The sequence below is a fragment of the Peromyscus maniculatus genome, chromosome 8, assembly GCF_049852395.1.
Source record: "Peromyscus maniculatus bairdii isolate BWxNUB_F1_BW_parent chromosome 8, HU_Pman_BW_mat_3.1, whole genome shotgun sequence".
Lineage (NCBI taxonomy): Eukaryota > Metazoa > Chordata > Mammalia > Rodentia > Cricetidae > Peromyscus > Peromyscus maniculatus.
In genome coordinates, this window is record NC_134859.1 from 87,355,001 (window position 1) to 87,411,048 (window position 56,048).

The 56,048-nt window shown below is 53.1% G+C and overlaps 3 protein-coding genes and 1 long non-coding RNA gene across 10 annotated transcripts in view; 2 read left to right on the forward strand and 2 right to left on the reverse strand.

The window, feature by feature from the left end:
* Nucleotides 1-9,533: 9,533 nt before the first annotated feature.
* Jup (junction plakoglobin) lies at nucleotides 9,534-37,061 on the reverse strand. Of its 6 annotated transcripts, none has more exons than XM_006992875.4 (15): nucleotides 36,748-37,061; nucleotides 25,130-25,345; nucleotides 22,202-22,461; nucleotides 21,749-21,987; nucleotides 20,308-20,509; nucleotides 19,150-19,294; nucleotides 18,672-18,775; nucleotides 17,160-17,498; nucleotides 15,667-15,822; nucleotides 15,330-15,449; nucleotides 13,251-13,401; nucleotides 13,018-13,139; nucleotides 11,437-11,476; nucleotides 11,076-11,241; nucleotides 9,534-10,364 (listed from the first exon to the last, which is right to left on the reverse strand). In XM_006992875.4, the coding sequence occupies exons 2-14, from the start codon at nucleotides 25,335-25,337 to the stop codon at nucleotides 11,090-11,092; spliced, it is 2,238 nt and encodes a 745-aa protein (XP_006992937.1). In that variant the 5' UTR covers nucleotides 25,338-25,345; nucleotides 36,748-37,061; the 3' UTR covers nucleotides 9,534-10,364; nucleotides 11,076-11,089. The 6 variants fall into 6 exon arrangements, with proteins under 6 accessions (XP_006992937.1, XP_042138723.1, XP_006992938.1 ...); XM_042282789.2 differs by having other exon boundaries at nucleotides 25,130-25,342; nucleotides 36,748-37,006; XM_006992876.4 differs by having other exon boundaries at nucleotides 36,733-37,006.
* A 49-nt stretch (nucleotides 37,062-37,110) lies between these two features.
* LOC121831459 (uncharacterized) lies at nucleotides 37,111-40,262 on the forward strand. The gene is made up of 2 exons (XR_006074911.2): nucleotides 37,111-37,249; nucleotides 40,024-40,262. It is a non-coding gene; the product is annotated as an uncharacterized LOC121831459 (long non-coding RNA).
* An 8,221-nt stretch (nucleotides 40,263-48,483) lies between these two features.
* Nucleotides 48,484-55,691, reverse strand: P3h4 (prolyl 3-hydroxylase family member 4 (inactive)). The gene is made up of 8 exons (XM_006992878.4): nucleotides 55,206-55,691; nucleotides 54,952-55,104; nucleotides 54,656-54,827; nucleotides 52,767-52,895; nucleotides 51,790-51,935; nucleotides 51,196-51,279; nucleotides 49,705-49,861; nucleotides 48,484-49,506 (listed from the first exon to the last, which is right to left on the reverse strand). Exons 1-8 carry the CDS (start codon nucleotides 55,689-55,691, stop codon nucleotides 49,484-49,486), a joined length of 1,350 nt encoding a protein of 449 aa, XP_006992940.1. The 3' UTR covers nucleotides 48,484-49,483.
* Fkbp10 (FKBP prolyl isomerase 10) overlaps nucleotides 55,523-56,048 on the forward strand; it is a 10,746-nt gene continuing 10,220 nt past the window's right edge. Inside the window, exon 1 of one of the 2 annotated variants that reach the window (XM_076543381.1) lies at nucleotides 55,523-55,840. The gene's annotated coding sequence lies outside the window, so the exon portion shown is untranslated. Of the gene's footprint in view, nucleotides 55,841-56,044 lie in introns of those variants that run through there. The other variant, XM_006992879.4, reaches the window with a different exon arrangement.

Genomic DNA, 56,048 nt, shown 5'->3' on the forward strand with positions numbered 1-56,048 from the left:
AGGGCTCACTCAGACTCCTTCTCCTCCCTCAAGCAGCCTCCCTCCCTGGTGACCAGTGCTTCTTCCTCCCGACTGGTGACTGGACCCTGCTCCCACTTCACCTCCTGGCCCCACGTCCTTCCCATCACCCCCATAGGGACTCATCTGCCCGTTTATCAAAGGGACCATGCTCTCTAATCAGGTTAGTTTTGAGATACTGCTTCACACTCAACGCCTGCAACAGCAGGGAGACCTAATAAAGAAGTGGCGCCCTGCTGAACTTGGACCCCTCCCAACCCTACCTGCTGTTTCTTCCCCTCCTCTCCCACTTACCTATCTGTTCATCGTCAATCATTTTAAAGACTTATTTTTGCTTCATGTGTATGAGTGTTGTACTTGCATGTACGTGCACCACATGCATGCCTGGTGCCCAAAGGAGGCCAGATCCTCTGGAACTGGAGTTACAGATGGTTGTGATCCATGTAGGTGCTGGGAACTGAACCCAGGTCCTCTGCAAGAACAAGTGCTCTTAACCAATAATAAGCCACCTCTCTAGCCCCCTATCTACCTGTCTACCTTTTCTGAGATGGGCTCTCTCTCTCTCTCTCTTTTTAAAAGTATTTATTATGTATACTGTGTTCTACCTGCGTGTATGACTTTATGCCAGAAGAGGGCACCAGATCTCATTATAAATGGTTGTGAGCCACCATGTGGTGTGGTTGCTGGGAGACAGGATCTTGTTATATAGCTCAAGCTGGGATGGAACTCTCTATATGTGCAGGCTAGCCTCAAACTTGAAATTCTCCAGGCAGATCTCTGTGTGTTCGAGACCAGCCTGGGCTACAGAGTGAGTTCCAGGAAAGGCGCAAAGCTACACACAGAGAAACCCTGTCTCAAACTTGCAATTCTCCTGCCTCATCTTTCTAGTGCTGGGGTTACAGGTCTTGGTCTCTGTTCTGTTGTTGTGAAGAGACACCGTGACCAAGGCAACTCTTACAAAAGAAAGTATTTAATTGGGAGCTTGCAGAGGTTCAGTCCATCATCATCACGGCAGGAAGCAGATAGATATGGCATGGGAGCTGTAGCTGAGGGCTTTGAGAGCTTGACACTCTAATACACAGAGAGAGGTGAGGGGCTGGGGTCCTGGTATGGGCTTTTGTGTCCCAGTGACACACCTCCTTCAACAAGGCCACACCCCCAGTCTTTCCCAAATAGTTCACCAACTGTTTGTGACCAAGCACTCGAACATTTGAGCCCACTGCGGGGCATTCTCATTGACAGCACCACAAGGCATGTGCCACTTCCCGGGGCTGACCCCAAGACAGTTCTACAAAGCCATTGAGAGTGGATCGGCCAGGGTCACTACAGAGAAGATGGAAATTGTAAGGTTGTCCTTTTATTATGGTTAGAGCCCCCAGCCAGCTTGGATTGTGTGGATTTCGTGTCGTTTTAAATCTCCTGCCTCTAAATTATCTTTCAATCATTATTCATCCCTCAACAAACATTTATTGAGTATTATGACAGACATTTGGGACCCAGCAGTGAATGAAGAGGCTAGATCTCTGCTGTCTTAGGGATCGTGTGTCAGGAGATGCTACAAACAATAAACCATGAACTGAAGCCCAGGGGCTCAGCTCAGTGGCAGACACCTGTAAGCAATCCTAGCACGCCAGAGGCAGAGACAGGAAAATCAAAAGTTTAATAACAGCCTGGCCTGCGATTGACACCTGTCTCCAAGAAAACTAAGAGATAGGGAGGGGGGAAAACGCCAGAGTGGACCAGAGTGGACCAGAGTGCTGCGGAGGACCCAGTGGGGGAGGCCCGGGGAGTTGTGTGACTCTTCCTGCGGAGGTGGGAACAAACGCCTCTTCACCCCAGATATGGCTCCAAAGACAAGTGATTCCCCTCAAGTTCAACTTACCGAACCAGTGAGTTTACTAGGGACCATAAGAAGTTATTGGCAGGGCTGGAGAGATGGCTCAGGGGTTAGGAGCACTGGCTGTTCTTCCAGAGGACCTGGGTTCAGTTCCCAGCACCCACATGGCAGCTCACAACTGTCTGTAACTCCAGTTCCAGGGGATCTGACACCTTCACACCAATGCACATAAAATAAAGTTAAATAAGTTATTTAAAAAAAAGAAGTTATTGGCAAAACCAGTAATGTAGTTAGTGGCACATACCTTAGTCCCAGCACTCAAGAGGCAGAGGCAGGACCTCTGGAAGAGCAAAACAGTACTTTTAAACTGCTGATCCATCTCACCAATGCCCCTCAAACTTTTGATCCTCCTGCCTCAACTTTGCAAGGAGTTGGGGTCACAGACATGGACCACCATTCCCCACTGTATACATGTTTTCATTGTCAGCCAAAAGCTTGAAGGTGACGCAGTCCCGGTGTTTGAGGAAGAAGAGGAGATGGCTCTTTTTGTTTAAAAAAAAAAAAAAGGCTAGCCCTCTTGGGGCCACAGCTCCAGGATTGTCAAGTGCCTCCTTCCCAGGCACGTCTCTCTATGCCTGGACACTTGCAGCTTACACCGAACACAGAACAGGGCACACAGTAGGAGTTCATTAAATTCCTGTGAACTAGACATCCCCTTGCTAGTGTAGAAGCGGCCTTGAGGCCCCTGGGAAGTCCGAGTAGGGAGGGACATGGAACAGAAAGGTGAAATTGGAGAACACTCTAGGTCAGAGCATTGGAATCAGGCAATTCTGACTGTGGCCTCCAGAGGGCAGTGTCAGCCCACACTCAGAGGAGACTGATCCTGCTCACTGTCTGCTACAGAGACGTCTTGAGGAGCTGAGACCTTGTTCCATTTTTCCCAATGTGTCCTCTCCGACCCCTGATGGGCCGAAGAGGGAGTGGAGAGGTATAAACCCTCCCTCACACCATGAACTTGGGGACACAGCTCCCCTAATTCCCAGTTTTAGGTAGCCCACCCCTAGCTCAGTCCCCTCTCCCTGCCTTCTTCCTAGCCTGTCCCTGAAGAAAGTCCCCAGTAGAGTTGCCAAGGGTCGATGCCATAGCCGCCCGGATCAAGGCCCCAGGATTCCTTTCTAAATGTCCAAGGACTGGGCTTGGAGGAGACCTCCTCCTGGCTATCACCTGCTCGCTTTCCTGCATTCTGTCACCCAGGCAGAGCCAGGCAACAACAACCACTGTAGTCCCTATTCCAACCCAGCACCAGCACAAAACCTCCTCTTACGCTCCGTGCTGGATGGGATTCCCAAGGACCAGGCCTTTCCCATCCTCTCAGCGCCTCTCCCCTTTCCTTTACCCCTCCTCTCAGAATCCAGCCAAACTCTTGGGGCTCAGAGGCCCTCGGTTCCCCAGCAGGAGCTCAGGCAGTGATTGCCGGAGCACCAACTCGAGCAGCTGTCTGTATCTCGCGCCCCCTGCCGGCTACATTCCGGAAGGCGGAGATACCCGGTCCAGGAGAGCAAGCTCTAGGGAGCCGAGGGGTGTGGGGTGCTGGGCTGCAGGACCAGGGTCTTAGGCCGAACGATTCCGGCTCCCGGACACCTCCCTGGCTTGTGCACTGGGACCTCCGCCGCCGAGCCGGATGGGGGAAGAGGGTGTGTGTGTGTGTGTGGGGGTGCTCTCCCTACTCCCGCTCTGAGCTGATTCTAGGCAGCTCTCGATCCCCACCTCCACTCCTTGTTCATGTCCTGATGCTTACTGTCCGTGGGGCAAGATAATCCAGTTTCCTCATTTCACCAGCAAGGATGGCAGCGTCTGTTTTGTTCATTTTTATATGCTTTGGACTATAATGAGGTGTCCAATAAATATTTATTGAATGAATACAAGGCTAGACACTGGGTGTGCGTGCGTATTGTGCATGTAGTGCCAGAGGGCCTCAGAACTCTCAGTTACAGAAAGTTGTGAGCTGCTCTGTAGGTGCTGGGAATCGAACCTAGGTCTTCTGGAAAGCCACCCATTGCTTTTTGGGGTGGGGTTGTCAAGCCACTTTATTCTGAAGCTTGAGGAAGGGCTGAAGAGGTCCAAGGCATCTGATGTTCTCCACAGGGCAGATCTTCATAGCCCTCCCCATTCCCTAAAAGCAGCCAGTGCTCTGAGCTTCTGAGCCAGCTCCCCAGACCCTCCCTTTCTATTTTGAGGTAACTAAGCTGTTCAGGCAGGTCTTGAACTCACTATACTCCTGCCTCCGTTCCCTAAGTAGCTGAGATTACAGGAATGTTGGTAAGTAGTTCTGCCTTTGGGGAGGGGGTCCCAGGATAGGCATGTACCTCTCAGCTCTGGGGATGTGTGACAGGCTGCCTTGGGCTTCTCCTTCCTGGTTTGAGGTGGCAGTGTAGACTACCCAGCCCACATTTGGACTCATTGGACCAGAGCATCAGTGGAGGCCTGGACCCAGTCTCATTTGGGGAGGACCGAGGAAGCTGCTTGGGAGAGAGTCTGGCTCTGGGATTCAAAGGCCAGCTCTGGGGCGCTCACTAGCTGTCAATCTCAAGAGCATTTCCTAACCTCTCTGAGTACCGTTGCCCTGCCTCCCACATGCTGGGCAGAACTGTGGCCATTGGCTAATGTGTGGTAGAGCCCTTAGCATTCATCGGGACTCCACAAATAACTATTGTCAGCACTGTGAGCAAATCAAGTTCCAGGCAGGCTCCCTGGACTTCGGTAGCCTCAAAAGGAGAAAGAATTTCCAGTCTTGCTCATGGGACAGCATGGTGCAAACCTTAAGACCCAGTTCAAGAAAGGAGAGGTGAGGTGATGCCTTTTATCCCAGCACAAAGGGAGACAGAAACAGGTGGATCTCTGTGAGTTCAAGGACAGCCTGCTGAGTTCCAGGACAGCCAAGGCTATGTAGGGAGAGACCCAGTAGACGACATACAGGAGAGGGGTGGTGGAAAAAAGGAGAAAGGAAAAGAAAAGGGATGGAGATGGAGGGAGAGTAAGAAGAGGGAAGGTGTGTATGGCGGCATGTTTATGATCACAGCATTTAAGAGATAGTAGGAAGTTTGAGGCTAGCCTCGGCTACATAGTAACTTCTGAGCTAACCTAGACTATATTAGACCCTACCTCAAAACACAAGAGAGAGGGCAAGCAGGAGGAAAAGAGAAGACTCGAGGCTGCTCCAGATGATCACAGAGCACAGGCTGAAAAGAGCCTGAGGTGGGGTGAGGACTTCTTACTGGTTCTCCAAGCGTGGTTCCAGGACAGAGTCACCCTCAGGGGGTCGCTGTGCCTTCCAGTAACCACACAAGCAGTAGCTCCCACTACCAAGGTCTCTGGGATCACAATGCACTACCAGCTTTGGCTATTACACCATTGACATCTGGTGGCTGCTGCTGTCCCAGCTGGACACCGTACACCACTGTCCCTTCCGACTCTCCCCCCACTCTTCCGGCTCTGAGTCTTTGCCACTTGGGTCACAGTATGTCAATGTTCTCCCTAGAGCCCTGATCGGATATGGACGGCATCATTCCTCTCCTGGCTTGGAATGACCCCAGGTCCCAAAGCATAACACTGCTAACAACAAAAAGGACAGTGGGTATCAAGATTCTCAGAGCCTTGAAGAAAAGAGCAGGCCTCCAGGGGACCCTTGAAAGGATGAGAGACTGAGGGGCGAGCGTTCCAGTCTAGGGACTCTGTTAAGGATCTTGCTGTACTCTTTGTAGGTGGCCATCTTCCAGTTGGACCCAAATAGAACCAAAGGGAGAGGAAGGAACTTGTCCTTTCCTAGCCTCATTGTTAGAGCAGGGACATTTGAGCTCATCTCCTCCTGACCCCAGATGGCACTTCCAAGCCAGGCTCTCCCAGTTAGTTTCCAGGCCTTCTAGAACCTGGACAGAAAGACACCACTTGGGGTCGCAGTCTCTGGCACATCCTGGGGCTTCTCAGCCTCCATCATCAATTTCTCTTAATACATGGGCCAACGGTCCGTGGTAAATCTTGTATATTAATATATATGTATGCTTGTACGTGTGTCTGTGTGTATCTCTCTTCCCATCCTCTGCCCCTCTTCCTGAGAGACCAGAGTCTCTCGCGTAACCCAGGCTGGCCTTGAACTTGTCGTATAGCCAAGAATGACCTCAAACTCCTGGTCCTCCAGCCTCCAACTTTTGTTCCAGTGCCGGGATTACAGGTGGATAAACCAGTCTGTACGTATATCTTACCAGATGTTTCTCTGCAACTCCTGACCCTCCTGCCTCAGCTTCCTAAGTGTTGTGATTACAGAGGTCTGACACCACACCTGGATATATGAGTTTTTGTGAACATGAGATTCAACTACGTTTCTCAAATGGTCCCCGTGTCTTGTGTATGGCATAACTTTGTATTCCATATGTATAGATGTTTCTAGGGTAACTAACTCCTAACTAAAGGATTTAGGGTTCCAGATAATTATTTCCTAGATTTTTGATTGTCCTTTAAGTGAAGCTATATACCTTAAAAAAAAAAAACCAATAAAACCTTCATGTGTGCACACATGCGTGTGTACATGCCATGGCACACGTATGGCGGTCAGAGGACAGTTTGCAGGAGTCAGTTCTTTTTTTTTGTTTGTTTGTTTTTTGTTTTTTTTTACCAAGTGGGTCCAGGGCTCAAACTCAGATTGTTGGCTCGGCAGCAAGAGCTTCTACCCATTGAATCACTTCGCCAGCCTGAGTCACACACTTTCTGGGATGAGGTCTTGTAGGTGTGATTTAGATTTTTTTTTTCAGTGTAAGACTCCCTTAACTTTAAAAAAAAAAAAAAAAAAAAAAAAAAAAAAAAGATGTAGCTTATTTTTATCACGTGTGTCTGTCTATGATCTGAGCACACGTGTGGTTGCTTGCAAACTCCAGAAGAGTGTGTCGGATCTCGGGGCGATGGGGTGGGTCCCGTGAGAGCCCAGCTCCAGTTTGCGACAAGTGGCAGGTGGTCTTCGCCACTTCACCAGCGCCATGGCATTTGCTTTTAATAATTTCACTTGGGAAAGTGCTCGCTATAGTGGCCCAAGTTCAAGTTGTAAAAAGCAGGGCACAGTGGTACACGCCTACTGTTCCCGTGCCAGGAAGCCGAGACAGGAGAACCCCTGGGACTTACAGGCCAGCCAGTCTAGCCAAATTGATAGCTCCAGGTTCAGCGAGACACTAATCTCAAAACGTAAGAACAGAATGAGTGTGCCGGGGAGACGGCTCAGCAGGGAAAGGCACCTGCCACCAAGCCCGGCCACCGGAGTCCCATCTCATCACACACATAAAATATGATAAATGTAAAATTTAAGAGAAAAGAAGAAGAGGAGGGAGGAGGAGGAGGAGGAGGAGAAAGAAGAAGAAGAAGAAGAAGAAGAAGAAGAAGAAGAAGAAGAAGAAGAAGAAGAAGAAGAAGAAGAAGAAGAAAGCTAGGTGTGGGTGGTGCACGCCTTTAATCCCAGCACTCGGCAGAGGCAGATGGGTCTCTGTGAGTTCGAGGCCAGCCTGGTCTACAGAGTGAGTTCCAGGACAGCCAGCGCTTCATAGTGAGACCCTGTCTTGAAAAACGAAAAACACAACCCCTGTCTTGAAAAACAAAAAACAAACAAAAAAGGAGAGACCACCTCATTGTAGAAATCTGTCTGGTTGGATTCTGCCCATCCCGTCACCGTTTCTGAGAGCACCAGGCTTGTCATTTAGCTGACTCTCGTCCCCCCTCTTGGAGCGGCACCTGCCGATTTGAGCTGTCTCTCTGCTCTTGCTGCTTACTTGGTATAAAAACGTTGGCCGTGGTGGGTGACAGGCTGACCTTTCCTCCACACTCACAGCACAAGGGTTTCTGTTCCTTGGCCACAGCTGTTCCAACATATCTGCCATATGACTCAAGCCTAAGTGTCGCCTTCTGGCTTGGGGACACCCACTCAGCCTGTTCTACTGCCGCTTCCCCGGCCAAGCCACCAGCAAAGGAAGCGGCCCTTTTTGTGGTGAACCATGGTGGTGATCTACCCAATGTTTTCCACATCCCTTGTCACTGCCATAGCCTTGGTGTTCACTGGGGGGCTGCCAGGTAGAGCTGGGATAGTCCCCTCTTCCCAACTTCCTTGCCAGAAAGGCTGGTCACATGGTGTAGTCCCAATAAACAGCAGTTATGCCCCTGGAGTAAATGTGTCTTCTGAATCAAGGAAGTAAAACCTGTGGGAATCAAGCCTGGCCTCCCCCACCCCGTCTGTCTGTTCTTAAGTGTACGACTGTCTTGTCTGCACACATACTCATACACCATGTGCATGCCTGCTGCTCACGGAGGCCAGTTCCCTTGAACCGCAGTTACAGTTGTGAGCTGCCATGGAGTGCTGAGCACTGAATTTCTCAGGTCTGATGAAGAGCAGCCAGTGCTCGGAGCCATCTCTCCAGCCCCCTTGACCCTCCTTCTTGCTGGAATCCTTGTGTCTTCTTTCATCCTGGACCCTTGGCAGATGGGCCAGGCATGGTTCCTCCTGAGCGTGGGGACTCCCGAGCCTGGCATAAGCTCACATTCTACACCGAGCTACAACACAGTTCTATTTTATAGATAAGGAAATCAAAGGTTCCAAGAATTGGCTTCCTTGGGCTTGTGAGAAAGCTTACATGGACATTTCTCCTTCATGACAATGGGCCATGGATGCTACAAAGATTATTGTGCCCTTTTTGACCAGGCTGCTGGGAAGCTCAGAGCTCCAACTCAATCACGGCTAGAATTAACCTCCAATCTTTCTTCGAAGGTGTTGCTGTCTCCTCCTCTCCCTTGTCCTCGCTACCTGTTATGGGGCTGGAGACTGATTCTTCCTTGATAGACACCTCACATCCTCTTTGGGGGTGGGTAGTCCTCTTGGTGTCTTTCTGAGCATCTCTAGATCATTCCGCTCTGTGCTGGGCAGCTAGAGAAAACATGAGCATCCTCTCTGGTTTCTACCTGAGCTCAGCCAACAGGGAGCATCAGTCACTGGGTGTGAGATTCCAGCTCACCTGTCTGGGAGCATCAGCCACAGATACAGGATCCTACTGCATCCACCAGACCTAGCTAACATCATCTCGCCCCACCTCAGGCTCAGGTCCTGTCCTCTCCCTTGCTGTTTCCCACACCAGAGGGACAATCTGAGAAAAGCACAGGAGACACAAAAGTATGAAGAGGGTGCTGGCCACCACTCCAGTTACCAAGGATTGAGAATAGTAAGGAATCATGGGGAGAGGTAGGTGGGAGCTGGGGCGGGCCCAGGACTGGCCAACAAGAGTCTGGATTAGCAAGCCTTAGGCTGCAGAGAGCTGGGTATAGGAGACATCTGTCCCAACCACATTATACAGGGCCGCAGAGGCCGAGGCCAGCAAGGAGCTTGCCTGTGGAGCAAAACAGCCTGGTGTCAATTAAGCAGAAGCTCCTCCGTCCCCTATCCTGTGTCCTAGACTCCTGAAGTGCTAAGTGAATACGGAATTAAATCATTAAATCGACCCCGGCTCTTCCAACACCCCCTTCTCCCATTTGCCTCGCCCAGCCCTGAGGGCATACAAGGCTCGGCCAAGGACTATGCCAGGCTGCTAGGAGAGGCCCCTCACGCCTGCCGTACACCCCTTCCTTCCCCTACACCAAAATGCTTGAACAGCCTCCATTGGATCTGTGTGTTATTTTATTTTCTTTGCTTTGGTCTATACAAAAACAAAAAGAAAAGAAAAACCAATAACCAAAAACATAAAGCAATCATAATAAAACTCTCTGATGGAACTCCCCTTTCTGTCCCCCCGCCAAAACCCATGTGCAGGAGGTGGTGGTGGGAGTCAACCAGGAAGGGGAGGAGAAAGCCCCTCACCACACACCAGAGGGGTGAACTAGAGCACTTCTGCAGGTCAGCGGGGGGCCAGTGTGGGGCAAGGTGAGAAGGGGGTTCACCAAGAGCTCCCCTGGAGAGGGGCAAAGCAGACAGCATCCTGGAGAGAAGGGCAGGTCCTGGAGGGGGCACTTAGGGTCCCCACTCTCTCTCCCTGGAAGGTCCCTGACCTTTTCAAAAGAAGCTTTGGGTGTCAGGGTTTGGGGCTTTGAACCTGTGTCTTGGATATCCCAGGAAGTCAGGGCAGTTGGATGCTGGAGTTCAGTGAGAAAATTGGCCCCGGGGCGGGGAGTTGTGGGGGGTGGGGGGTGGGTGGGAAGGAAGCCCTTGGGGGGCCCAGGCAACTGGAGCAGAGCAGAGAGGGTTGCTGTGTAGGGACACAGGCTGAGTCTAAAGCTTTCGTGGCCATAGCCATAGTGGGGATGGGGAGAAAGTGCTGGGCCTGGATCCACAGCCCAGGACAGAAAAGCAGGAGCAGACACCATCCCAAGAAACCCTACGGAGGAACTCTCTGGAGCATGGGTTCAGCAGGAAGTCCAGGCTGGCTCCCGGGGCTCGGGTACTTCTCTCTCATCCCACAGTCCGCTCGAGAGCTTCCCAGGTGAGAAACAGCTCCTGTGGGGTACGGAGACACAGGGATCAGGTGCCTGGCAGGCCCGTGTCCCCTAGAAGCTGAGGGTGCTCTTACGACACCTGCCTACCACCCCCGGAAAACCGGCCTTTTTCCTTATTTCCTTAGAAGCAGCTGGAGGAGCTGGGTGCCAAGCGAGGGACAAGGACAAAGGAGTGAGGCACCAGAGCTACAGCTCCTTAGGGGGCTGAGGCAGGAAGATCCTAAGTTCAAGGCATGCCTGGGCTCCGGGCCGAGTTAAAGGCTAGCCTGGACCGTTTAACGAGACTATTCTAATACAATGGAAGGCAAAACCAGGGCTAGGAATGCAGTCCAGTGGTAAAGCATCTGCCTAGCACACACAAAACTCTAGGTTCAATCCCCAATTAGAAAAAAAAAAAAAAAAAAAAAGGCATGGTGATGTCACTTAGGCTGGGAAAAGCCACATATCTGAGGCCAGCCTGGGCTACATAGTGAATTTTGGGCTAGCCTGAAACAGAATAAAATGTTGCCAATCATCATCATCATCATCATCATCATCATCATCATTATCAAGGCAGGCAGGCCAGAGCACAACAGATCAAAAAGCACAGGACTCCCAAACTCTTCTCCGCCCCACACGAGCCAGGATTTACAGCCCGGAATGGAAAGGGCCCCACCAGACCACTCAGAGCTACAGGCAGAGGGCAAGGCTGCAAGACAGGAAGGGGCCATACTGAGACGGAGCCAGCTAGGCCAGCATGTGGTCCGCAGTGGGGTAGGGAGGCCTCAGGCCGTCGCTATAGGTGTCCATGGGGTAGTCCCCATCCATGTCCATATGCATATCCAGGGGGTCCAGTGGCACATCGCTGGAGTACATGGGACGGTAGGTGGCGTCCATGTCTGGGGACGAAAAGGAAAGGCTTGTCCAGGGACCGGCAGGCCACACGTGGTAGTAGAGTAGGCCTACCGCTGGGGGCCTAACTCCCTCCCCACCCCCTCCCCACCCCCGATGCAGGGATCTAGACTGGAACATACTGGCTACCGTGATCTTCCACTCTCACCCACAGGCTCTGGGGCGGGGCTCCACACACTTACCATCCGCGTAGGGTTCGTTGATTGGGATCATACTCTGGGCCTGCGGAAGGACAGAAAGACATGGGAGCCGTGGCAAAGTATCCTCTGGGCTGCCTTCCCACCAAAGGACAGAGAGGTGCTCCCAGCAGACCCCTCAGAGGAGGAAGAGAAAGCACCGGTGTCCCCGGGCACCACCCTGGGTAAAGCTCTCATCACTAACGCCTTGGGCTCCCACAGGCCAGAGCAGCTGTGAGAAGGGGAGGGAAGAGATGTGGGGACAGGGTGCAGCTGGCTACACAGCAGCAAATTAAAGCCAGGCAAGCCTGGACGTGGGTGTACATCCACGGCAGAGTACTTGTCTATCTAATAGGGCATATCCAAGGCCCTGGGTTCCATTCCACACACACACACACACACACACACACAGCCCATTTTCAAATCCTTTATGTGGGTCAAAGAGATAGCTGGAGATAGTGGGTGGCTCACACCTGCAATCCCAGCACTTGGGAGGCTGAGGCAGGAGGATTGCTGCAAATTCCAAGCTAGCCTGGAGTACAGAGCGAGACTGTCCCATGCCTGTAATGCCAGGATTCATTGGTCAAGGCAAGAGGATCATCATACATCCAAGGTCTGCCTGGCCTCCAGCAAGACTATCTCAAAACCCCACCCAGGACTAGAGTTACAGCCTAGTGGTAGAGTCCCTCCGGGCGGGGCATGCACAAGGCCCTGGTATGCCCCCAGTACTGAAAAAAAGCCAAGCAAACAAACAAAACCATACACACAAACTAAACACAAAAATACAAAACCCAGACATGGTTCAATCTACTATTTCTGCGTCATAAAGGACCTCATTGCAAAATAAAACAAAAATCTAGCCAGGCAGGCCACCCATGTCCTTAAGTCACAGCACTTGAGAGGTGCAGACAGGTAAAATCAGGGGGCTAGAGAGATGGCTCAGAGGTTAAGAACACTGGCTGCTCTTCCAGAGGTCCTGAGTTCAATTCTCAGCAACCACAGAGTGGCTCACAACCATTTATAATGAAATCTGATGCCCTCTTCTGTCATGTAGGCATACATGCAAATAGATACAAATAAATAAATCTTTAAAAAAAATGCATAATCAAGCCACATGGTGGCATACACCTTTAGTCCCAGCACTAGGGAGGCAGAGGCAGGTGGATCTCTCTGAGTTTGCGGCCAGCCTGGTCTACAGAGCTAGTTCTAGATAGCCAGGGATACACAAAGAAACCCTGTCTGGAAACACAAACAAATAAACTGAATTCAAAATCAGCCTTGACAGATCTTTGTAAGGCCAGCCTGGTCTACAGAGCGAGTTCCAGGACAGGCGCCAATGCTACACAGAGAAACCCTGTCTTGAAAAACCAAAACCAAAACCAAATAAAAAATAATCAGCCTTGAGATGAATATTGAGTTGGAGTCTATCCTGGGCTACATACGACTCTATAGAAATAAAAAAACACCTGAAAACTAAACTAAACTAAAATCTCTGAGGTCAGCTAAGCCTCCTCAGAGAGCCATGAGCTGCCCCCACGCAGGATATAGCTTGCACAATCAGCTGTTCGAGCCCAGTCAGCTACTCACAGCCTCCCAGGCAGCTGGGTCATGCTTGAAGAGGGAGTTGGTGAGCTCCACAGACACCCGTTTACGGTAATCGGGGTTCTTGTCCTCCGAGATGCGGAACAGGACAGCGGCAGCATAGGTCGCTGTGAGCGGAGAGAGAAGGTAGGTCCAGGTCAGGCCCTGCACCCACGGTGGCTGGAGGAACAGGGCCCCGCCTCCTCCCTTTGGTGCCCGGCGCAGTCGCAGCCCCTCACCGGTGCCCTCGTTGCGGCAGTGGAGGAGCTCCATGAGAGGGGCAGAGGCGCCCTCGGCATCGATGGCATCGGCAGCCTCCTTGTCCTGGGCCAGCTCACACAGCACTCCGGCAGCCACACGCTGGATGTTCTCCACGGAGGAATACAGGAGCTAGGAGAGGAGAGCAGAGGTGGAGGTGAGAACGGAGATAAGCCATCCTGCGAACCCACAGCTCCGCCCACCCGCTCCTGGTCCAGCCATCCTAGAAGATGGAAAACCTGGGAGAGCATAAAGGGGGAAAAAACAGACCAGCGCTGTTCCCCGGCCAGACAGCCTCTGCCGACAGACACATCAGCACATTACCAGTGTATTTTCATCACAGTCTATTATTACACCCTACAGAAGGTTTTGTGTGTGTATCTGTATCGTGGTGATTGTGTTTTGGGGACACATGTGCATGTGGGTGTATGTACTTGTATGAATGTCAGAGGTTGAAGTCACATGTCCCCTACAGTTGATTCTCCAACTTTCAGACAGGGGATCGGAACTCAGGTCCTCACGATTGCACAGCAAACCCCTCACTGACTGAGCCATTTCCCCAGCCCCACTAATAATTTTGATTCCCCTACCCCCCCCTTTTTTTTTTTTTTAATTTTTTTTTTAATATTTATTTATTATGCATACGTGTTCTGCCTGTATGTATGCCTGCAGGCCAGAAGAGGGCACCAGCTCTCATTACAGATGGTTGTGAGCCACCATGTAGGTGCTGGGAATTGAACTGAGAACCTTTGGAAGAACAGCCAGTGCTCTTAACCACTGAGCCATCTCTCCAGCCCCCCGCCCCCTTTTTTTTGCCTTCTCCTGTGTATTATTTCAAAACCTGCCCTACAAACCTATGAGTTCATATGGATGAGAGAGAGAAAAAAACGCTATCAACTGAAACAATCCGTTACCACTGAAGGTAGGGTGGGATGAGTCCTTTGCTCTAAAAACTAGTAAGAAATATTTTTAAAGACAAAAAATCCAACTCTTCCTGGGCTGGGGATGCAACTCAGGGGACAGTGCTTGTCTCCAAGCTTGCATGTAGGCCTGGGTCCAACCCCTAGTACCACACAACGCAACAAACACATCCCTAAACAAACACACCCCACAGCATAAGGTTGTACGGACTATTCTGTTTATTTAGCTTTGCATCTAAAAGATAAGGTCTTGCTATTAGCCCAGGCTGCCCTAGAACTGTCAGTACCCCCATCTCAGCCTCCCCAGAGCAACACCACACCCTAACATTCTTCTTCTTTTTTTGGTTTAGATGAAGATTCATGTAACCCAGGTTAGCCTCAGGCTCACTCTGTGTCCCAGGCTGGCCTTGCACTGCGGATCCCCCTGCCTCTGCTCCTGAGTGCTGGCATGACAGGCATGTGCCACCACACCCAGTGGTTTCCTTTGAGGCCACTTCCTCGCCATGAGACAAAGAGTTTGTTCTTAACAGCTGGGTCTGCAATTGTTACTTATCTCTCTGTATAAACCTCTGTCCACTTAAGTCATGTTAAATGATTTCCTCAAGACCGAGTCAGATTTGAATTCCAGGTCACAGGATATGAATATTTCCGAGACTCTCTTCCCCCTGCAACAGCGGTTCCCAGGGTGCCCATCCCCCCCCCCCAAGCAGGGCACAAGATGCTCAGTTCATCCAGCCCTCAAGGATCTTTCTCGTTGGCCAGTGTGACAGTGGAAAATGGACTCTCACTGGGGGCTAAATTCCATTTCTGCAAATTCCTGGGCTGAATCCTGTTTGCTTAGGAGTCCCCTGGGAGCTACTTGTTGACTCTGCCCACACACCACCACCACTGGGACCGCGCTAATGAGCTCCTGTTCTGCCGAGACACTTGCTCCTGTCTCCCAAGCCTGTGCTTTTCAGGTTGTTTTGAACGTGCAGGTGCTGTTAATGCCTGCATGGCTACCTCTCACCTCCCTTGCTTCTGAGCTTGGAAAGTCACTCATCCCCTCTTCGGCACAGTCCTAGACAAGCCTGGTCCAGACATCCCCAACCCCTCAGCAGTGTCGGGGACACATCTCCCGCCCATCTGTCCCAGACTCACCTGGACAAACAGGGGAATGGTGTTGAGCCGGAAGATCTCCATGCGGTTCATGGGATCCCGGGCGAGGATGTGCAGGGCTCCGGTGCAGCCCTCCACAATCTCCTCCATCCTCACACCATCCTGCACGAGAAGAGCCATGAAGCATGAGGATGGGGACAAGGGGACCCTGGACAAAGCCACACCCTCCCCCACCATGACCCTGACACAGTTCACCCGTCCCTGGAGTTGGCCTGGATGTCAACTCACCTCTTCTTTCATATACATAAACTCTGAGGACACTCCCCTGACCCCCAACTCCCTCAAGGAGGCTATCTCAGCTGCTACTAAGTTCATTTACCGTGTAGGGCTGCTGGGTGCCTGCGGCCACATGTCGCTGGGCATCCTGGTGGGCCTTGACCAACAGCTGAACAAGGCGGGGAATGACGGCAGCCTCCTGCAGCGGGGCATGGTTGGCCGGGCACAGGGCCAGATTCCGGATCAGGCCGATGGTTGCCTGTCGAGAAAGGAGGCCGTGAGCAAGGGTCTTCCAAGAACTTCTGGAGGATCCCAACTCCCCAGCTGCAGGTATTTTGTCCCTCCTGTCAACCCTTAGGAATCCCAGTCCCAGCACAGGACAACCCCGGTCTAAGGAGAGTCCTGGCTACTCGTGTAGCTGGAATTTTGAGAAGCCCCGCTGGGGGGCGGAGAGGGAAGTGTAGGCACAAGACAGAAAGAATCTAGCTCTAAGGTTGAGGCTTTAGCTCAGGTGGTAGAGTATTTGCCCAGGATGCACAAAGCCCTGGGTTTGAGTCCCAGCACTACACAGACCAGGTGTGGTGGCACATGGCTCTAATCCCAGCCCTGAGAGAGGCTGAGGCAGGAGGATCGAGGTGATCTTCAGCTACAATTTAAGTCTTGAGACTTGACTTTTTTTTTTTTTTTTAATTTATTTTCAGAGCTGAGGCAGAACCCAGGGCCTTGCCCTTGCTAGGCAAGCTCTCTACCACTGAGCTAAATCAAATCCCCAAACCCATGAGACTTGACTTTTTAAAATAATTGGATCTAGCTTGCTGAGGTGGGACATGCCTAGAGTATTCCCAGCAGTCAGGAGCCTGAGGCAGGAGAATTGCAAGTCTAAGGCTAGCCTGGGCTACATCTAAGAGACCTTGTCTCAAAAGCCATCCAGACCCAAGCATGGTGGCAAACACCTTTAATCCCAGCACATGGGAGGTAGAGGCAGAAGGAGCTACGTGAGTCTGAGTCCAGCCTGGGCTACACAGTGAGTTCCAGGACAGCGAAGGCTACATAGAGAAACCCTGTCTCAAAAAACCAAAATAAATAAATAAAATTAATAACCCTAATAATTTTTTTTTTTTACATTTTTTAATACATATGTGTGACCACAGGTCAACCTTGAGTGTTGTTCCCTTGTTTTTTTACAGATGGTTGTGAGCTACCCTGTGGTTGGTGGGAATTGAACTCAGAACCTCTGGAAGAGCAGCTAGTGCTCTTAACCACTGAGCCATCTCTAAGTCCTCAAAAAATTTTAAAAACAAAGAATAAAATAATAAAATAAAAGAACAGAAAAGAATAAAATAAACAGAACAACAAAAAATAAATATTAATTAATAAAAAAAAAACCCAGAAAAGCAAAAAGACATTATCATCTCTGGAGCAGAGAGAACGTTGAAGTAGAGACGGCTGGGAGTGCATTTCCCGGTGTCTGAGCCAGGGGATCCAGGTCCCCTGTGCTGCTCCTCCTGCGCCCACCCTTCCTATCTCCCAGCAGCCCTGCACAGGGGGAACCTCCTCTCCAACCCCCCCAGCAGCGGCTGTGGCGTTAGTGGGTACCTTGACCAGTGGCCACTGGTTGGGCTGGTTAAGCAGCTTCACAATGGCCGGGATGCCATAGTTGAGGCGCACAGAGTTCTGGGCCATCTCAGCCTCGGGGTGGCGGCTGGTAAGGTGCCGCAGGGCGCAGACCGCAGGCTCTGTGATGTCATCCTTGTCGCCGGCTCTCAGGATGGCGTGGATGAGTGCCTCCACGCCGCTGTTCTGTGTCACCAGCGTCTTGTTTTTGCTGTTGTTGCAGGTCAGGTTGGAGAGGGTGCCGGTGGCGCAGGTGAGGACGTTGACGTCATCCACACTCAGCTGGTTGACCAGGATCTTCAGCACGCTCTCCAGGCCCTCCTGAGACAGGAAGAGCATGAAGGGTGAGGGACACACCTGCTCTACACAGCCTCCTCAGGAGGTCTGAGGCCGGGAGCCGAGAGGCTGGAGGAGGGCTTGGTCTTGCTTTTACGAGGCCGGGGACCTTTACCCTTCCATGCCCTGGGGAAAGCTGTTAGCAGCTCCTGCAGCTCTAGAGGCCAGGAGGCTGAGGAAGGCTGGAGGGCTTCCCACAGATCCACAGCCCGCAGACCTGCCTCTAAGCCCATGGTCTTTCCTGTATCCCATAGGTTTCATCCCTGCTGGCTACGGGCCTTTGGTCAACAGGAAGTCAACAAGGAGGTCATAGGCTTCAGTGGTCAGCTGATCCCCTGTCACACACTTCCTACCTTGCTGGGCCTTTCTCTGTCACACCAGAGGTCTCCAAGCTAGATCCACTACCAAGAAAAATCCCTAACTCAGAAACCTCTCTTCTCCCAAGGGGCGCTGTGTGGATCACAAGACTACAGGCCTTGGAGATACACAATCGTGGGTCAGAACCCAGCTCTGCCATCTACTAGCTCTGAACATAGGTCTACTCTTCCCTGAGCCTCAGTTTCTCCCACAACCAATAGGGTTGCAGGATCCTCCTCTAGGCGGCTGAGAGGGTTAAAATCAGCTCATGTCTACGGACGCCCTGAGGAATGGAGGGTGCTTTCCGGGCAGTGGTGATGGGTAAACACAGGGACAAATGTCCCCTTGGAAGGCGGTGCCAGGGACTTGTCCCAAAGCAACAGTGTTCCGTGGTTTGTATGTCACTTAGTGTATGGGTGTTTGGCCCGCCTGCATATCTGTGCACCACGCGTGCGCCTGGCACCTTCAGAGGCTAGAAGAGGACGTCAGATGTCTTGGAACTAGAGGTACCGGCCAACGCTCCTAACCACCAAGCCATCTCTCCAGCCCCTGTCCCTGGGATTTACAGAACAGTACCGCTCCTGTCCCTAATTGTCCCATCACCATCACCTGAACCCCAACTTAAAGATGCCAGCCCCCTTCTTCTTCCCTTCCCAAACCCTAACTAGGATGGAATCCCCCCACTAAAGGTGTGATGGTCTTTTGGGCCTTTCTAGCCTCAGCCATGAGGGAGGAGGACTCAAAGGTCCCCAAGGTTATATGGCCAGGTGGGAGGCTGACAACATGGATTAAGAGACTTACCTGCTTGGTGGCCACATCCGAGAGGTTTCGCAGAGTCCACAGGCAGTTCTGCACCAGGCGGGGGCTGTTGCTCGTCAGGTGCTTACCCAGAGCCTGCATCCCACCTGGGGAAGGGGCAGAGGTCCTGTCAGTCTTAGGGGAGCCAGAACTGATGGGCAAGGCCCAGACCCTGATTCTCCTGACCCCACATGTCACTCTTTTATAAATTTATTTTTAAAGATTAATTGTTGTTATTTGTGTGCGAGTATGTGTATGTGTGTGCTCCTGCGTCTGCGTGTATGTGTATGTGATGTGCAGTGCCCATGGAGGCCAGAAGAGGGCATCAGATCCCCTGAATTTGAGCTACAGGCAGTTGTGAGTCACCGAACGTGGACACTGGGAACCAAACTTAGGTCCTCTGGAAAAGTAGCAAGAGCTCTTAAGGTCTGCGTCACTTCTCCAGTTCCCCCACGGGCCACCTTGTGGGTCTCACACTCACCGGCCTCCACAATGGCAGGCTTGTTGCTGGGACACACGGAGAGCACCTTGAGCACACGGCTGGTGGTCCAGAGGAGCTTCTCATAGCTGTAGTTCCTCATGATCTGCACCAGCCCCTGGGGTCCCCCATTGGCCAGGATGATCAGCTGTGAGGGAGGGAAAGGCTGGGCATGAGACAACAGTGTGTGTGTGTGTGTGTGTGTGTGTGTGTGTGTGTGTGTGTGTTGTGGGGGTGATGAAGCTGTCATTATTAAGCTCTGACTGAAGTCTAAATGGCCTTTTTGTTTTGTTTTGTTTTTCGAAACAGGGTTTCTCTGTGTAGTTTTGGTGCCTGTCCTAGATCTCACTCTTCAGACCAGGCTGGCCTCGAACTCACAGAGATCTGCCTGCCTTTGCCTCCCAAGTGCTGGGATTAAAGGCGTGTGCCACCACCACCCGGCAACCACCCAGCTTCTAAATGGCTTTTGTGACTATCAAATAAGCCATTATCTTGAAAAAAAAAATGTTACTACCGAATGCTGGCAAGGGTGTGGCAAAGGGAGCCTAGTCACAGCCATTACCACTGACGGTAGTGTAACACGCTGTGATCCTTTTGGAAAGAGAGGAAACCTACTGAGTAAAAGTCTAGACGTGTTTAAAAACAAATAAATAAAAAGAAAAGGGCTTTTAGCCCTGCGGGGTCTGGTGCTCCACACCTCTAATCCAGCAGTTAGGAGACTGGGGAAAGATCTAGGGTTCCAGTCAGCCTGGGTTAGTTAGTGAGACCTTGTCTAAAACACACAGGGAGGGCTGGGGAGATGGCTCAGCAGTTAGGGGCACTGGTTGCTTCTCCAGAGAACCTAGGTTCCATTCCCAGAACCCACAAGGCGACTTCCAACCATCTGTGATTCCAGTTCTAGGGATCCAGCACCCTCTTCTGGCCTCCACCGGTACTGCAAGCCATCTCTCCACCCTGCCTCCTTTTCACTTCTAGGGACTGAACCCAAGATCATTCAGCATGCTAGGCAGCATTCTATCACTGGGTTATAGCCCTGGCCAAAATTTTTTCTCAAACCTTAAAATACTAGTTCTGAAGAACTCAGAAATAGGATAAGAGACACATTCATCTGTACGCACATTAATGTGCCTTCCGGGAAGTGGCTTTAGTGGAAGGACCCACCTTGCTCTCCTGGTTGCCATAGGCCAGGAGCTGCAGGCAGTCGGTGGTGATGGCCAGGAACTTAGGGTTGTTCTTGTTGAGCAGGGGCACCATCTTCTGCAGCCCATCCGCCAGGCGCACCGCCATCTTGGCGCCCTCCTGGTACAGCAGCAGGTTGTGCAGCGTGGTAATGGCGTAGAACAGGACAGACTCTACAGGAGAACTGAGGGGCAGGCAAGAACCCATGTGAGTCAGCGCCCGGAGCCCGGCCTGAACGCGGGTCTGGAAGGAGTCCCCACCACACCCAGAAAGCTCGCCCCCAATCAACACCCCCATGCAAACATCCCTTTACCAAATGCCATCCTTCCTTGAGCATAGCCCCTCATAGCCCCTCTTTTTTTTTAATTTAGTGTGTGTGTGTGTGTGTGTGTGTGTGTGTGTGTGTGTGTGTGTGTGTGTGTGTTGGTGTGCATGAACGTGTGTGGAGGCCAGAAGACAACCTCAGGTGTCGATCTCAGGAACACAATCCCCCTCCTTAGATACAGGGTCTCTTACTGGCCCAGAGTTCACCAGTTAGGCTAAATTGGCCGGCCAGCAAGCTCCATGAGTTCCTCCCGTCTCCGCTCCCCCAATGCGGGGGCTGCAAATGCGCTCTACCACATCTAACATGTTTGCATGGGGGCTGGAGATTGAACTTGGGTCCTCATGCTTGAGAGGTCACACTTTATTGACTCAGCTATTCTCCCCCACCCCCACCCCGCCAGACCCAGTCCCACTCCCCCTGCCCTTTTTTTTTAAGACAGATTTTCACTATGTATACCTGGCTAGCCTAGAACTCTCTGTATAGATCAGGTTGGCCTGGAATGCATAGAGATCTGCACGTCTCTACCTCTTGAGGACGGATTAAAGGAGAGCACCACCATGCCCAGCCAAGCTCACTTTTAGAGACATCGGCACACTGTGTATCTTCACTCCCGCCTCTGAGGTCCTGCATGGTACTAATTACATGCTAGGTCCCTGAACAGCTGAGTCACTACTGTGTGTAAGGTCACATAGGAGAAGCCCTGCGACAGCTTCAGAGGGGAGGGAAACCAGCCTCTCTACCCTCTAAGGACTCCCACTCAACATCAGTACGAGGCCAGGAAAGAGGGGGAAAAAAGCTCATGGTCGGGTGGGGCTCAGACATGCTGTTCTCTGGCTAGCATAGCCTCCCCCTTATCAACTCTGACCAAATCCACCCATCTGTCAAAGCCTCACCCTCAGCGCCATTTTGCCTCTGGGCAATCTCAACCATTCTGTTGCTACAACTTACACTATATCCTAACAGTCGGCCTGTTGTTTATATGACTGTCTCTGGGTTGGGCTATGAGCATCGGAGAGCCAGGATGGGTGTGGTGCTTAACATGTGTGTATATGGAAGCCCAGGAAAGGGGTGCTGGGAGGCCCCTGGTTCCTGTGTTACCTGAGCATTCGGACTAGGGCAGGGATGCCTCCAGACTTGAAGATAGCGAGCAAGCCCTCCCGGTGATGGGAGAGGTTGTGTAGGATGCTGGTGGTGCATCGGGCTGTATCCAGGTCACTGGTGTTCTGCATGGTACGCACCACAGCTGCCACCAGCTGGGGCGAGCCCATTAGGGCACGGCGGGATGCCTCCTTCTTGGACAGCTGGTTCACAATCATAGCCGCCTTGGTCACCACTACCTGGAGGAAGTGTGTGAGACCTTGAGCATATGGCCCAGGCTCCTTCTCCACAAAGGGAAGGAAGGCACAGGACATGATATCCTCCACAGAGCCTAGAGGACCCGAGTCAGACTCCAGATGCTTTGTGGGGAGCCAGACTCATGGCTTCCTTCCCTCTGGGGAGAGCTAGCTTTATCCACCCCACCCCACCCCCACCTCCAGGCCCTTCACAGACCGGGTCCTCATCGTTGAGCAGCTTGGTGAGCTCAGGCAGAGCCCGGGTGGCCAACTCTGCATCATCCTGGTAGTTGATGAGATGTACGATGGCCGACTTGAGCAGCTGGGATGGCTCTGCCAGTCGCTGCAGATTGGTGGTCTGCCCCTCCACCTGGGTGGCCAGCAGTAGAGAACTGTCCTCCCCCGACACACCGGGACACATGGCTTCCCGCACCCGCTTGGCTCTGGCTGTCGTGGACATCTGGTACTCCAGGTCACCTGGGAGACAAATGGTACAAGGACTGAGCTACAAGAGATTTAGGGGGACCCTGAAGAGCAAGGTAAGCCATACAGACCCGGCTCCAAGCTGCCTCATGCTCCACCAAAGTACAGGACATCACTCAGGAGTCTGTACCTAACAGGATACTGGGAAATCATCAGTGCCATTGCTTTTATCACCCATCTAGCCCACCCGGCCCAGGGAACTCTATGACCACTAAGATCACAGCTATGACTTGCCTTGAAAAGACTTGTCTGACACCTATCATTACAAAAGTGTCTACAGCGATTTATTTACTTAGTGCAGTACAGTTCTAGGAAGTAAAAGAAGGGCCTTGCATTTGCTCAGCAAGCCACCCTACCACTAAGCTCTATTCTCAGCCTTAAACAAGCAAACAAAAACAAACACTAGGGGCTGGAGAAATGGTTTTTCAGTGAAGAGCACTTACTGCTCCTGCAGAGGACCCAGGTTCCATTCCCAGCACCTATATGGTGGCTCACAGCCATAGCTAACTCCAGTTCCAGGAGGTTCAGGCACCCCCTCTGGCCACCATAAGTACTTCACCCGTTTGGTGCATATATGCACATACATACATGCAGGTATACACTCACACACTTAAAAAATTAAAAATGTTTTAAGAGCCGGGCGTTGGTGGCGCACGCCTTTAATCCCAGCACTCGGGAGGCAGAGCCAGGCGGATCTCTGTGAGTTCGAGGCCAGCCTGGGCTACCAAGTGAGCTCCAGGAAAGGCGCAAAGCTACACAGAGAAACACTGTCTCGAAAAAAAAAAAAAAAAAAAAACCAAAAAAAAAAAAAAAATGTTTTAAGTTTCCCAAGCTGACTTTGAACTTACTCTGTACTCAGGTAGCCTTTGTACTTGTAATCCTCCTGCCTCAGCCTGCCAAGTAGCTAGGACATCATATACCTTTGCTACCATGGCCAACTCAGCAATAATTATTAACAGCTGTGGCTGGAGATGTAGCTCAGTTAGTAGAATGCTTCCCTAACAAGGTACCACTCTCAACACTGAATAAAAGGAGGCATGGTGGCACACTCATGTAATTACAGTACTCTAGAAGTAGCAGCAAGAGGATCAGAAGTTCAAGGTCATCTGTGGCTACATAATGAGTTTAAGACAGCTGAGGTTACGTGAGACTTTGTCTCAAAAACAAAGCCAAGAGCTGGACAGTGGCTTAGTAGTCAAGGATACTTGCTGTTTTATCACAAGGATCAGAGCTCAGATCCCAGCACCCACATCAGGTAGCTCACAAACAATATACTCCAGCTCTAAAAGGATCCAAAAAGGGCGCCCTCTTCTGGCCTCCAAGGGTACCCTCGCGCACACACACACACACACGTATACATTCACATAGACACACACACACACATAAATGAGGGCAAACAAAAAAGCATAGCTAATGGTAGAGTACTTATGTGCCTGACAGTGGGTTAAGTACCTTTCTCTTTCTTTCTCATGTAATCTTACAACAAGGCAAGTGTAACACTAGCTCCATTATACAGTGGACACTGGACACGAAGGTCAGTGGACTCAGGAGTCCAAAGCCCCGGCCTCCTTCGCCTGTAAGCATCAGGGCAGTCTTACTAGACAAGCTAAACTTCATTCTAATTACGCACTCACCCTCCGCAGAGTAGCAACTCTCTCCCTACATAGGAGGCCATAGGAGTCCCAGAGCACCAGCCAAGATCACATGGCCAGTGGAGAGACAGAACAGGACTGTGGCTTTGAGAAGGTAGGAGCAATGGTCCTCAAGAGAAATACTGGGTTCTACCCCTGGGGAGGCTGGGGTTATTAGAAAAAGTCCCAGGTAGCCCTGCCATGGCAAATGTCCCGGTGCCCTAGTAGAGAGGCAGGCAGAAGGTTATTCTCTAACTAATGGGGAAGGAGAGGCTGCCCTCGGGGTTCTCCCACCTACATGCTTTAGCTTATTTTAGCTCCCAACATGCACCTGGCCCTGCCAGGCCTACAGGCTCCTGCCTGAGGGTCAGGAAGGAGACACCTGGGACGTGCTCAGAGAGCCCCAATCAGCCACTGCGCTCACCCTGCAACTGTCCAGGCCCCAAAGCTCAACCCCTGGAATGTTTAGGACCCTGGGGGCATCTATGAGCGACAGTCCTAGAGACACATGCACCTCTGTCCCAGAGAGGAAGGAGCACCTGGACTGGTAGAGTATTTGCCTTTGTGGCTAAATTGATTCAGCCACTCCGTGCCCCGTCCTTGGTACATCCGCATGGCATGAGCTAGCCCAGTCTGGGCTTGAACACTGTGACACTTCCACCAGACTGGGACTTGTTCCCAGTCTCTCTCGTCAGACGTGTGTCTTCCCAGTAATCCCCAGGTTCCCACTGAGGGTAGCAATAAAGTCTCTCTGTGACATCCCTAGGATCCCAGAAGTCAAGAACTGTGGGCTCACTCTTCCAACCACTGGCACCGCTGGGCAGAGTCTGTGCTTCCCCACACATTCAGAGTTCATGGAAATGACATCTGTGTCTGTCTCTGGGCAGCCACATGTTCCCCTTCAGACTTCCTAAGTCCCCAAGAGTAGGAACTTCTTTCAAACCAGGGACCCCACCCCCTTGGTCTACCCCCCACCAGGATCCAGCCAGAGATTCTGCCCCCCTGAAAAAAAAAAACCCTGGAGTCCAGACCTTGGTTCTGGGGCACCCCCTGTGTATAGGTGGTGGTCTTCTTGAGTGTGTACTGCCTGCCGCAGGCATCCTCCTCGTCCATGATGCCCTTGCTGCTGACGGAGGGCACACAGGTATTGACACCTGAGTGGATGCCTGAGTCGTAGGTGTATGTCTGCTGCCACTCAGTCACCTTGATGGGCTGTTCAATCAGGTTCATCACCTCCATGGCGGCTGCTAGGGGTGAAAAACAAGAGCATACTGTTAGCTGGCTGGAAGAACAGAGCCACCTCCGGTTTCAACTGGGCTGCAGCCCTCTTCCCTGAAATCTGCCCTTCTCCTGATACCCCACCTCAAGGGCCTCGGAAGATTGCAGACAGTGGGGTCCAGGGGTAAAGGAGAAAGGGCACCCGACCCAGAAAGAGAGGGGCCATTGTGGCTAAGCCCTGGGTGTGCATCGCCAGCTCTGGTGTGGAGACAGGAACCAGCCAGATGCCTCCAGCCCGGCCCCAAGCTCACTCACCAGCCTGACCTAACCCAGCATTTCCAGTATCAAAGGAACTAAGGGCTTCAGGCAGCGGCTGGGGCCCGGCAGCCCAGCCCTCGCTCTGCTGCAGCTCCCTGGGGAAGGTTGCAGACGCTGCAGCACCCAGCCAGCCATTGGATGAGAGACTGGGTGGGGCAGGGAAGCTGCTAGACAGGTTTCTCTAGCACACCAGGCTCCCTCGGAGTTCCTGAATCTCACTTTCCCGGTCCAGCCTAACCAGGCCCCCAGCTTTCCCAGCACTCTGAGCTCTACAGACCAGTTCAAAGCTTGGCTACTTACGCCCAAGCCAGCCCATCTCTCGGTTGGATGCCAGTGGCTTCAAACTCAGGTCCCACCGCTCTCATAGACGGCTTGCTGCGAGGATAGCGCTTGGGAGGGACCCACTATGGATGGCACTTAGTAGGTGCTCAGTGTTGGGGGCCAGGGTGTTGCCGTCCCCCACTGCCTCCCCCCCCCAGGATGTTTGCTCAGCTCCCCACTTGCTGGAACCCAGGCTAGCAGCATGGAGTGAGGCAGGCCCCTGGGGTGGTCACTGCTGATGAGGGCTCTCACCCCACTGAGGACTTGGACCCGCTTGAGGGCTCGTGAGCATCTGCATCCACTCGATGTGGGTTTCCCATTTGGCCCGTTTGGCCCCACGGCCGTGGGCACTGACCCCATCACCACCACCACCACCACCCAGACACAGGCAGCCAGAGAGAGAGGCAAGGGACTACTGTCTATGAGGGCCTACTACGTGCCCACATCTCTCACACATGCCTCCAGACTCAGAATGCCATCGTTCTCACACACGGGGTTCAAGGCTTTGTCCCCCGATTCATCGAGGTAGCAACTGGCTAGAAATGGGACCAGAGAAAGGACCAGCAAGCTTGACGGCGAGATCTTTTACCCTCTGCACTCCAATATGGCCTCAGAGAATGAGCAGAGCCCAGGCTAGTCCACTCATAAAATGGGGCGGTGCCCGGGCACCTCTCCAACAGGGTGTTCCACCATGATGGGGAACCTGCGAGAATGAGGGTGGGGCCCAGAGGCGCCACCCCGGGAACAAAGAGAATCGGTGGGGGCCCCTTCCCAGAGCATGACGACAGAGGGGCATGGTAGAACACGCCTGTCATGCCAGTCCCGGGAGACCGGGATAGAGGGATCACCAGTGGGAGGCCGGTTACAGAAGGAGACACTGTTTCAAAGGAAGAGGGAAAGCTTGATGAATGTTCTCCCTGCCTTTCCCGGGCCACGCGGCCCCTCCCCTGCCACAAGCCGTCCTAAAACAGGTAGGAGCGGCACCAGCTCCCCGCTGCGACGCCGCCTCCCTCTATTCCCGCCACCCTGGGTGACTCAGAGTTTCATCTGGGGTTGACAAATAGCAGCGGGCCCAGGCCACCGACAGCAGGCTCTGTGCCACCAGATGTGCACAGCTGCTCCCAGGCACTTGCCAGGAGTAGCTATTTTAGAATACCCCCACCTTCTCATGCTCCCCTCCTCCCAGATCCAGCCGCAGCAAAAAGGCCAATGGCAGGAAATCAGGAGCCCGGAGGAGGCCAGCTCAGGCAAACCCTTAGCCTTCCCCTAGCCTGCCCTCTGCCCCCAGGGTGGGTCCCAAGAGAGAAACGGAGGGGCTTGGGAGGAATGGGTGGGTCCCAGAAGCCACCCTTGGGAGAGGGCAAAACAACCAAACTCCAAGCTCTTGAGAAGGTGAAACCCATTGGCAATGACCCTCCAGTGCCCTGTGGAGGCGAAGTCAAGAGAGTTGCAGGACGGTAGCCCCTGTGGGCACGAACTCCCCAGTCTGACCACAAAGCTGACTTCCACAGAGATAGCCATCTAACCCTAGGACCCAGAGAGACAGGAGAAGGCTCGTCCCAAACCACAGGACCCAGCTTCGGGGTAGAAGGGAACACTGTAGTCAAGGCTAGCCGCAGGAGAGGGGTTTGCTTACAGGCTGGTCCTCAGGCCCAGCTGGCCAGGCCTGGAGCCAAGGGAAGCCAAGGACTGGAGAGCTGCCCAGGGCCAGGCACGGGTCAAAGGATATCAGAGGGGAAGCATCCAGCTCTCTAATATGCAGTGAATTTCCGGCAGGCCTTTGCTGATTCCCAATTTCTAGGTGGGGAAACTGAGGCCCCACACTGCAGAAAAGGTGGTACTCTGCTCGATGCTGGGTCTGCCTTACTTTTGGGACCGGGATTTAGTCCACCTCTTAGAGACTGGAGGAAGCTGAGTCCTCTGCCCAAGGGGAGGAGGGGGAGAATAAGAATGAAGGTGCTCCCAGGTGGAGGACCTCCCACCTAAGCACTGGTCATGTCAGGGTCTGGTCTCAGCTCTACCACATGTGCCGGGGACCTTTGGGTGTTTTTTTTAACCCCTCTGGGTTTCACCTACAGAAAGGCTGGCCCCGTGATCTCAGAAAAAAACACTGGTGCCTCGGATTCGTAGGCAGTAGGGTTACCGCGTCAATGAAGGGAAGGTTGAGAGTGGAACAGAGAGAGAACACACCAGAACGCCTCACAGAGACAGCTATTGTAACAGGAAGGCTGGTAGTCCAGCGTCAGACTGCACCCTCAATCAGCTTCCCCTTTCTCCCTACCAGCTCCTCAAGAGAACCTGGGAAATTCTTCCACAACAAACGAAAGTACAGGTTTGCTCATTCCCGGGGTGGAGAAACCGCACCCTGCTTGGTCTCAGTATTCTCCACCCTGGATCCACAGGTCAGACGGTCTGCAGTGCCCCTGGACAGAGCCAGGGGTGGAAGTGTGGGAGACAGTGGCCGGGGCCCTGCCCAGGCACCGGGCCAGAGATGGGTCGGGACAGAGACAGAGACAGGGCGGGTTTCCCTGTTGAACGGGGGAAGCTTTGTTTCGCAGTGGGACTCTGCTTCACGGCTGGCAGCAGGGAGGAAGAAGTTAGCTTAGAGATCACAGGGTGGAGCAGAGGGGCAGCTCAAAGGCAGGAAGAGAGAAGACACAGGCCCCTAAAGGGTATGCCAAGGGCCCTTCCCCCACTGGCTCCAGACTGGGGAAGAGCCCCGCCCTTCATGCCTGTTCTTCTGTTGAGCCAGCTGGGGTGCTGGCACCAGGCACCCTCCATCCAAGCTGTCCTGCAGAATGACGCCCAGTCCTGAATTTAAAAATAACCCTAGCAGAGTGACAGCGGCCTCCGGCCTGGCCGGCACCTGTAGGGGACAGTCAGCACCAGGCACAGCGAGGCTGAGCTGCTACAGGACAGTAAGACACATAGAAATACGCTCAGGAACAGGTTGCTGAGACCTCGGTACAGAAACGAAGCATGGGGTCACTGCATGGGGGGGCGGGCAGGCAAGGCTGGGCTCCCCTTCAGGTCCTTTGGGCCAGAGACTGGCCCCCTAAACATACTCAGACCCACAGGCTTCTATCAAAGCAGGAGGGGAGTGGTGGGTGGGCATCTTTGCAGAGGGTCTCCATCAGAACCGACCCCTAACTGGCTGTGGACCTTTTTGGCAAGTCAAACCATTTACTTAGTCACGTGACCCCTTTCCTCAGCCTGTGAGTGACCTGGACACAGCTGCTGCCTCCCTGCCTCTCTCATTCAGCCAGGAGCAGTAGCCAGTCTGGACACAACAGTCCTCCTCACCTCAAGGAGGACTTAGAGGGGCCACCAGGCCCAACCTTCCCTCCTCACTGCCTCTGGACCTGGCTGGGATGTAGCCAGCAGACCTGCAGGCAGAAACACACTCTGTTATGATACAGACCGCCAGACAGACATAGGAACTTCTGTCCGTCCCCTAGCACCACATTCTACCATGGTGAGAGGCTCCTAGGCAGACACCATGACCCCCATCTGCAGAACAGGAGCCAGGCACGGCCAATGCTCAGAACAAGAGAAGACAAGGGAAGTTTCCTTTCCTTTTTTAAAGATGTATTTATTATGTATACAGTGTTCTGCCTGCATGTATGACTTTATGCCAGGGGAGAGCACCAGATCTCATTACGGATGGTTGTGAGCCACCATGTGGTTGCTAAGAATTGAACTCAGGTCCTCTGGAAGAGCAGCCAGTGCTCTTAACCTCTGCACCATCTCTCAGAAAGGGACAAGGGAAGTTTTTGAGGGGAAACCCTCACTTCCAGCCTGGCAGCCCAGGCCAGGCCATGGCTGAGAAGGGGTCTGGAGTAGAAGAGGCTCAGGCCATGACCCAGCTGCTGTTTGTTCTTTTCTGGGCTGCGTCCCAAAGCAAACAGAGCAGGGTGGGAAAATGAAGGGGATGTGTAGCCAAGGGAAGCGGCCCGGCCAAGTGGCCTGACCTGGGGAACCTCGGGGCTCCCCTGCAGAGGGCTCCAACTGCAGCTGCATCCCTGCTGAGGACACTTTTTTTTGGGGACAGCATCCCAAGCCAGCAGATGAGTCCAAACCAGGACTCCTGGGAATGGAAAATCACTCCAGCTGTGACGAGCCACTCGCTAGCACCACTGGAGCTTCGGCAGCCCCATTAGCAACAGCTGGATCCCAGCCAGTTAGGATATGATGTTGCAGGGATAGAGCTGGACAGAAAGGACCTGGACACTTCGTCCCGTCCCTAGACAACACAGGCGGCAGAAAGTAAAAACTTCGCAAGAAGGCTTCAGGAAAACGCCTTGGTTGGGGCCGCTGAGATGGTTCAGCAGGTAAGGGCGTTTGCGGCTTAGCCTGATGACTTGACTTTAATCCACACGGTAGAAGGAGGGAACTGACTCCCACCTGTGTACAGTGGCACACATGCCACCCCCCCCAAAAAAAAATGTTAGAAAAATAAAAAGTTGCCATGGTGAGGGTATGGGAGGGCTTCTCGGATAAGGAGCTTAAGAGTAAAGTGCTAAACCTGGCGGTGGTGGTGGTGGTGGTGGTGGTGGTGGTGGTGGTGGTGGTGGTGGCGGCGGCGGCGGCGGCGGCGGCGGCGGCGGCAGCGGCACACGCCTTTGATCCCAGGCAGAGGCAGGCAGATCTCTGAGTTCGAGGCCAACCTGGTCTACAGAGTGAGTTCCAAGACAGCCAGGGCTACACAGAGAAACCCTGTCTTGACACCCACCCCACCCCAGCCCACCCAAAAAGGGTGAAGTGCTTGAATGGCATGCAGGAACACACACACAACCTGCCCCCCCATTCTAATCCCTGTACTGGGGAGGAATAAAATCAACCCCCCATTGTATACAGTGCACCCTTGGAAGGTAAGGAGCAGAGGGTTGGAGAATGGGGGAGGGGAAGGAAGGGTCAAGGTGGCTGCTTCACAAAGCTCAGATTAAGGACAACTTTTTATGCTCGCAAACTTTGGTGCACTTCTCGGTTTAAAAAAATGATGATCAGGGGCTGGAGAGATGGCTCAGCCGTTAAAAGCACTGGCTGCTCTTCCAGAGGACCCGGGTTCAATTCCCAGCACCCACATGGCAGCTCACTCCTCTCTATAATTCCAGTTCCCGGGCTTGACACCCTCACTCACACGCACATACTTGCAAGCAAAACACCAATGCATATAAAATAAAAATAAATTTTAAAAAATGACGATCAACTGAGCGTGGCGGCACACGCCTTTGATTCCAATACTCAGGAGACAGAGGCAAGTGGAGCTCTGTGAGTTCCTGGACAGCCAGGGATGCTAAGAGAGACTTTGTCTTAAAAAAAAAAAAAAAAAAGAAAGAAAGAAAAGAAAAGAAAGAAGGAAGGAAAGTTTAAAAAAGATGATCAAATATGAATTTCTCAGGGAAGGGAGGTAGAGACTCCCCATAATGAGGTGGCTCATTGATTTATCAGCCTCTTCCCACCAAAGACAGACATAAGACTCTGTCTCCACCTTGGGGAAAGGCAGAGAAAGGTGAGCATCTTCCTCTGGGGCCTTCAAAAGGTTAGGAGGTCAGGAGGCTAGCACAGCAGACAAAGAGCTATATCTCTCTTCAAACCTAGCCCAGGAAACTGCTGGAAAATGGGACAGTCCATCAGATTCCACCAGACATACATCAGATTCCACCATGTCCCAGGAGAAAGGCCTCAGGGTGTCTATCATCTGCAGAGACACAAATCCCAGTGACCTGTCCTGACCAATCTCACCACCTTTTTTATCAGAGAGTTATGGGGCCAGCCAGCTACTGGATGCTGGTTCCCCTTACAGCCATGTGGTTCTTCTCCCCAAAGTCCCCAAACAAAAAGTTTCCTCCGAGGACTCAATAGATCTCAGACTGACTATTCACCCACAGGAAGTACCTCAGGGCAGGATGGCCCTCCTTAGAGGAGATTCAACTATGAGCTTCCACCTGCTCCTCCTGTTCAAGTGAAGACCTCCTTCCCCAGAGCTGGAGAGATGGCGCAGCAGTTAAGAGCACTTACTGCTCTTGGAGAGGACCCAGACTAGTTCCCGGAACCATATGGCGGCTCACAGTCCTCTGTAACTCAGGTTGCAGGGGATCCAACTCTCTTCTGGATAGGAAGTCTTTTCTTCTGTCTAGTCTCTATGCCTTCCTTAAGGACATCTACCCCCGCCTTGTTCCTGTGGCCTTAGGATGCTAGAAAGCCACAAGCCCATCACCCTGGGTGGCAGTCAGCCAGAATGACTTCATTCTCCCTGTGCTTCTCAATCAAGGCTCCTCGCTTAGCGGTCTCTTCTCTAGGATCAGTAATCATTACGCTGTGGTTCCCTCCTGATTTTGTTTTGTTTTTCGTGACAGGGTTTCTTTGTGTAGCCTTGGCTGTCCTGGATCTCGCTCTGTAGACCAGGCCGGCCTTGAACTCACAGAGATCCACCTGCCTCTGCCTCCGGAGTGCTGGGATTAACGGCATGCACCACCACCACCACCGGGCCTCTGCTCCTGATCTTAAGAATAGGACAGTTTTTAGGCCATACCAGTACACAGGCTGAACCTAGCCCCCAGATCCTACTTCCAAGCCCATCCTGGTACCAGGAACTGGCAGAGGGGCCTAAATCAGTCAGACCTAAGACCACCATGTGCCACCAAATCCTCCCTCAGGGCTAGGGCACCCACAACCTCTCACCCTACTCCCAAAGCAAGGCCCTCCCGGGGCACTTACCACAGCCCAGATGCTAGGGTCTCCAGCCAGGACAGCCAGTTCTCCATGCAGCCTGGCTGTGCTAACTGGCATGATCTAGCAGGACACTCACCCAGACCTAAATCTGACTCATGTGTCTCTATTCTCCAGAGAGCACCCCCCACCCCCTCTGACTTGGCACACTTGGTGGACACTAGTGAAGCCAGTAACTCCCACTTCCTAGCCAGGGTCCAGCTCAGAGAGTTCTGACCCATGCTCTCCTCTCTGGTCTCCACTCACTCCCACCCTCACAGCTCCTGGTCCCGAGCAGCAGCTGCCTCACCGCCAACCACTGGGGAGGTTTCAGAGCGCTGGCAGTCAGGATGGTGAGTCACCCCCACCTGACAAACCTGTCCTGCCTTCACCACCCCCACGCGTCTAGCAGGGCTTTTCTGAATTCCCTTCTCTCTGTGGAGCTGAGGTCCTCACAAGGGGCAGTAGGCAACTTCCAGGGAGGGCTACAGATGTAACCTACTTGGTAGAAGGCTTGATCTAGTGTGTATGAAGCCCTGGGTTCGATCCCCAGCACTGTACAAAGCAGCTACAATGCCGCACGCCTGTAATTCCAGCACTTGGGAGGTAGAGGCAGGAGGATCACACGTTCAAAGTCTGGACTGGTGAGCTGGTTGGTTGGGTTCAGGCTAAATTGGATCCACCGGACCACATGGTGCAAGGGAAAAACTAACCCCTGAGAAATGGTTCTCTGATCTCCACAGATGTGGAGCCTGTGCATGCTCAAACACACAGGCACACACGCAAAATAAATCTAATGATAGTAATAATGATGATGATGATAAATGGTTTAAAAAGTTTGCTAGGCATGGTGGCACACCTTTTATCCCAGCACTCAGGAGGCAGAGGCAGGTGGATCTCTGTGAGTTTGAGGCCAGCCCAGTCGATATAGCAAGTTCTAGGCCAGCCAGGGCTGCATGTTGAGACCCTGTCTCAAAAAGAAAGAAAGAGAGAGAGAGAGAGAGAGAGAGAGAGAGAGAGAGAGAGAGAGAGAAAGAAAGAAAGAAAGAAAGAAAGAAAGAAAGAAAGAAAGAAAGAAAGAAAGAAAGAAAGGAAGGAAGGAAGGAAGAAAGAAAGAGCGAGCTCAAGGGCAACCTCAGAGGCTAGCCTGGGCTACATGAGACTCTGTCAAGAAAGGAAAACGGGGAGGGGAGAGCTGGTCCCATCCAGAGGCTGAGGATGGGGCTCCATGGGAAAGAGTTTGCCTAGTTTGGATTTGATCCTTAGAAAAGAAAGATGAGAAAGAAAAAGGAAATCCTTCCCCAGTTGCAGTGGCGCCAAACAGCAGAACGAGGTCTGAGCTTAGAGAAGAAGGCTCCCTTGAGTCTGGCTGTGCAACCCTGGGCAGCTTCCTACCCTTCTCTGCGTTTCTGCGGACGGAATTAACCACACCTGCTGTAAGGCGAGCATGATTTGTGAGGACCCCAGTGAAAGGGCTTGGTACCATACAGTCGTCCGGCTTGGCGTTACCATCAGTCAAGTACCTACTGGGTAGACGGACTTATTGTTCCTGTTTGCCAAAGAGGTCGCTGAGCCTCAAAAAGGCAAGGTACCTTAACCCAGGTAAGGAGACACTGCTCAGGGACACAGGCCAGGTCAGTGCAAGTCCATGCCCCAGTGCTCAGACTGTCTCTCTGGGTCACCGTTCTCCTGGGCACCAGCCAAATGTGTCACCTGGTTCTAAAGTAGCTGTGCACGGGGACAGACCTTCCTCTCCTGGGTGCAATGGCCCGTGGGCCCCCAGGAAGGAAAACAGCCCACCAGGCTCCCTCCGCTTGACCTTCCGTTCCCACAGGCTGCATTCTCCAAGCTCAACCCTAGCAGGCCAGACGGCAGCGGCTCCAGAGGGAACGGGGTGGAGCCCGGGTGCGGGGGAGGCTCCCGTCACCCAAGCCCAGACTTGATCTGGCAAGAAATGACTAATCGGATCCCTACCTTCTCTTCCCTCCCTCCTGTCCAGTCAGAAGCCAGCTTGGGCCAGGCACCTCCTAGACATACTTCCTCAGTATTGTCTTTTCATCACAGCCACAAACCAGATTAGCTAAACTAATCATTTAGCTCACGTAATTACAATACCTTCCCCTCCTCCACCTTGGCACAGAGAGGAGGAAAGACAGGTTGCCTGCGCCTAAACTCCATGCCCCTGGTGCTCCCTAGAGGTGGTCACCCATGCTTTACCACCCACAGGACTGAGTCTGATCCCCACTTAAGGGCTTACTCCAGGGGAGAGGGTCTGATCTCCACTCTCCTTTCCACAACCAAGTGTCAAGGCTTCCCAGGTGAGTCAGAGCCCGGATGACCCTCCCTCGCCCCATCTTCGCCCTGCCCCAGGCTAGCCCTGGCATTCCTGCTCCATCCCCCAAGGAGGCTGAGCTCCAAATACCTATGTAAAGACCACACTTCAGATTTGTATAAAACCAGTGCAAGAAGCCTAGTAGAAGTTCGCAATTCCAGCCAGAGACAGCTCTGAGCGCTCCGGGGACAAGGAGAGGGAGGCCGCTCGCTCACACTGTTCAGCCTGAGGGTGCCTGGCACGGAAGAAGCCTTCCACAGTAAAGACTTCCTCCTGTCCCACTTTCCTCGCCAAACACGCAGGAAAAGGGTGGGTGGAGAAGGGACTTCAGGCGATACTCTGCACCTTCATAATTTAGAAACCCAGAGAATGGCAAGCAACATTCCGGCCCTATGCCCTCCCGCCTCAATTGTCAGCCAGCTAAATAAAATGGGGAATGGAATGGGGGGGGGGCGAGGAAAGACTAACACCCTCCCAATCTTTCAGTTTGGCCCAGCCCTGCCCCACCCCCCATTCCTGGGGAAGGGGCAGAGAGCTCGGGAGGGAGAGGCACTTAGCAGGCCTCATATAAGGGGGTATGGTGGTCCCCGGAGGAGGTGAAAGGAAGAAGACACTTCCTCTTTCTGCATCCCCCCCGCCCACCCCCCCCCCACATTGGTCTCCACCTCGGGCCTTAGGGGCCTAGCAAACAGGATGGAGGTGGGGGCAGGGAGAACAGGGTCAAAGCGCAGGCACTGGCCCATGCTCAGCCGGGCTGGGGGAAGGGGCTTTCCTCCGAGAGGCATCCATCCCCAAGCCTGGAATCAGCTCTGAGCAAGAGGACAGGAAAACCCCAGAGAAGGCTACCATGGCTACTTTCTCCTGGAAAGTTTGTTGCGAGGGATTTCTCAGCAGTAATGGTTGCCGAAGTAAAAAGGTATCGCTGTTTCCCTATCAACACTCTGGAAAACACGGCTACTGAAAACGGGGCGAACGCTTCTTAATTCTCTCCACTGGCCCAGACTCCAGGCCAAGCCACCAGCGTCTGACATCGGTAGGGCACCGAGCCCAGACTCTTTACCAGTTTCTCCGTCACCCCATCCCACCTCGGTAGGAGAAGGCACGGCTATGTGCGGAGGGAGGCGCCACAGGTACAGCCCCGAGCTGAAGGCCAGGGCCTCAGTCCTCCAAGAGCTCACCTGCTCCGTTCAGCAGGTGGGGACCGCGTCTCTGGGAAAATGTGCACTCGGCCCCCACAGTTGGGTAAGCTGGGCGCAGACAATAGGGCCCCACCCAGGCCTGGGGGAGTGGGGAGGGAGGGAGAGCGAGGATGACGCGTGGGGTGGGGTGAGGGTGGCCCCAAAGAGACTAGGCAGCAAGTTTCCCGAGCGGTAAAATCCTGTCACCCTGAGCTCCAGGACCAGGTGGAGCGGGTCAAAGTCTGCCCCGTCAGCTCGGGCCGAGAGTCGGGGACGCCGCGTCGGGCAAGCTCCTCGGGCCCTGGGGGAGGCGCGAACTCCGAAGCACCTGCCCTAGTTCCTCCCCGCCCTTCTCAGACCTGCGGTTCATGGAGCCTGGTGGGGCGCTCCAACCCGGATCGCTTGTCCCAAGGGTAACGCGCCCAGGACCCCAGCGCGCCCCCTGTCGCCGGTGCAGGGTGCGCTCCCTAGCACCCGCCCTCACCTGCCCTGAGACGTCTGGAACCCGCCTCTGCCGCTGACTGTCCCTTCTCTGCCCACAGTGATACATACGTACCCCGATCGGATGTACCTGAGCGCGGAGCCGGGCCAGGCCGAGTCGGGTCGGGGTTGGGCCGGGAGGGAGCCGGCGCGGGTAGCGAACTGAGCTCGGCGCGCTCGGGCGGCGGCTGCTCCGGACTCTGGCCAAGGCAGCAACTCAGTAACCGAACAAAAGGCAAAGGGACCTGACAGCCAAGCCACACCTCTCGCCCCCTCGAAGCTCCGCCCCCTAGGGAGACTCCCACCCGCGGAGGCGAGCTCACTGGCTGCCCCGCCTGACTATCCCATCGAGGGGCGGGGCCTCGCGCGCGGACCTTTACCACGGCCGCCTCTGTTTATGCGCTCACCATTGGCCCCAGGGACTGCCAGTCGGCTCTGGGGTGGACGCCAACTTGAGGTCTCATCCTCACTCTGCATCTATTGGCAAACAGAAAGTTTCTTCCTTATGATTGGACAGGGGGCTGTCAGTAAGACTGAGGAAAAAGCCAATGGAACAGGTGGGGCGTGCCTTGCCCCACCCTAGCCCTGAGCAGGTAAGACTCATTACTCTCCCCTTCCCCCTACCTGTCCAACAGGTGAGTCAGGGGGCGGCATGGGAAAGGACTGACGCCTTCACTGGCCAGCCAACTCAGCGTCAGGCTTATTCATTCTTGCCCCAACGTAGTAATAAGATGTTTGTAAAGCATTTCATAGGCTTTGTGCTAGGTTGGGATTCCTCCCCTCTACAAAAAATAGAGTGTTCCTTCTGTTTAGAATTAGCCTGGGTTTGGGTTCTCCCCTTAATCTTTGTATGACCTCAGGCCAATTAGTTCACCTTTCACCCTGTTTCTTCTCATCTGTAAAGTGGGTTCATTAGCTTTATCTATCTTAGGTTGGAGATTAAATGAAGTAAGCTTTGTGGTGTACTTAAACAGCTGAGCAATGTCAGAATTTAAACCAATGATATGGTCAGTTCGAGACAGTTCTTAAAGACTGTTGGAGGCAGGGATTTAGCTCAATGGTAGAGCGCTTGCCCAGCAAGAGCAAGGCCTTGGGTTCGTGCCTCAGCTCCGGGGATAAAATAAAAAAAAAAAGAAAACTGTTGGAGGGAGGTAGTATTGCATACCTTTAATCCCAGCACTCAGGAGGCAGAGGCAGGAGGATCTCTGAGTTCGAGGCCAGCCTGGTCTACAGAGCCAGTTCCAGGACATCCAAGGCTGATACACAGAGAAACCCTGTCTCGCAAAACAACAAACAAACAAACAAAAAACAAAACAAAACAACTAAACAAAAAAAATTGGAGCAACAAAATGATCTGCATTAAGAGAATATTTTTAATGGACTTGAGTGACAGTTCAGCTGTACGAGCCTGACAACCTGAGTTTGATACCTGGAGGAGGGAGACAATGGAGTCCCACAGGTTGTCCTCTGACCTCCATTTTCCCACCTTGGTACAGGTGCCACACAGATAAAAGAAAATAAAATGTAATGAATGTAAAAACGAAGCTTCAAAGAGGTCACAAGTCTAGGAAATATGGTGCACTCCAAACTAGAACGCCTTCTTATTTCAAGTCCTACCAAATCCCAGAAAAATAGTTTGACTCCTAAGCAGCAGAGCAGGAGAAGGGTCAACGTGTGTGAGTGTGGGGTGGATAACACCCCAGGGAGAAACAGACTAAAGAGCAGCGATTCCATCAAAGATTACATGACGGTGTCAGGAAGCTTTGGGGAGCTTGGGAGGAAAGTTGGACATTAGATGGAAAGAAAGTACACACAGGCCTAAACAAAAGGGGGCAGCAAGCCCCTCCATAGTGGGCAAGGCTGGCTAGCTATCCGAAAGAACTCCAAACAGACAACTTAGGAAGACGTGGGTATTCCCTCCTGTGGTTGACGAGATGAGTGCTGTTGTAGCTGCACCATGAACCCAGGGTCCTGCATGGGTCCATTCATTCAACACAAGTACTGAGCACCAACTGTATGCTATGCTAGGGGCCAGTTTAGACCCTGGCTGCACAGAAAATTAAAAGTATCCCAACTCTCAGAAAGCTTACAGAGTGACAAGACTAAACAGCCTGTGTGGGTGGGAGTCGGGAGAGTGGCTGTTTAGAAAAGGATTTCCTGAACACACACACACACACACACACACACACACACACACACACACACACACACACACGAGAGCTTATGGGCTAAAATAACTCCAGATGAAGGTATCCTAACAGTCTCTTTGACTACAGTTCCCCAACAGGGAAAGGAATGAGGTTTAACTTGTTCTCTTCCATCCAATAAGTCTTCCTGGAAGGGTCAGAAAGATAGCAACATCCCAGATCCAGTTGCAGCTACACATGCCAGGTTGCCAGGACCACTCCCCTACGCTGTTTCCCTGACCCCCACCCCTTCCAGTTTACCTGGGGATCTTTATCTCCACCTAATCCCTGCCCCCACCTGCCTACTTGCCACCCTCCACGTATAAAGCAGTGATCAGCCCAGGGCTCAGGAAGCGCTAGCTCACCATCTCAAGCTGATGCCTCTGCCAGGTTCCACCCTCCTCCCAGTCCGCCCACCCAGTCACACACCACTTCTAAACCCCTCGCAGGATTCTCTGCTCCGCTCCGAGCCCTTCAGCCAACCGGCAGCAGGGGAGGGGTGTGGGGAGGGCTGTAGCAAGCCTAGGTGGAATTGGGGGGAGGGATTGGGGCTTCTGAATAAGCTCTGTGTACCTCCAGAACGCACCCCTGCTTGTCTTAGTATGTAACAAGCCACAGCACGTCTTGGAGGCCAAAGCTAAACCCGCGGGTGGAGGCTCCACTGTGAAAAGCAGGGCCAGCTCCTCCCAGATGGATGGATTTCCTGTGTGTTTCCTAATCTCCTACTATGTGCCTGCCAAGCACCGGGGCTTCGCCTGCATCTGAGGATACAGAAGGGAATCAGAAAACACTCTTTCCTGGAATCAGCCATCTGCATATGGGATTTGGTCTCCTGGTGGGGAGGGATGTACTTTGGAATAGAGCCGAGCACCACTGTGACCATGGCCTCCTTTGCAGCTTGAACTTGAAGGAGAGGCCACAAGGCCATCTTACCCAATCTTCTGCTTCCCAGCCTTTAAAGGCAAGAATTTTAGTATTTGACAGATCTCCAAAAAAGGGAAATTTTCCAGTCTCCCTTATAGCAAATGCCCTTGTCTCCTTTTTCTGACAGTGGTGCATTTCTTCTGATGTCTAGCTCCAACTCATGGCCCTGCAGTTTAACCTCATTTCTCTTGCCTGGAGCTCAGTAGGAGTGAAATCCTTGGACCACCAAGACGTAACTGATTAACTCAACCTTGCAGCTTTCTGGAGCTTCAGAGTCCGGAGTAACAGGGCACCGACTGGCCCATCCCGCGCTCCCCTGGAGACAGAAACCAACGATAAAGAGGAGGGACTGTGCACCTGGGAGCCTCTTCAAGGCAAAGGTGAACATTAATCAGACAGTGTCCAGAACAGCCCGGCCACCTCCCTGGCTGATGTCATTTCTCTCTCGTGTTCCATAGGCCTCTGGGCCATATAAGGAGAGTTTCTGTTCTTTCTTCTTCTTCTTTCCTAATTATTATTGTAGTATACATGATGGGTGGGTGTGTCGCACACAGCATGCCCTTGAAGGTTGGACAACTTTGTGGAGTTGGTTGGACAATTCCTGTTATTTTTATGTGGGTTCTGGAGACTCAACTCGGGTTGTCAGGTTGTCTACACAGAAACACCTTTACCCACTGAGCCATCCCACCAGCCTGGGTTTCTGTTCTTTATTTGAACTTAATCCTTATGCTGTGGACAGCCTCCTGATGGATGGCAGTCATTTGGAACTATAGAATACACACACACACACACACACACACACACACACACACACACACACACACGCACGCACACACGCACACAGAGACCTTTTCTTCAGCCTCAGGTGGCCTAAGAGATGGCCACTGGTAGAAAGGATAAGGCAGGCTTACTTTTGAATCAAGCAGGGACCTCCACCCTGGCTTTTCTAACAGTAACAAAGAAAACCAGCTACCAACAGCTGAAGCTTTTCTGGGCAGATCTGAATCAAAGGCAGCGTTAAAATCTAAAGGCATCATGGGCATGTGTATCTATCACTCCGGGTGCAGAGCCATCCTTAGGCCTAGGGAAGAGGCCTTCTGTCCTGGGTTCTACCCTTTAAAAGCCCAGACTTTTCATCCTTGTCCTGGCCTTCCTGGGGTTATGAGTCTCCACCCAGAGCCAAGGAGGAGAGAAGGCTGCACAGAACTCACAACTCCACACCGGGTACCAAAAACCCTGGCCCCTGGCGTTCCTTGTCTAGCATGGACTCTGCTTCTAAGCCTACAACTCTTTTTCTTTCCTTCCTTCCTTCCTTCCTTCCTTCCTTCCTTCCTTCCTTCCTTCCTTCCTTCCTTCCCTCTCTCTCTCTCATCTCTCTCTCTCTCTCTCTCCTCCCTTCCTTCTTCCTTCTCCCTTCCTTCCTTCCTTCCTTCCTTCCTTCCTTCCTTCCTTCCTTCCTTCCTCCCTCCCTCCCTTCCTTCCTCCCTCCCTTCCTTCCTTTCTTTTTCCAAATTTGAAGCAAGCTTTAATCAAATACTGGCTAGGTGGATGGACTCTGGCCTGGTCCATACCCAGGTTCCTGGGAAATGGTCCTAAGCCTATGAATCTTTCACGATGTCTCTTGTCCCAAAGGTCCTGGCACTTGTGGGTGGTAAGCCAAAGACATTACAAGTTCAGTTGTGGCAAGGGGGAAAGAAGGATACAGCCCGGGATACACACATTAGTGCCTCCTCATGCACGTGTAGAGCTGAGGCAGCTTTGTGTTGTGGCCAAAGGCAGAAAGAGCAAGGAAGATGTCCCAGGGGCTGGGGACAATTCTCCCTGGGGCTATCATGTTCTGACAGAGGGAGAATTCTAAAGTCCTTCCTGGCCTTCGCTGGCTATTGTGGGCCATTGTGGGGTTCTCTTGTGCTGGGTTGCTTATTTCACAGATTGCTCTCTTGCTCGGAAACTCATTATCGATCTGCGAGCCTCCGCAGGTCCTCTGGCCCATGCCCACGGAAGTTGGGGGTGGGGCTTGTTCGGCATGACCCCTTCAGGGCTAGATAGGGACACTGACTGCAGAAGACTTTGGAAGTCTCTGAACTCCCTGCTGGAGGGATCCCCACTCCAGCTGGAGCTGGAGCAGTCTGGAGGTGGGGTGGGCCCACTCCCGGCCATCCTTGTGGCACTTCGTTCTGGGGAGCAGCCTTGAGGCCAGATGCTGCCCACAGCTGGGCCTGTGGGTGTGCTCCCAGCCAAGGAAGGCTCCTAATTACAGAGGTAGCTCCAGCGACAGGCATGACACTTCACAGTGAGGCATGTGGGCGGGATGGAATGCCAGAAAGAAAACAGGGAGACAAGAAAACAGAGATAGAGGAAACAGAAATAGTACTGGCCAGGGCCAGATACCAGAGGTCGGGGGTGGGGGAGGGGAGCCCAGAGGAGCTCTGGACCTCTTTAGAGAACGTCTGTCCTGGGCTGTCCCTCTTAACCACTACAGCCCCTCCAGAATGAAGTCCTAGGACACTGCTCCCCTTTAGCCCCAAGCCCCACCAGTGAAGTCTCAGGACAGGCTTGTGACATGGGCGTGCTCTGAAGTGGGTCTTGTGGGAGCTCCTGGGCAACTGCCAGCAGGTCCCAGCCGAGCAGTTTTTTGGGGAAGGGAGGGTCCAGTGAGCCAATGCCACCTGAGTCACTCGGCTTCCTGCTCCTGGCTTGGGCGACTCCATGAGCAGACTGATACAGGTGGAGCGCCACCTGCTCGGCCAGCCTGCCTGCCCCTCCCTCCCTCCCTCCCTCTCCCCTCCACAAGCCCTGGGAAATGCCTGCACTAACCTGGAACCCTTCCCACAGAGAAGCCATTGCTCCTGAGCAAGCTTGCACCTGTGCAGGTGGTCACACCTGCTCTGGGACACACACCACACACACACACATACACACACACTCATACACACACACATACACACACACACACACACACGCATACATACACACACATACACACACATACATACACACACACACACACACACATACACACACATACACACACACACACACATACACACACATACATACATACACACACATACACACACATACATACACACACATACACACACATACACACACATACACACACATACACACACATACACACACATACACACACACACACATACACACACATACACACACACATACACACACATACATACACACACATACACACACACATACACACACATACATACACACCACACACACACACCACACACACACACACACACACACACACACACACACATACACACACACACTTCTCGCCTACCTTGGAGTTGGTGGGAAGAAATGCATCCCCATGCCCATGCACACACAAGAAAACTGAGGCTGGAGCCAGGAGAGGGGCTTGTCTATGGCAGATGAACCGCAAATGTATAGCAGGGCTGGAACCAGAACCTTTGTCTCCTGTCCACTGGGCCATCTCCCAAACGACCTCTGTTTCCAACCCAGGACAAGTGGGGTTCTGGGGGAGGAGGAAGCAAGGACTGATGCTTCAGGCTTGATCTCTGTCATCTGAGGTTAGTCTTTAGGAACACTTTGGATTAGACAGCCAGGGTAGAAGGTGGTGGATGGGCGCAGATGCTGAGGCCACTCTCTCCCGAGGCTCTAAACCAGCAACCTAGACCTTATTTCCTCTAAGTCACCACCTATGTTGCCCAGCAAGCAGGGCCACCGCGTAGATGAAGCGAAGAGGCCACCAGACACACCTCCTAGGTCTCCGTGACTCTGTAGGAATTGGGGCAGGACTGAAAATCCAGGGCCAGGACCCCGGGGAATGGGAGAGTTGAGATCCTTGAATATTTCATCAGCACTTCAGCTCCAAGTGAAGCAGCAGCCAACTTACAGCTCATGGATAATTTATGATCCCAACAGAGAACCTGGAAGTAGCGAGGGGGAGGGGCACTGAGGGGGAGGCAGGACCAGGCTGTGGACAGGACAAGTGATGGAGAGAGACGCCATGGGGATGGGAGTGTGTATGAGAGGTCGGGGGCAGGGTCTCCCGGCACCAGAGACTTTTCCAAGTTTGAGGATACCAATATATTAAAAATAAATAAACAACTCCGAGATGCTGGAAATAACTACTAAAGGTTAGAGTCACAGGACAAGCATTTTCTGACTCCCAGGCCTGACCCTGTGTCTGTGACGGAGTGTATAATCTCCTCCTGAGATAACAAAAAAATGTAATGGTTCTGTGTGACTGTGAGGCCCTCAAATAACCTACTCCACACTTGGGCAGGCCAGGGAGAAAAACTAGACTTCCCACTTGGACTGGCTGAGCCATCTCTTGTCAGCTTCCTCCTCCAGGAGGACCCTAAAAATTTAGCCAAGTAGTTAAGGGCAAAGGAGGCAATCAGGTATGGCCACCTCTGACTTCATCCAAGGAACATGATATTACACCCTCTTCCTCCTTTTTTTCCGGATAGAGTTTCACAAAACCTAGGCTGGCCTCAGAGCTGCCATGTCGTTGAGGATGATCTTGAACTTTTGTTTTGTTTTGTTTTTTGAGACAGGGTTTCTCTGTGTAGCTTTGCGCCTTTCCTGGATCTCAATCTGTAGACCAGGCTGGCCTCGAACTCACAGAGATCAGCCTGCCTCTGCCTCCCAAGTGCTGGGATTAAAGGTGTGCGTCATCACCGCCCGGCGATCTTGAACTTTTAATCCCCCTGCCTCCATCCCTGGAGTGCTAGGATTACAGTTCTGTACCATCCTACCTGGTTTATGTAATACTAAAAATGGAACCCGAGAGCTCCAGGCATGCTAGGCAAACTCTCCGAGCTACACCCCCAGCCTCACAAATTTCTTTCTTTTTAAAGGAAAGCTGGGGAAGGTGACCCCCAATGGAAAACGGCAAGTTCTCTTGGCCTCCGCTTTCCTCATGACCTTAGAGAATTCTTCCAGGTCGTGTAGAGGTCAGGCATATGTATGTGGGGAGAGGGCAAACAAGCACACCCTCCCCCCTGCCTCAGTTTCCCCACCTGAGTCATGGGCAGAAAAGGCGCTCCTATACCAAGGGCTGTTTCAGGGGACAGAAGAGATGCTATCCAGGAGCCTTGGCGCCGGCTGAGACCCAGGGAGGTAGTGATTATGAGGTGATGGGCCCACAGGCTGGGCCTGGGATTTCAGTTTCTGCTAGGGCTGTTTGCTGGGCTCCCAGCAAACTCCCATCCAATCCCTTCATCTTGGAACTTGATTGTAAAAGGAGCCAACTAGAGCTGTGTGTTAGCCCAGATCAGAGTTGGCCCCAACTCTGGAGCCCCTGGAGTCTGACCCAGACTCTTGGGGCCTCAGTTTCCCCATCCATGAAATCAGGGCCATCTTCCAGGGCTGACCTTGGAGAGATACTGTAAAAGAGGGCCTGGAGGAAGGCCAGAGTGGGGAGACAAGGATGATGGCCCCCGAGGCCCTGTGGGCTTTGTTAGTCTAGTAAAGTTATTAGCTCTGGAGCCAGCTTGACATGGAGAAGGGCCCCTTCTTTGTCCCCAGAAAAGACTCTATTCTCAGACACAGGCAACATCCGATAAGAATTCTTTCTTTTCTTAATTTTTAGCTTTAAAAATTGTATGATGGGCTGGAGAGATGGCTCAGGGGTTAAGAGCACTGGCTGCTCTTCCAGAGGTCCTGAGTTCAATTCCCAGCAACCATATGGTGGATTACAACCATCTATAATGACAGAACACTTTATACATAATAAAAAATATTTTTTAATAAATAAATAAAAATTGTATTATATGTATGGGTGTTTTGTCTGCAAGTATGACTGTGCACCACACGTGTGCAGTGCCCCCAAAGGACAGAAGGGGCAGCAGATCCCCTGGAATTGGAGTTACAGGCAGTTGTACAGAGTTGCCATGTGGGTGCTGGGAATCAAACCCAGGTCCTCTGGAAGACCAGCCAGTGCTCTTAACTGTTGAACCATCTCTTGAGCCTCTTTAAGTATTCTTTTCAAGGCTGATCCCATCATAGTAGGTTGTCAGTACTGGCATTAGCGCCATGAAAGTTGTAAGCAGTACCCCACTGCTAAATTTGACTGGCTGAAAAAAAAATATTTTCAGGCTAAGAAGGGAATTTATTCCTTTGGAATTTACTGGAATTTGGGGGGGGGGGGCTAATGGAACTCTCTTTCTTCCACTGATCATAACTCTCAGGATTCAGGAAGCAGCTATCCTAAGTGTCCCCAACAACTCTGTCCCAGGCCACACAACATAAGACCTAAATCCCATGGGGCTGACATCAGGACTCTATTCCCCCACTCCTTCATTTTATCTTCCCACCTTCTTTTCTTCCCCTCTTCTCTTCCCCACTCTCCCTTTGTAATTCCTTATAGGCTAAACATAGTAGGCGCTCTATAGCCCACCGTCCTCCCTGGCCCCCGCTGCCAGCCCAAAGCCCAGGGCCTCTCCCTTCCTTCAGACCATAGCACTTCACTTCCCCTTCTCCGAGCATCACGTGGACTAGAGGGGGCAGTTTTGAGGGTGGTAACAATTATCAAGTACCTGGTACTTGGGAGGCACTTCGCATTACAGAGTTCTGCTTTCATATGGATGGATCCAGAACATTTCTGTAGCTTCTCTTGAGTTTGGTCTGATTGTGTGAGGTCACATCCTGGTGTTTTCTGCCCATCCCACACCTCCACCCAGCATACTGTTGAGAATGGCAGAGCCGGTGGGGTGTTGTAGGAAGGGTGAGTGGAGGTGAGAACATCTGGACTGGGTGGGGCTGGGAGAGTGGGCTGGAGGGCCCACGCGGAGACTGGCTGGGACTCTGTCTCACCGGTTTGGGGAGCCAGCTGGCTGGGCAATGGGAGAGGCTCACATTAGGGAGAGATGGGAGGGGCTGGCAGCTCCCTGAGAAAGGGGAGCTGAGTGAGGCATGCTGGACTGGCTGAGCACCTGGATGGGATTCCTAGGGGTAGCCAACTAATACACACACACACACACACACACACACACACACACACACACACACACCACAAATACATTCAGATGCATACTCAAACACAGTCACACATGTAAACTGAAACCCTTCAGCATTCTGGGTCCCTCTTACCTGGCTCTATTTTCCTATCTTATATATCTAGCATAACTCAATTTTTGTTTTTAGATAGGGTCTTCCTGTGTAGCCCTGGCCAGTCTGGAACTTCTGCCTCCTGAGTCCTGGAATACCAACAATTTATATAAGATCTAATGGTTACCACCTGCCTCCCGTGGAACAGCAGCTCCAAGAGGGCGAGGTGATGGGCCTGTTTTGCTCATGATCATGTGCCTAGCATTTGCAGCATGCCAGGTACATAAAAGGCACTCAATGTGTGGATGAATGAAGCCTTTCCAAAACACACGTAGTCACACACACATATATGGACAGGTACATACACACTGAAAGACACCTGGGTGCCACAGGCTCACAGCTGCCACAGATAACCTCAGACCTCTGCATGCAAATGCACACACACACACACACACACACACACACACACACACACACCTCTCTTTGCACTCTGACCCACAAGCACTTTCCATACCCACACCCAGCAGTCCAGATTCCAGAGCTGGTGCTCACAGCAGCACACATCTGTGCAGACATGCTCAAGCTCATCTTGCTCCCTGCACCAGACCTGGAGGGCAGCCCCTCCCTGGAGCAGGGGGTGGGCCATCAGATGCTGACGGCAGCGTAACAGCCTGGGAGGGTGAGGATGGACAGAGCCATCCTGGTACCTGGAAGCTGTCAGGAAACCACTCTCCTATGACAGAGATGGAGATTGGAGAGAGGCTACCAGTTCCCTACCCTGAACCCAGTTCTACCTCTAAAGGCCAACAGACTTGGACCAGAGCCTAGGGGAGAGGTAGATGGGATATCAGTCCTCTAGGCAACAGAGGGGTGTGGGTCTCAGGACAGGTCATCTGGCACCTGGGAACAGGGGTGTGGCAGTGAGAACTGTATGCCCTTCCCTGGGTCAACTCCACCCTCCATTTTAGAGGCCTCTGCCCCCTGGGAGTTTGGCGAAATGTAGAGTAAGACAGACTGTCACCTTCTTGACCTTGACACTGTGGTCCTTGTGAAAGTGCCCCCTTTTGCAGACCCTAACTCCCTGCAATGGACCGGCAGTAGGAGTCCTGGTTATAGGACAACATCTTTGCCCCTGCTCCTCCAGACTCCTGTCCCGCAGAGCCAATGCAAGGTTGGACAAGTGAACTCTGACGGTCCCACTGCATTTCAAGAAGTCTGAAGTCTTCAAACCATTTTCCTAGGGTTCTTCTGGCTACTGAGCTGGGGTTCCAGCAACAGCCAGACTGGGCATGCTCTAATTCTAGGGAAATTCCAGGAAAGAAAAACATGTAGTGAATGTCTTTAGATCCCCTCTTCATATCGCTATAAGTAAGCCCCTGGAACTAGAAAAATACAGACGTCCCTGGTGAGAAATCTGAAACCACGGTCTTCCCAAGGCTGCAGGGAATACTGTGTCTTCACGCCCCCTGGTGGCATGTCTGAGGTTGCACACAGCTAAGAGGGATCCCCTGCTCTCAATCAGATGTCAGGGTTGTTGAGGGTGCCAAAGGCCACAGGGTACACCGGCTGGCATTAGACAGATAAGGGATGATGGGCGGAGGGAGGGAGGGAGACAAGGACCTAGACCCACACAGCTCAACCTTGGAGACTGGCCTCAGGTGCAGTGATTCATTCAACAATAAACGTTTATTGAGCACCAGAACTCCAAGTTCTTCCCAAACCCTCTGCAGCTCAGACAGAGCTGTCACCTGGCCGGCTTGGTCCTGTGAGACGCAAGCCAGAAGCTGACAACGTCCTCAGGAGGATGTCCACCTTAGGGAAGCAGAAAGGGGGAGGAGGGACCCCCAACAGCTCACCTGCCAACCAGCCACATGGTCACCCTTCTGCAGGACACAGAGAGGTAGGGTGGAGTCTGGGCCAACTGTGTCCCTTTTAAGGTTTTTCTTCTTGTTTCATTTTGAGACAGGGTCTCACTATGTAGCTTCGACTGGCCTCTGGAACTCACTATGTGGGCCAGGCTGGCCTCGAACTCAGAGATCTGCCTGCCTCTGCATCTCAAGTGCTGAGATTAAAGGTGAGCGCCTCCACCGCACGCAGCTGTGTTTGTTTGGAAACAAGACCTCACTATGTAGCCTCAGCTGGCCTGGATTCGTAGGCCAGGCTGGCGCGGAACTGAGATCTGACTGCTTCGGTCTCCCCTGGGTGCTGGTGTCAATGGCGTGCACCGCCATACCCAGCCATTTTAAGTTTTAATAAATAGTTCTTGCTCCTAGTCCAGTATCCTGAGTTCGAGGGGTGCACTAGGTCACCATTCTCTCTCTCTCTCTTTTTTTCTTTTTGGTTTTTCTTTTTTTCTTTTTTTTTTTTTTTTGGTTTTTCGAGACAGGGTTTCTCTGTGTAGTTTTGCGCCTTTTCTGGAACTCACTCTGTAGACCAGGCTGGCCTCGAACTCACAGAGATCTGCCAGCCTCTGCCTCCCGAGTGCTGGGATTAAAGGCATGCCCACCACCGCTGCCGGGCTCTTTTTGGTTTTTCAAGACAGGATTTCTCTGTATAACAGTCCTGGCTGTCCCTGATCTCGCTCTGTAGCCCAGGCTGGCCTCAAATTCAGAGATCCACCTGCCTCTGCCTCCCGAGTGCTGGGATTAAAGGCGTGCGCCACCACTCTTATGCCAGTTCAGGCTCTGGTTCTGAAAAGGAAGGAGAGAGCAAGGGGTTAGTCCTGCCCACTCCAACAAGTGTCTTGAGTACTGACCTAGCAGGAGGGTAGATCACCAACAGGCTGGAACACCCTAGAGCAGGGTGGCAGCACCCACCCACACTCCAGATTGGCACCATAGCCCGGGGAGAACTCCGTCCCTAGCCCTTCATCATAGTCCATTACTGACCAGCCTCAGCCTCATCGCCCTTGGCATCTGGCTCCTGCCACCAGTCGGCATAGAGGCCCTCTTCATAGTCTCCCTCCCCTTCAAACTCGGCATCAGACGGGGGTTCTTCTGCCTCCCCTGGTTCATCCGGGGGCGATTCTGTCTCCTCCAGCTCCATCTAGAGCAGCCCAGGGTTGTGGGGGGAGAAACTGAGTCACAGCAGGCCCATATCCATACATAGGCTCCCCTTCAGGTCACAACACTCCCCCTACCCCATCTTTCAGTCCCCACCCACTTCAGCAGGTTTCCTGGTGTCGTCCTGGCAGGAGGTGAGCAGACAGGCCCGAAACCCCCTCCCCAGTGCCAGCATCTAATATGAGGGCAATGTCAGGGTTTGTCCTGTTGGGTCCCATTCTGAAACTGCTTCCCGGAGTAACAGCATCGCGGGGAAGGCGGGGTGCTAGCGTCAGCATGGCAGGCTTGCACCACAGCCCCACCTCTGGCTCCACACCCGGTGAGAACTCTGCTAGTCTGTGCATTTTGTCTTCTGGCACTGCGGCCCTGCCAGGAACACCTTTGCAACCCTGACCTGGATGGGCCTGTGGATTCCTCCAAAGCCACATGTCCACTCCAGGCTGAGGCCTTCAAGCCTCACCCTGGCCGGTCGGTACCCACGCTGGCCTCTGAAGCTGCACGGTCGGTCTACGCCTCCCTCACGAGAACCGCTGGGAGACAGACTGTTCCTCTCAGCCACTTCCTGCCACCCAAGCCTGACGTCTGTCAGACCGAAAGTGGCAGTCGTCGAAACTGCTGCGCATCCTCCCTGAGCATCTACCGGGTGCCAGGTGCGTGCCTGGTGCTTTAAATGATCTCATTTAATTGGCACCACCATGAAAGTCAAAGGGCATGCTCCTCGTCTCGTGGATGAAGGTGTGGGAGTTTGCTAAGTGACTTCCAGACCGATGCTAAGGCCACCCGGCTGGTAAAGGACAGAGCAGGGGTGAAGAGCACCTAAGCCAGCCCACATGTCACAATGCAGACCCTGCTGCTGAGCTCACTGAAGGTGGGGTACAGTGAATGTACTGAGGGGTGAATGAACAGGCTGCACAGCAACCCCCCAAGAAACCCAGGCCGCCAAACCCTCACATGAACTGGTGCATACTATGGCTCTTCCCAGCATCATTCACTCATTCATTCGGCCCTTTATCCACAGGCTCAAACTCCTGTGAATGAGCATAATGCCAGGTGCAGTAGCAGAGCTGGGAGATAATTTAGTCTCCTGTCCTGGGATGCAGTTGTGGAGGAAGCCATCTGGCCGTGGTGAGATGGATGAGGACAATGAGGTTACTCCAGGTCTCAGGCCAGGTGGCCAGGCAGGTGGGGAGGCCAGTGACACTCCGGAAGAAAGCCAGGACATCCAGCAAGGGCTCCCTAGAGGAGCTACCATTTGAGCTGGGCCCAGGAGGCATAGGGTCCCCGTCATGGTCCAGCCTCTCATGGGGAGCCACTCACCTCATCATCTGACTGAAGGTACATGTGTGTGAAGTCCAGCAACTCCCGAAGCTCAGAGGTCTGGTTGTGGTAGAGCATGGCCTCCTAGGAGGAGGGAGGGAAGGGCAGAGTGAGGTGGCAGAAAGACAGGGCTCAGGGATCAGGGGGAAACGGATCAGCTCATAGAATAATCCTAGTTACTTGGAAGACTGGATTAAGAAGGATTCTGAGGATTCCAGGAGGAAGAGTGCCTCGATCCATTAGTAATGTCTGCCCAGGCATGGAAAGTGGGGATGGCACCATGGGGCTCATAGTTGCCAGCCTTGCCCTAAACTCCCAAGGGGTTTTCTCATTGGTTCAGACTAACAGGCCCCTGGGGGGAAAAGCTCAAAAGACAGCAGTGAGGTGAAGGCAGGCATGTGTGGGCACCTATCTGCATTCCTCCCACATCCCAGACGCTATGCTGAAGCCTAGACTCTAACCACAGCCCATATTCATCTTTTCCCCTTCCTCTCCAGACTTCCAAGGAAGCCAAGAGGTTTTTTTGGTTTTATTTTCTAAACCAAGCCACAAAACTGCACGTTAGGCCGGTGCCTCACTAGAGGCAGTTCCCACCTCCCGGGGCTGGAAATCCTCTTCTTCGAGCCCCCAGCGAGCCCGATGGAAGCGGTAATACACCAGGTTCTGCTGCATGACACTGTCCTTGGGGTCAAAGAGCATGTAGCTAGCAGCACTGCGGGCAGCCTGGCGCACGTCGTTCACTGCGGGCAGGATAGAGTAAGGGGGTAACCCTCATGGTTTCCTTTAAAGGCAATCCCCACTCATCCCATCTCACACCCACCTTCCAACCTAGCCCCGCTGCCTCTACCCCCAGACTCCTCCTGCTGGCTCCTCACCCCGCCCAAAAGAACACCATCCAACAGGCCCTGGGTGTAGCCCTCTTGCCAGGCAGTGTGAGTCACTCCCTGACACCTCAATCCTTGTCATTGGGTTTTATAGACAAAGGATGGGAGGCACAGGGAGATTAGATAAACTGCTTGTACTGGTACTGCTGAAGACTGACAGCTACTGAGGGGATTGGAGATCCTCAGGGCTCTCCGCCACAGCCCTCAGGAGGTCTCCTGGCCCCTGACCTCAGCCCCCCCCCCTCACAGCTCTAGCCCCTGAAGCGGGCATCCCTGAGTTGTAGGAACCCTGGACTGTCCCACTCCAGCCCCAGCTGACGGCACAACCTCTCTGTGACTCCCTAGTCATGGAGCTAATGGTCTCTTGCCCTTTAGAAACCTCCGTTTAATCTGGAGAATGGGTTCAGGGATGCCAGTGGCATGGCGTTGGTGAGAGGAGAGAGATGGGGGCTACAGACACTCTTCAGTGCTGAGCAGTGTCGCTGACCACCCCTGAGAGGGCCTTTACCTTCCCCACATCCCCTGCCTGGGTCCCTGCCCATGTCTCCACCAGCCCTACCTAGCCTTTCATCCCTTCTCCAGAGTCTTCAGTCTGAGAGACACCTTCCCACATTTCTGGGAGACCCCGTGTATTGCCCCTCCCCACGCCCCTTACCCCACTTTACCCAGCCCATCCAGGGAGCTCACATTTGTAGTAGGCAAACTGCAGGTAGTGATACATGGTGGCCACAAACTTCTCCACGAAGTAGCCGCCGACGTTGGGGGTGAGATTGGTTTCGCAGTCCACCTTGCACTGGAGGGACTCTGCAAAGAGATCTAGGAAGGATGCAAACGTTAGGATCCACTGTGTGCTAACCCCGATCTAGGAAGGATGCAGCCGTTAGGATCCACTGTGTGCTAACCCCGATCCCCCGTAAAGACCACGATCTGCCTGTGGAGGCTGTTCCCCTGTGCAAGAGGTTCGTCCTCGTCAGGATTTCATAGGTTAGCGTGTATGAAATGCTTGGCACATAGTACTTGAAGTGGGCTGAGAAGTACTTGCTGCCCGTGACGCCTGTTGCTCAACCCCAATCTGACACCAGAGGGCATTCTGGGAGAAGAGCAGCTGAGAACAGCAGATTAGTTTTAGGTGGGATAGGACTGAGACCATACAGGACCTAAGATAGCCCTTTCTGCTTCACCTTTGCCCTCTATTTAAAAGTATTATTTTGTTATCTTTTAATAATCTATTTCTATTTTGAGTGCATTGGTGTTTTGCCTGCATGTATGTCTGTGTGAGGGTGTTAGATCCTGGAGTTAGACGGTTGTGAGCTGCCATGTGGGTGCTGGGAATTGAGCCCAGGTCCTCTGGAGGAGCAGCCAGTGCTCTTAACCACTGAGCCATCTCTCCAGCCCCACCTTTACCCTCTTTGAGGGGCCTTGTGGTTAGGGATCCAAAGACTAGTTGTGATTTCATTTCGTCCACAACTGCTTTCTGCACACACCTGTCTAGTATCAATTCCAAATCTTTTTTCATTGTGTTGTTCGGTTTGGTTGTTTTCGTTTTTTGAGACAGGGTCTCACTATGTAACTCTAGCTGTTCTGGAACTCACTATGTAGACCAGTGTTATGGAATATTACTTTAACTTTGTAAAGATATGGGGGTTTTTTGAGACGGGGTTTCTCTGTGTAGTTTTAGTTCCTGTCCTGGAGCTTGATCTGTAGACAAGGCTGGCCTCGAACTCACAGAGATCTGCCTGGCTTTGCCTCCTGAGTGCTGGGATTAAAGGCGTGTGCCACCACCGCCACCACCGCCACCACCACCACCACCGCCACCACCACCACCACCGCCACCACCACCACCACCACCACCGGGCTGTGTTACACTTGTTTATGCTGCATTTACTTAATTATGTAAAGGTGTGCTACTGTTCCACTTTGCCTGCCTAAGGCACCTGATTGGTCTAATAAAAAGCTGAACGGCCAGTAGCTAGGCAGTGGAGGGACAGGTGGTGCTGGTGAGCAGAGAGAATGAGTAGGAGAAGAAAACAAGAGAGGAGAGAGAGGGAGACATCTGGGGCCAGCCAGACTCCGAGTAGGACAGAATGCAAGAAAGGTTAAAAAGCCCCGAGGCAAAGCCCAGACGAAAAGAAACAGGTTAATTTAAGCTATAAGAGCTAGTGGGACAAGCGTAAGATAAGGCCAAGCATTCATAACTAGTAAGTCTAGTTATAGACTAACGTGTCATGATTTGGGAACAGGTTGGTGGCCCAAAGACCAGACTGTCCTTGAACTCATAGAGATCCACCTGCCTCTGCCTCCCAAGTGCTGGGGGGATTCAAGTCGTGGAACACCATCCCTCCCCGCTTTTTTTGAGACGAGATTTCTCCATATAGCCCTAACTGTCCCATGATCGGCTATGGATACCAGCATTCCTCTCATTTGACTGGAGACAGAGAAGATACAGCGTCAGAGCACTTTGCTGTGTCTGCCGAATGCTGTGGCTGGTCATAGCCGCGTGTTCCGAGGCCTCGGGAGGCCTGGAAGCAGGGGCCCTATGGGGGAGGGATACGCACGGTGGTCTGAATGGGAGATACCTGCTATGGCTGGGTAGAAGTCCTTGAAGTCTACCTGCTCATGGGCCCCCTCACAGCCGGCTAGACACCGAGCGAAGACCAGCATGTACTCAGCCAGGGCCCGCTCCATGTCTTCTGCGCTGCTGCGGAAGTCCCCACTGTTGTAGAGTTTCACAGCCCGGAGGAACACAGCCTGGAGAGGAGCACGGCAAGGGGGCGTCAAGGGAACCCCGACGGCTAGTGAAGTGTGCGTGGAGGGTGTGTGTGTGTGTAGGAAGGCGCGCCAAGGCCAGTCCACCCTCCCACTCTCTGCACACCTCGTAGGGCTGGGCCTCTAGGTCCGTAAGGGACTCATCTCCGATATCCAGCATCCCCCTGTAGTAGCTGAGATACTTGGCGGTCAGCTCGTGCTTGGGGTTCCTCTGGAGGAAGGTGTAGGCCGCAGCCACCGCCTTCTCCAGTCGGTTCGCCTGGTGGGGGGGGGGCGTGGGGAGTGGATCAGTGGGGCGCCGGACGCGCCGCGGGGCCTCACGTTCTAGGGACCCTCGACGGCGGTCGGGGCCGCGCCCACCTTGAAGTGCGCGTAGTGCAGGTACTGGTAGGGCAGGCGGCTCTGGAAGTCGCGCAGCAGCTGCCGCGGCGGGTAGGGGACCTGGAAGGCGGGCAGCGTCCGCTTGCAGCGCCGCAGGCAGGCGGCGCGCTCCAGGACGTGGCCGAAGAGCCGCAGCTCGCGCGCCCAGTCCTCGCCGCCGTCGCGATCATCGTCCGGGCCGGGCGCGGGCCGGGACTGCGAGGCGGCGGCGGCATCGGGGCCGCTGCAGTTGGCGTGGCAGAAGGCCTCGCTGTCGCGCAGCAGCCGGTGCAGCCGCAGCGCCGCCTCCAGGTAGCGCGCGCTCTCGCGCCAGCTCTCGCCCTCGTACTGCTCCAGAGCGTGGCCGTAGGCCGTGGCCAGGGGCATCAGGTCCTCCGGCGGGAAGCCTCGGAAGCTGTACTTCTCGTACTGCGCGCCGGCGCTGCCCAGCAGCAGCCACAGCAACCCCCAAGCCGGGCGAGCCATGCCCACGCCGCGCCCCGAGGCTCCCGGAGCAGCGGGAGGACCGATGGCTCCGGCCCCCCAACCCCCACCCCTCCCGGAGCTCCTGCTGGGTCTTAGCGCCGGGCCTCGGGCTAGAGCAGGGACGTTGGGACACCCGTCTCTTTCCGAGGGTCAGTTGTAGCTCTAGTCCGCTACGTGGGGTGGCCTTTCCACCCTTGCAAGGCTTACCCCGCCCCTGCCCTCTCCCCCGGACCCGGGTGGGTGGGGCTATATTTTCCGGCCAGAAAGCCCCTCCCCACCGGCAGTGTCCCCCACCTTAAGTTCCACCTCTCTTCACTTTGCCTACGCTCCTGGTGAAGAAGCCTCAGAATCTGGTCT

What these genes read in the sequence shown, in the direction of transcription:
- Jup (XM_006992875.4), bottom strand. Translation starts at nt 25,337, where the DNA reads ATGGAGGTGATGAACCTGATTGAACAGCCCATCAAGGTGACTGAGTGG. An exon ending in TGCTCAACGATGAGGACCCG is followed by an intron (nt 21,988 to 22,201) that starts GTCTGTGAAGGG and finishes CACTTCCTCCAG; the next exon opens with GTAGTGGTGACCAAGGCGGC. An exon ending in CGGATGTGGCCACCAAGCAG is followed by an intron (nt 17,499 to 18,671) that starts GTAAGTCTCTTA and finishes TTCCTGTCTCAG; the next exon opens with GAGGGCCTGGAGAGCGTGCT.
- P3h4 (XM_006992878.4), bottom strand. Translation starts at nt 55,691, where the DNA reads ATGGCTCGCCCGGCTTGGGGGTTGCTGTGGCTGCTGCTGGGCAGCGCC. An exon ending in TGCACTACGCGCACTTCAAG is followed by an intron (nt 55,105 to 55,205) that starts GTGGGCGCGGCC and finishes CCCCCCCACCAG; the next exon opens with GCGAACCGACTGGAGAAGGC. An exon ending in GCAGTTTGCCTACTACAAAT is followed by an intron (nt 51,936 to 52,766) that starts GTGAGCTCCCTG and finishes TCCTGCCCGCAG; the next exon opens with TGAACGACGTGCGCCAGGCT.